The sequence below is a fragment of the Eschrichtius robustus genome, chromosome 10 (genome assembly GCF_028021215.1).
Source record: "Eschrichtius robustus isolate mEscRob2 chromosome 10, mEscRob2.pri, whole genome shotgun sequence".
NCBI lineage: Eukaryota > Metazoa > Chordata > Mammalia > Artiodactyla > Eschrichtiidae > Eschrichtius > Eschrichtius robustus.
Genome location: NC_090833.1, coordinates 101404917 through 101477005, shown reverse-complemented (window position 1 = coordinate 101477005; position 72089 = coordinate 101404917). Strand labels below are relative to the sequence as shown.

The 72089-nt window shown below is 41.3% G+C and overlaps 1 protein-coding gene and 1 long non-coding RNA gene across 2 annotated transcripts; both read right to left on the bottom strand.

Moving 5' to 3' along the window:
- Positions 1–31020: 31020 nt before the first annotated feature.
- LOC137770478 (uncharacterized) lies at positions 31021–37457 on the bottom strand. Its single transcript, XR_011075179.1, has 3 exons — positions 37183–37457; positions 31595–31758; positions 31021–31134 (listed from the first exon to the last, which is right to left on the bottom strand). It is a non-coding gene; the product is annotated as an uncharacterized lncRNA (long non-coding RNA).
- A 7739-nt stretch (positions 37458–45196) lies between these two features.
- Positions 45197–52930, bottom strand: CDK20 (cyclin dependent kinase 20). Its single transcript, XM_068553155.1, is given in 9 exon segments — positions 45197–46048; positions 46051–46192; positions 47677–47832; positions 48278–48401; positions 49137–49199; positions 49390–49511; positions 49757–49945; positions 52056–52169; positions 52521–52930. Coding segments are annotated over 9 exon segments (1218 nt in total). The 5' UTR covers positions 52596–52930; the 3' UTR covers positions 45197–45815.
- Positions 52931–72089: the final 19159 nt, after the last annotated feature.

Below are 72089 nucleotides of genomic sequence, written 5' to 3'. Positions count from 1 at the left end.
ATTCTCAATGGTGAAAAACTGAAAGCATTTCCTCTAAGATCAGGAACAAGACAAGGTTGTCCACTCTCACGACTATTATTCAACATAGTTTTGGAAGATTTAGCCAAAGCAATCAGATACGAAAAAGAAATAAAAAGAATCCAAATCGGAAAAGAAGTAAAGCTGTCACTGTTTGCAGATGACATGATACTATACACAGAGAATCCTAAAGATGCTACCAGAAAACTACTAGAGCTAATCAATGAATTTGGTAAAGTAGCAGGATACAAAATTAATGCACAGAAATCTCTTGCATTCCTATACACTAAGGATGAAAAATCTGAAAGACAAATGAAGGAAACACTCCCATTTACCATTGCAACAAAAAGAATAAAATACCTAGGAATAAACCTACCTAGGGAGACAAAAGACCTGTATGCAGAAAACTATAAGACACTGATTAAAGATGATACAAACAGATGGAGAGATATACCATGTTCTTGAAATGGAAGAATCAACATTGTGAAAATGACTATAATAACCAAAGCAATCTACAGATGCAAAGCAATCCCTATCAAACTACCAATGGCATTTTTCACAGAACTAGAACAAAAAATTTCACAATTTGTATAAAAACACAAAAGACCCCAAATAGCCAAAGCAATCTTGAGAAAGAAAAACGGAGCTGGAGGAATCAGGCTCCTGGACTTCAGACTATACTACAAAGCTACAGTAATCAAGACAGTATGGTACTGGAACAAAAACAGAAACATAGATCAATGGAACAGGATAAAAAGCCCAGAGATAAACCCACACACCTATGGTCACCTTATTTTTGATAAAGGAGGCAAGAATATACAATGGAGAAAAGACAGCCTCTTCAATAAGTGGTGCTGGGAAAAATGGACAGCTACATGTAAAAGAATGAAATTAGAACACTCCCTAACACCATACACAAAAATAAACTCAAAATGGATTAAAGAGCTAAATGTAAGGCCAGACACTATCAAACTCTTAGAGGAAAACATAGGCAGAACACTCTATGACATATATCACAGCAAGATCCTTTTTGACCCACTTCTTAGAGAAATGGAAATAAAAACCAAAATAAACAAATGGGACCTAATGAAACTTAAAAACTTTTGCACAGCAAAGGAGACCATAAACAAGACGAAAAGACAACCCTCAGAATGGGAGAAAATATTTGCAAATGAAGCAACTGACAAAGGATTAATCTCCAAAATACACAAGCAGCTCATGCAGCTCAATAACAAAAAAACAAAAAACCCAATCCAAAAATGGGCAGAAGACCTAAATAGACATTTCTCCAAAGAAGATATACAGATTGCCAACAAACACATGAAATGATGCTCAACATCACTAATCATTAGAGAAATGCAAATCAAAACTACAATGAGGTATCACCTCACACTGGTCAGAATGGCCATCATCAAAATATGTACAAACAATAAATGCTGGAGAGGGTGTGGAGAAAAGGGAACCCTCTTGCACTGTTGGTGGGAATGTAAATTTATACAGCCACTATGGAGAACAATATGGAGGTTCCTTAAAAAACTAACAATAGAACTACCATATGACTCAGCAATCCCACTACTGGGCATATACCCTGAGAAAACTATAATTCAAAAAGAGTCATGTACCACAGTGTTCATTGCAGCTCTATTTACAATAGCCAGGACATGGAAGCAACCTAAGTGTCCATCGACAGATGAATGGATAAAGATGTGGCACATATATACAATGGAATATTACTCAGCCATAAAAAGAAACAAAACTGAGTTATTTGTAGTGAGGTGGATGGACCTAGAGTCTGTCATACAGAGTGAAGTAAGTCAGAAAGAGAAAAACAAATACTGTATGCTAACACGTACATATGGAATCTAAAAAAAAAAAAAAAAAAGGTTCTGAAGAACCCAGAGGCAGGACAGGAATAAAGATGCAGACGTAGAGTATGGACTTCAGGACAAGGGGAGGGGGAAGGGTAAGCTGGGACGAAGTCAGAGAGTGGCATGGACTTATATATACTACCAAATGTAAAATAGATAGCTAGTGGGAAGCAGCCGCATAGCACAGGGAGATCAGCTCAGTGCTTTGTGACCACCTAGAGGGGTGGGAGAGGAAGTGTGGCAGGGAGACGCAAGAGGGAGGAGATATGGGGATATATGTTTATGTATAGCTGATTCACTTTGTTATAAAGCAGAAACTAACACACCATTGTGAAGCAATTATACTCCAATAAAGATGTTTAAAAAAAAAACCCAATGTGATAGCACTTTACACCTATATGGATGGATATATTAAAAAGGCAGACAGTATCGAGTGTTGGCAAAAATGTGGACAAATTGGAATACTCATTCATTGGTAGTGGAAATGTAGAATAGTGCAGCCAACTTGGAAAGCATGAAGTTACAACATGACCCTGCAATTCCACTCTTATGTGTATACCCAAGATTATTTAAAACATCTGTCTACACAAAAACTTGTTGAATGTTCATAGCAGCACTATTCACAATAATCAAAAAGTTAACCCAAATGTCCATCAACACATGAATGGATAAACAAATTGTGGTGTATACATACAGTGGAATATTATTCAGCCCTAACAATAAGGGGGGTGGGGAGTAACTCCTCAGTGAGTATGGGGTTTTCTTTTGGGGCGATGAATATGTGTTGAATGTTTTGATAGAGACAGTGTTTGCACAACATTGTGAAAATACTAAATGCCCCTGAATTGTTTGCTTTAAAATGGTTTGTTTTTTGTGAATTTTATGTAATGTTGTATGAATTTTACCTCAACTTTAAAAGTAAGAAAATGAAATAAAATTGTAATGTGTCACCAAAACAATGAATAAATAGCCCTAAGCTTTAAAGAGAATATTGATGTTTAGGAACTTAAAATGGAATACTTTGTTCATCATAAACCACCACAAAAAAAGTGATCAGCAGTTTACACTGTAAGTATCAAACAGCTCATTGAAAGAATGTATAAACAACTCTTGCAAATTAATGAAAAATAGGCAACATGGCAGAAAAATGGGAGAGTTGGACAAAAGTACAGATGAGTAACTCCTATCATGACATGGAGACTTACAATCTCAGATTCATAGCTCTGAAGGTATAGTAAAACATTCACAAGGGCAGTATTAATTGCTATCATAAGGAAGATAATATTTAACCTGAAGTATTTTTAATACTGAGGTTCAGTATCATGGAAATAACAAATAAAAATATAATCTTACCTCACTAACCTGTGCTTCACCTCTTTATTTTTATTATTTTCTCAAGTTCAGCAAGAAAAGCAGTTGCCATCATCACTCTCCTTCAGTACACTAATCATCCCTCAACATAAAATGGTTATGGTTCAGGTAACTGTGGAAATAAAGAAAGAAAGATGTGTATTAACATTTCTCTTTGAAAAAATCTCATGCAGTTTTACATATCTGTGGTGGGCTGGATAAATTTGTATATGGCAGGAAGAAAAGTGGCAGCCCATTTGCACAGCCCAACCAAAGAAAGAATGTAAATTCCTAAAGAATTTCATGAATAATAATGACAATAAGACATAGAGTACATTTGCAAAATCATGACAAAGGCAGTATACAAATGAAATGGTTTGATTCAGGAAAATTATTAACAACCCTAAATTAAGGAAATTAAATAACAAACCTCATACCACATATCTATCCTATACTGTACTCTATACTTCAGCACTTTCCAAAGTAAAAATAATTATACTTTTTAGGAATTCCAAGCAAGTATCATTAGAAACATAAAAGGCACGATACTCAGAAACAAGAGAATTCTTTCAAATGACCAATACTTAAAGCTTGTATAAACTGTTCACTTACTTTAGGTCAGCAAAATTCAAATTGCTTTACTAGAGCAGCCAACGAAGGGTCACATGGCGAGTTTTTCTATTTGGGAGAATGAAAACTAGTGATCTATATCAGAGTCCTGTGAATTGTTGACATTACTCCACCTGCAATTTCCTGAAACCCTAAGCCTGGGAAATATCCTTTCAGCTTAGTTCCTTAATGTCAGGGCTTCAGAAATGTGGCATCCACCAACTCTTGTGATTATTTCAAGTATGAAAAAAGAATTTAATAAATTATATGCTGGAATTCAAAGCTCTGCATTTGTGGGGAAATCTAATTTCTTAAAGGATGACTTGAAGAAATACTTTGATATTGAGCAATTTTTAAACCTGTTAACGTGAAAAGAATGTTTGTTTGGTAAAACAGCATCATCCTGATCGCAGGTGGCCTTGGCCTGTAGCGGCTTGAAGCAGGATTTCGGTTTCCAGGCAGAGATTGAGGTTGGGCAATGGCAGTGAGAGCGCTGAATCCTAGCCACCACACTGCCAGGGACCAGTGGCCGGTGACAAGTCCCTGGCCCGTCAGCTGTGTGGAAATGAATTTCCACATAGAGACGGAAAGTAGTGAAAAAAAGTGTTTATTAGGAGGAAAAGAGTACAGTACATGTGGATAGACACACAGGTGGGCTCAGAGAGAGAGTCGCTCCCTCGTGGTAGTTTGTATCACTTTTATGGGGCATTTCTTCTGGGCTTCCTTAGACCAATCATCTTGCTTTGCCTGGTTCTGAGTCTGTATTTGGTTTATCTCAGGGTCCTCCCATGTGTGCGTGCGCATCTCTCAGCCAAGATGGATTCTAGTGAAGAGGCCTATAGGTAGTTGACATCACTTACTATGGGGTGGCCCCCCTCCCTTTTTGACCTCCATGGAGCCTTTCTGTGCATGTATAGTCGAGAAGGTCTCCTTGACTTCAAGAATGAGGAACATGTGGTCTTTTATCTCTTATCTGAGCAGGACCCAACCTCCTCCATCATCCTGCTTTTATGGGGTTCCTGCTATTATGGAGTTCCTGTCCACAGGGGAGAAACTGTTCAGCCTGGGACCCATCTACCTCCTGCCTCAATCCCTGAAACAACTTGAAGCCTCAAAACCAACACCATCATTTTATTTTTACTTTAAAATGAAGTAAAATATTAATAATGGCTTAGAGTTGTATAATACAAAATGAGAATAAAAACAAATTTAGGTCACTTCTGAAAGTTGAAAGCCAACCTCTCTGTCTCTATACACACACACACTTTGTATATAAATATAAAATGTGACACAATTTTTCATAATGGAAGAAAAATTGGTGAGAATACATCTGTTAGAGGATTATCAATATTGAGTATTTCCATAAGAATCTAATCAAACCAAGGCTTCTTTGACACAGAATTAATTTTTTGTTCTGGTAGGAAAGAAATCACTAGGATTAGAAAGCAAATATGATGTCCCATAAATTATTAATAGTTCATGAGTAAATAAATATATGTAATAAATTTCATGAAGACACCATTAACAATACCATACAATCAGCCTAGTATGGTGTTCGTCATAAAGTTCCTTGCAAAAACATTGTTAAAGTTTATTAGCCATTATAGTCAAACAACCACAGTGTGTGAACTTTGGCATTTCTGAAAATATCCACAGGGTACCCATATCCTCAGTAATTAACCTCAGTGCAGGTTATGTCCTAATTGGGGGTGGCTTCCAGCATGAACTGAGAGCAGAGGCTCACCCCATGGAGCCAGCTTGGGGCTTGCCAGCTTGGCATCTGTAAACCCAGGACATCTCCATCAGCCCCGAAATGGCTGCCGGCTTCCCTTGTGCTCTCTGGTCAGGGAGAATAAAAACCTTGAGATGCAATGGACTTCAGAGCTCCTCTAGCTCAGCACCTTGTTCAGGAAACTAAAAACAGGCCAAGATATTTTGGCAATTCGAAATTCACCTCTTCCAATTTCCCCTTGAGGATAGCCATCGTAATTTCAAAAAGTGGCGAATATGATCATTTATTTAGGGTATTATATACCTGGAGAGGAACCTGTCCTTTCGTTTCTTCTGCTGTAGTGGACTCTCACTTTTCCAACTCCATCCTGAAATCACATCTGTGAAACCCTTCAGAGAAAAATTTGTAAAATGTTAGCCAACAAAAAAGGTATTACAGTAATTCACTTCTCACTGTAGTAATACTTCCAATCTGAAATCAGTTCTAAGAGGTTTCACAGGAGAACCATTAAACTGCTACCAGTCAGTTGTTCATTGGGCATTTCTATGAAGTCGAATTTCTAGGAATTGGAGATGCGGTGAAATGAACTATGGTACTACAGCTATCATTATCTCATGACCGTTATAAATAAAATCAACTTAAATGTGCCTTTACTAGTGTGAAATGTAGAAAAGTTGGCATTTTAAACGAAAGTATGTAACTTTCTGACAACAGTAATATCTGAGTAAACAAAGTGCTCTATTTCCAGACCATACCAAATGCAAGGTTTACATCTTATTGCTGGAGTAGAAGGAATGAGCATCTTTATTATCATCTCTCATTCTTATGGGAGAAGGCAGGTCTCTAGTCGACCTTTTCTCCTCCCCCCCATCTCAGGATCAAAAATTAAGTTTCCCTGTAGTTGTCACTGGCAATGCTGGAGAGAGTCATTTCAGTAAAATATAACCTTATTTTATTAAATGTTGAAAAAAGTAGCCCTGTGAAGAGAGCCAGAATCCATTCCACAAAATTTCTGCTTCTTCTGGTCTACTCATGAATTTCTTCCCTTGCCCAAGTAAGTAAAGAAATTCTTATGAAATTGCCCTGACACTAACAGAAGGAAAACTGGAAAATTCACAAATATGTGCACACTAACAACACACTCTTAAACAACGAATGGGCCAAAGAAAAGATCGCAAGAGAAGTTAGAAAATACCTTAAGACAAATGAAAACAAAAACATAAACATGCTATACCAAAACTTAATGGGATGCAGTGAGATAAGTTCAGAGGGAAATTTATAGCTTTAAATGCCTACATTAAAAAATATCTCAAATCAGTCACCTAACTTTGCACCTTAAAGCACGAGAAAAAGAAGAGCAAACTAAACACAGAACTAGTAGAAGGAAGGAAATAATAAATATTAGAGTGGAGATAAATAGAGAATAGAAAAACAAGAGGGAAAATAAATGAACCAAATTTATTTTAAAAGAGCAACAGAATTGACAAACCTTTAGCTAGAGTGACCAAAAAAGAGAAAAACTCAAATTACTAAAATCAGAAATGAAAGTGAGGAAATTACTACAGACCTTAGTACTAACGATAGCACTGAACTGTACTCTTAAAAATGGTTAACATGATGAATTTCATTTCATGTAAATTTTACCTTAGTAAAAAAGCCTGTATTTGTGTGGATTCATACCTGGACTCTCTGTTCTGTTCCATTGATCTATGTGTCTATTCTCTCACCATTACCACACTGTCTTAATAACTGTGACTTTACAGTAAGTCTTAAAGTCAAATTTTTTTCTTTTCAAATTTATTTTGGCTACTGTCATTCCTATGACTTTCTATAAAGAGTTTAAAGTTAACTTGTCAATATATACAGTGAGTGATGCTGGGATTTTTATTGGAATTGTGTTAAGTCTATAGATCATTTTTTAAAGAATTGACATTTTAACTATCTTGAGTCTTTCAATCCGTGAGCATGATATACCTCTCCATTTATTTAGATTTTTTAGACATCCTTTGATTTCTTTCATTAGCTTTTTTTAGTTTTAAGTGTACAGCTCCTGCACGTTTGTTAGATTTATATCAAAGTATTTCCTTTTTTTAAAAGAAGCTATTGTAAATGGTATTTAAAAAACAGATTTGGTTTCCTATTTTTCATTAATATTATATAAATTACATTTTAATTTTTGTGCATTGACTTTTTATTATGCAACTTTGCTACAGTCACTTATTCATTCCAGTAGCTTTTAAAATAGATTCTGGAGATTTCTACTTTAACAATCATGTCATCCTTTCCAATCTCTATGCTTTTTTCCCCTTGCTTTATTGCACTGGCTTGTCAACCAACCTATGGTGTTGAATAGGAGTGGTAAAAATATATATCTTTGCTTTGTTCTTGATCCTGGGGTAAAACATTAAATCTTTCACTACTAAGTATGATGTTAGCTATAGAATTTTTTTGTAGATGCTTTCTATTCCTAATTTACTAGAGTTTTAATGTTGAATGGATGTTGAATTTTTCAAGTTCTTTTTCTGTATCAATTGATATAATCATGTGGTTTTAATTATTTTAGTCCAGGGGTCAGCATACTGTGACTCACAGGCCAAATCCTGCCCTTTGACTATTTCTTTAGAGGCCACAAGCCAAAAAATGATTTTTTCATATGTTTAAAGTATTGTAAAAAGAAGAAGAATATGCTATAAAAACTGTATGTCACCCACAAAGCCTAAACTATTTACTATCTGGTTCCCTACTGAAAAACAATTGCCAAATCATCCTTTAGTTGATTAATATAGTGGATTGCATCAATGATCTCTGTCTGTTTAACTAGCTTTGCATCACAAGAAAACCCTCACTTGGTTGTGATGTATTATTCCTTTTATAAATTTCTGGATTTAATTTGCTATAATTTTATTAGAAAATTTTACGTCTATTTTCATAAGGGATATTGATTTGTAACTTTCTTACAAGGCCTTTTAAGGCTAATACCAGCCTCAGAAATGAGTTAGGAGTCTCTCCTTTTCTATTTTTTAATTTGAAAATATTTTCTTAAGAAGCTCTATTTATTTTATATTCATAGAAAAATTGAGGAGACAGTATAAAAGTTACCCCCTGCCCCAACATACACACAGCTTCCCCCACTACCAATGTCTCATACCAGAGAGTACATTTGCAGGTTATTTGATAATCAACCTACACTGACACATCATTATCACCAAAAGTGCATCAAGGTTCACCCTGTGGGTTTTGACAAATGTATAATGACATGTATCACCATTATAGTATCATACAGAACAGCTACGCTGCCCTAGAAATCCTCTGTGCTCCACAAATTTATTTATTCCTCCCTCCTTCTGAACCCCTGGAAACCACTGTTCTTTTTTACTGTCTGCATAATTTTACCTTATCTAGAATTTCATATATTGGAACCATACAGTGCGTAGCTATTTCAGATTGTCTTCTTTCACTTAGTAATAGGCATTTAAGTTTCTTCTATGTCTTTTCATGGCTTGAAAGCTCATTTCTTTTTAGTGCTGAATAATATTCCATTGCCTGGATGTTTCACAGTTTATTTATTTATTCACCTAATGAAGGACAACTTGGTTGCTTTTAAGTTTTTGCAATTATGAATAAAGATGCTATAAACATCATGTGCAGGTTCATAACTTTTCAATTCCTTTGGGTAAATGCCAAGCAGTGCAATTGCTGGATCAAATGGTAGGAGTATGTTTAGTTTTGTAAGAAAGTGCTTAACTGTCTTCCAAAGTGGTGGTACCATTTTGCATTCCCACTAGCAATGAATGAGAGTTCCTCTTGCTCCACATCCTTGTCAGCATTTGGTGTTGTCAGTGTTACAGATTTTGGCCATTCTGATAGGTGTGTAGTAGTATCTTACTGTTGTTTTAATTTGCAATTTCCTAATGACATATAATGTTGAGCATTTTTTTTTTTTTTTTTTATTGCTCTGTTGGGTCTTCGTTTCTGTGCGAGGGCTTTCTCTAGTTGCGGCAAGCGGGGGCCACTCTTCATCGCGGTGCGTGGGCCTCTCACTATTGCGGCCTCTCTTGTTGCGGAGCACAGGCTCCAGACGCGCAGGCTCAGCAATTGTGGCTCACGGGCCTCCGCGGCATGTGGGATCCTCCCAGACCAGGGCTCAAACCCGTGTCCCCTGTATTGGCAGGCAGACTCCCAACCACTGCGCCACCAGGGAAGCCCTTGAGCATTTTTTGCATGCTATTTTGTCATCTGTTTATCTTCCTCAATGATGTATCTGTTCAGGTTTTTTGCCCATGTTTAAATCAGGATGTTCATTTTCTTATTATTTAATTTTAAGAGTTCTTTGTATATTGTGAATTACAGTCCTTCATTGGATAAATTTTATGCAAATATTTTCTTGCAGTCTGTGGCTGTTTTCTTATTCTCTTGACAGTGTCTTTCACAGAGCAGAAGGTTTTTCTTTTTTTTAATTTTTATGAGTCCACCTTATCAATTATTTCTTTCACAGACCATACCTTTGGTGTTGTATCTAAAAAGTTATCACCATACCAAAAGCCATCTAGAATTTTTCTGTGTTAACTCCTAGGAGTTTTATAATTTTGCATTTTATATTAAGGTCTATCATCCATTTTCAGTTAATTTTTTTGAAAGGTCTGTCTCTAGATTCTTATGTTTTTTAATATGTGGCTGTCTAGTTGTTCCAGCACCATTTGTTGAAGAGAGTGTCTTTTCTCCATTTTACCGTTGTATTTCATCAAGATCAGTGATACTTTCACAGAAATATAGTGATATTTATGTGAGTCTCTTTCTGGGCTCTTTATTCTGTTCCAATGGTCTATTTAACTGTTCTATCACCAACACCACACTTGGTTACTATAGCTTTATTGTAAGTCTTGAAGTCAGGCAGTGTCAGTCCTTCTGCTTTGTTCTTCTCCTGCAATACTGGCTATTCTGGGTCTTTTGCCACTCCAGATATACTTTAGAATCACTTAGTTGACATCCACAAAATAACATGCTGGCATTTTAATAGGGATTGCGTTGAATCTATAAATCAAGTTACGAAGAACCAACATCTTGACAAAATTGAGTTTTCCCATCCATGAACATGAAATATCTCTATACTTATTTAGTTCTTTTTTAAATTTGTTTCATCAGAATTTTGTAGTTTTCCTCATATAGATCTTGTATGTATTTTGTTAGATTTACACCTAAGTATTTGTGTTAATGTAAATGGCAATATGTTTTTAATTTAAAATTCTACTTGTTTATTGCTGGGATAAGGAAAGTGTTAACCTTTCGTACATTAACCTTACATCTTTCAAATTTGCTGTAATAATTTATTAGTTCCAGAAATTTTTTTGTTAATTCTTTTGAGTTTTCTATATAGACAATCATGTCATCCATGAACAAAGATAGTTTTATTTCTTCTTTTACACTCTGTATAACTTTTATTTCCCTTTTTTGGTATTATTGAGTTATCTAGAACATCTGGTATGATGTTGAAAAGGAGTGGTGAGAGAGGACATCTGCCTTGTTCCTGCTTTTAGTGGAAAAGCTTAGTTTCTCATCATTAAGTATAATGTTAGCTATCGATTTTGTATAGATGGTCTTTATCAATTTGAGAGTGTTCCCCTCTATTCCTAGTTTGCTAAGAGTTTTTATCAAGAATGAGTATTGGATTTTGTCAAATACTTTTTCTGTATCTATTGATATGATCATGTGATTTTTCTTCTTTAGACTGTTGATGTGATAGATTACATTAATGGATTTCCAAATGATAAACCAGCCTTGCACACCTGGGATAAATCTCACATGGTCATGGTGTATAATTCTTTTCATACATTTTTGGTTTTGATTTGCTAATGTTTTGTTGAGGATTTTTGCATTTGTGTTCATGAGAGATATTGGTCTGTAGTTTTCTTTTGAAGACTATCTGGTTTTGGTTTTAGGGTAATGCTGGCCTCATATAATGAGTTAGGAGGTTTCCCCTCTGTGTCTATCTTCTGGAAGAGATTGTATAAAATTAGCATAATTTCTTCCTTAAATGTTTGAATTCACCAGTGAACCTATCTGAGCCTGCTGCTTTCTGTTTTGGAAGGTTATTAATTGTTGATTCAATTTATTTAATAGATACAGGCCTATTCAGCATCTCTTTCTTCTTGTGTGAGTTTTGGCAGATGTGTCTTTCAAGGAATTACTCCATTTAATCTTGGTTATCAAATTTGTGGCCATAGTGTTGTTCATAGTATTCCTTGATTATCCTTCTACTATCCATGGGATCTGTAGTAATGTCCCTTCTTTATTTTGGATGTTACTAATTTGTATTTTCTCTCTTTTTTTCTTAGTTAGCCTGGCTAGAGGCTCATCAGCTCTATTGATCTTTTCAAAGAACTAGTTTTTGTTTTTAATTGAAGTATAATTGACCTACAACACTATGTTAGTTCCAGGTGTACAACATAGTGATTCAATATTTCTATACATTAGAAAATGTTACTATGATAAATCTAGTTACAATACATTACTATACAAAGATATTACAATATTACTGATTATATTCCACATGCTGTACATTTCATCCTCACAACTCATTTATATTGTAACTGGAAGTTTACACCTCTTAATCTCCTTCACCTATTTCACTCAACCCCCCACCCCCTACCTTATGGCAACCACTATTTCTTCTCTGTATCTAAGAGACTGTTTCTATTTTGTTCATTTGTTCATTTGCTTTTTTTTTTACATTCCACATATAAGTTAAGATTATACATCATTTTTCTTTCTCTGCCTGACTTATTTCACTTAGCATAATAACCTCTAGGTCAATCCATGTTGTCACATCGAAATCACAAAAGATCTCATTCTTTTTTATGGCTGAGTAATATTCCACTGTGTATAATATACCACATCTTTATCCATTTATCTATCGATGGACACTTAGGTTGTTTCCATATCTTGCCTCTTGTAAGTAGTGTTGCAATAAACATAGGGATGCATATATTTTTTCTAATTAATGTTTTTGTTTTCTTTGGAAAAATACCCGAAGTGGAATTGCTGGATCATATAGTAGTTCTATTTTTAACTTTTTAAGGAACCTCCATATTGTTTTCCATAGTGGCTACACCAATTTGTACCACCAACAGTGCACAAGGGTTCCCTTTTCTCTACATCCTTACCAACACTTGTTATTTCTTGTCTTTTTGTAATAGCCATTCTGACAGGTGTGAGGTGATATCTCATTGTGGTTTTGATTTGCATTCCCCTGATATTTAGTAATGCTGAACATCTTTTCATGTGTCTGTTGACCATATGTATGTCTTTGGAAAAATGTCTATTTAGGTCCTCTGCAAATTTTTCAATTGGTATTGGGTTATATGAGTTCTTTTGGGTTATATGAGTTCTTTTGGGTTATATGAGTTCTTTGTATATTTTGGATATTAACCCCTTATTGGATATCATTTGCAAATACCTTCTCCTATTCAGCATGCTGTTTTTTCATTTTGTTAAAAGTTTCCTTTGCTATACAAAAGCTTTTTGGTTTGATGTAGTCCCATTTGTTTATTTTTGCTTTTGTTTCCCTTGCCTGAAGACACATATCCAAAAAAATATTGCTAAGACCAATGTCAAAGAGTGTACTGACTATGTTTTTCTAGATGTTTTATGTTTTCAGGTCTTACGTTTAAGGCTTTAATCCATTTTGAGCTTTTTGGTTTGTTTTTTTTTATGGTGTGAGAAAGTACTCCAGTTTGATTCTTTTTCATGGAGCTGTCCAGTTTACCCAACACCAATAAGTGAAGACACTATCTTTTCCCCATTGTATATTCTCGCCTACTTTGGCATAGAGGAATTGCCCATATAAGTGTGGGTTTAATTCTGGGCTCTCTATTCTGTTCTAACGATTTATGTGTCTATTTTTGTGCCAGTACCATACTGTTTTGATGACTGTAGCTTTGTAGTATAGTTTAAGATCAGGGAGCATGATACCTCCAGCTTTGTTCTTCTTTGTCAAGATTGTTTTGATTATTCTGTGTCTTCTGTGTTTTCATACACATTTTAGAATAATTTATTGCAGTTCTGTGAAAAATGCTGTTGGTATTTTGAAAGGGATTGCACTGAATCTGCAGATTGCCTTGGGTAGTATGGTCATTTTTACCAATATTAATTCTTCCAATTCATGAACACAGTGTATCTTTCCACACAAAAGACCCAAATAGTCAAAACAACCTTGATAAAGAAAACAAAGTTGGAGGTATCATGGTCCCTGATTTCAAACTATACTAAAAAGCTATCATCATCAAAATAGCATGGTAAAGATGGATCTTTTCAATAAGTGGTGCTGGGTCAATTGAATATCCATATGAAAAAATAAATGTGACCTGACACTTACCTCATACCATACATAAAAATCAATTCCATATGGATTGCATACCTAAATGTGAAGAAAAAACAATTAGGCTTCTAGAAGAAAATATATGAGAACCACTTCATGACACACATACAAAAGCTGAAATCTAAAACATGGAATAAGAAAGTGTTGGTATGAATGTGGAACAACAGCAAATCTCATACACTCTTACTGGGAGCATAAATTGGTCCAACCACTTTGGAATACTGTTTGGCAGAGTCTACCAAAGCCAAACACATGCATATCCTATGACCCAGCAATTCTGCTCCTAGGTATATATCTATCAGAAATATGCACATTTATTTACCAAAAGACATGTACTAGAATATTCATAGCACTAATCATAATAGTCCCAAGCTGGAAACTAAATACCTGTTAAAACTGGTGTGGATAAATAAGTTGAGACACAATAAAGTACTATGCAGCAATGAGAATCAATTACCTATAACTACATGTAGTATGGATGAATCTGACAAACACAATACAAAGGAAAATAAAACTACAGTTGACCCTTGAACAACATGGGAGTTAACCCATGTATAACTTATAGTCAACTCTCCATATCCCTGGTTCCTCTGCATCTGCAGATTCAACCAACCACCGACTGTGTAGTACTATACTATTTACTATTGAAAAATAGCCACATATAAGTGAACCCACAGTTCAAAGCAGTGTTGTTCAAGCGTCAACTATATAATATACCACATAACATACTATATGATTTCACGCATGCAGAGTACCAAAAAAAGCAACATTAATCTATGTTCTCAGATGTCAGGATAGTGGTTACTCAGAGAAGTTTGAGACTACAAGGAAGCTGAGAGGGCTTTGGGGGTCCTGGCATTGTTCTCTTTCTTTTTTTTTTTTTTTTTTGTTCTCTTTCTTGATTAGAATGCTGATATCATGAGTATGACCAGATAGTGATATTTCTTTGGGCTTTATGCATGCAATATTGCACTTTTCTGTATGTACACTATTTGTCAATAGAAAGTTTAAAAAATGTTTTCACATCATGGATGTGTCATAATGTATTCAAACATTTCTGTACTTATTGGTCATTCAATTTGTTTCAGCTCTTTTCTTCTACAAATAATGTAAAATAAACATCTCCATACATATTTTATACATATTGGTCCCTTTTTTTTTTTAAACATCTTTATTGGAGTATAATTACTTTACAGTGGTGTGTTAGTTTCTGCTTTATAACAAAGTGAATCAGTTATACATATATATATCCCCATATCTCTTCCCTCTTGCATCTCCCTCCCTCCTACCCTCCCTATCCCACCCCTCTAGGTGGTCACAAAGCACCGAGCTGATCTCCCTGTGCTATGCGGCTGCTTCCCACTAGCTATCTATTTTACGTTTGGTAGTGTATATATGTCCAAGCCACTCTCTCACTTTGTCCCAGCTTACCCTTCCCCCTCCCCGTATCCTCAAGTCCATTCTCTAGTAGGTCTGTGTCTTTATTCCCTTTTAAAGAAATAAATTCTTCGTATATTAAGTGGTTTAAGTCTCCACACTAATATACAACATATGTGACATTTCTTCCAGAAAAGCTGTAAAAACTCAGATTTTCATTTTCACTAGCAATGTTTATATTTTTCCTCTTATATGCTCATTAGAATTTTTTCATGTCTTTTTTCAGTGTGTATATTGAGTTCTTATCCTCATTTATAATAGATTAAGTCATTTTGATTTCCTATATGTTGCAAATACTTTTCCTAATATAGGTACTCTACATTGAATTTGTTTATAGTAGACTTCTGATAAAATTTATGGTGATTTAAAATATGTCCACAAATACTCTGATACCATTCCCTTGAAGAGATGGAGTTTAATTCCTCTATCTTCATCATGGACTGGACTTTAGTGACTTCCTTTTAATGAATAGAATGTGGCAAAGTGACAGTGTTTGACTTCTGATAGTAGGTTATGAAAGGCATTGCCCTCTTCTCTTTCTCTCTTGAATCATTCACTCTGGAGGAAGTCAGCTGTCATGTGGTAAGGAAACTCAAGCAGCCCTGTGAAGTGGCCCACATGGTAAGGAGCTGAGGCCCCCAACCAACAGATATGTGTGTGAACTTTCATGGAAGTGGATCCTCCGGCCCCAGTCAAGCCATATGACTACAGCCCTGGCCTATGGCTTGACCCCAAGGCCACCCGGCTAAGATACTCACAAAGGCCTGGCCTTCAGAAAATATGTGAGATAATAAGTATTTGCCTACTTAAACTGTTGAATTTTGTGGTAAATCTTTTTACAACATATAAGTAAGATATAATTTAAAATTTTTTATTGTTAAACACAATGTATGTGCAAAAGCAAACAAAACATAGATGTACAATTTAACAAAGTATTATAAAGCAAACACTAATGTAATTACTACCCAGCTTAAGAAATTAAAAATTGCAGGTCCCCAAAAAGAATATGAGTGTTCTTTCATGATCAAAACCCTCTTGCTCCAGTTTATGTGCAATCACAATCTTGATTGTCATAGTGATCATTTCTCTGCTTTGCTTTATGGTTTTATCTCCTATGTTTACATCTCTAAACAATACAAGTTAGTTTTTCTTATTTCTGCGTTGCATATAAATGGAATCTATGGAATCATAGATTTACTTTTTTATGCCTTCTTCTGTTCAACCTTTTGTAAGATTCATCAATGTTGTTGTATGGAGCTCTAGTTCGTTTACTTGAATTTCTGTAGAATATTTCCATTGTATGACTCTACTGCAGCATATTTATCCATTTTACTATTTATGAATACTTGGGTTGTTTCTAATTTGGGACTACTATGCTTGCTTTTATGAACAATCTTGTTCATACTGTCATGGTTCATGTGCGCATGAGCTTCTCAAAGTTATATATTCCTAGGGGTGGTGATAGGAATATCACCACTTTACCATTTAATAACAACTTGTTTTCCAAAGGAACGGATTAATATGCACTGCCTCCAATGCTGAATGAGTTCTTGTTGTGACATATCCTCAACAACACTCATAACTCTAAAGGTTTTTAATGTTTGCCAGTCTGAGGGGATAGAGTGGTATCTCACCATAGTTTAATATGTACTTCCTTGAATAATAATGATTTTAAGTAAATTTTCATATCTTTTTGGCCATTTTTATTTTCTCTATTATGAAGCACCACCTATTTTCTATACGTTGCCTGTCTTCTTGTTGAATCAAAGAGATTTAAAATTATATGTTTAAATGTAAAAATATATATATCTATATACATTTTAATCCTTTATTGTTTATATCTTTAGAAAATATTCTCTGACACTCATTACTTTATCTTTCAATTTTTAAATAGTGTTTTAATGTACAGAACTTTTACATTTTAATGTAGTTAAATTATAAATCTATTCCTTATGGGTAGTTATTTTCTGACTGATTTAACCAATTTTATACCACAAAGTGTATATATTTTTATATATATAAAAAATATATATAATATAATATATATTTATAAATATATAATTATAATATAAATGTATTTATTTTATATTTATTATATAAATAACATAATTATAATATTATATATATATAAATATATCTAACTCTAATATATTATATATATAATACATATATATATATATAATTATATTACTCTAGATATATCATGTTCTTGGACTGGAAGAATCAACATTGTGAAAACGACTCTACTACCGAAAGCGATCTACAGAGTCAGTGCAATCCCTATCAAACTACCATTGGCATTTTTCACAGAACTAGAACAAAAAAAAATCTCACAATTCATATGGAAACACAAAAGACCCTGAATAGCCAAAGCAATCTTGAGAACGAAAAACGGAGCTGGAGGAATCAGGCTCCCTGACTTCAGACTATACTACAAAGCGACAGTAATCAAGACAATATGGTACTGGCACAAAAACAGAAATATAGATCAATGGAAAAGGATAGAAAGCCCAGTGATAAACCCACGCACATATGGTCACCTTATCTTTGATAAAGGAGGCAAGAATATACAGTGGAGGAAAGACAGCCTCTTCAATAAGTGGTGCTGGGAAAACTGGACAGCTACATGTAAAAGAATGAAATTAGAATGCTCCCTAACACCATACACGAAAGTAAACTAAAAATGGATTAAAGACCTAAATGTAAGGCCAGATATTATGAAACTCTTAGAGGAAAACATAGGCAGAACACTCCATGACATATATCACAGCAAGATCCTTTTTGACCCACCTCCCAGAGAAATGGAAATAAAAACAAAAATAAACAAATGGGACCAAATGAAACTTAAAAGCTTTTGCACAGCAAAGGAAGCCATAAACAAGATGAAAAGACAACCCTTAGAATGTGAGAAAATATTTTCAAATGAAGCAACTGACAAAGGATTGATTAATCTCCAAAATTTACAAGCAGCTCATGCAGCTCAATATCAAAAAAACAAACAACCCAATCCAAGAATGGTCAGAAGACCTAAATAGACATTTCTCCAAAGAAGATACACAGATTGCCAACAAACACATGAAAGAATGCTCAACATCATTAATTATTAGAGAAATGCAAATCAGAACTACAATGAGATATCATCTCACACCGGTCACAATGGCCATCATCAAAAAATCTACAAACAATAAATGCTGGAGAGGGCGTGGAGAAAACGGAACACTCTTGCACTGTTGGTGGGAATGTAAATTGCTACAGCCACTATGGAGAACAGCATGGAGGTTCCTTAAAAAACTAACAATAGAACTACCATACGACCCAGCAATCCCACTACTGGGCATATACCCTGAGAAAACCATAATTCAAAAAGAGTCATGTACCACAATGTTCATTGCAGCTTTATTTACAATAGCCAGGACATGGAAGCAACCTAAGTGTCCATCAACAGATGAATGGATAAAGAAGATGTGGCACATATATACAATGGAATATTACTCAGCCATAAAAAGAAACAAAACTGAGTTATTTGTAGTGAGGTGGATGGACCTAGAGTCTGTCATACAGAGTGAAGTCAGAAAGAGAAAAACAAATACCATATGGTAATACGTATATATGGAATCTGAAAAAAAAAAAAAAAGGTTCTGAAGAACCTAGGGGCAGGACAGGAATAAAGACGCAGATGTAGAGAATGGACTTGAGGACATGGGGAGGGGGAAGGGTAAGCTGGGACGAAGTGAGAGAGTGGCATGGACATATATACACTACCTAATGTAAAACAGATAGCTAGTGGGAAGCAGCTGGATCACACGGGGAGATCAGCTCGGTGCTTTGTGACCACCTCGAGCGGTGGGATGGGGAGGGTGGGAGGGAGATGCAAGACGGAGGGGAAATGGGGATATATGTATACATATAGCTGATTCACTTTGTTATACAGCAGAAACTAACACCTTGTAATTATGCTCCAATAAAGATGTTTATAAAAAAAAAGAAATTAGATTTACTCTAAGTGCTCAAAACACACACACACACACACACACGCACACACACACACAAAGAATTAATATGTAAATTTAGCAAGGCAGTTGAATATGGGTCAATATACAAAAATCGAATGCATTTCTATTTATATTTATACACAAATGATTTCTATGTATGCTACATATAGTATGCACAGAAATTTTTTTGTAAATACAAAACTATACATTCCCCTGTGTATTACTGTTGCGTTGCACCCTACAGGCCTGCAAGCCCTGCACTTGCCCAGCCTCGAGACCGAAGAAAGAGCCTGGAGTCAGCGACATAGACATCAATGGATTAACGGATGGAGGAGCTTACATGTCCTGGAGCAACACTCCACGTTGTGCGGCAGACAGCGGGCAGGACATGGTAGTAGTCTTTGCTCCCAGGGCTCGGGGAGGTTACCAGTTATAGGGGGAATTGACATCAGGTTGGCTCATCGGTTACCAGGGAAACAAGCAGAGGGGCACGTCCCTCACCGTCCCTTTGATAAGCTATCACGGTGGAGATGCTCTGATCTAAAGATTAGAACAATCACTAGCTGGGGCCGGGGGCAAGTATGTATTAGGAGGGAAGGTTGGTAATGTGAGTAGTGTGTAGATGAAGGAGGACTGGTCAGGCAGGGGTTGTACAGCGAGCAAGAGAAGAGCCATCTTGGGTGGCTTGATCATACAATTATTTATGTATTTCTATATATGCTGTATACTAGCAATGAAAATATTGGAAAATCAAATTTTAAAATAACATTTAAATAGTATAAAAATACTTACGAATAATTTTAACAAAATATGTGCAAGCCCTGTTCACTTAAATCTACAAAACTTTGTTGAGAGAAATAAATGAAGGCCTATATAAATGGGGTCATATATGCCATGTTCATGGCTTAGAAGACTAAACATTAAGATGTCAGTTATCCCCAAATCAATCTATAGATTCAAAGTAATCAAAATCCCAGTAAGCAGTTTTGTAGAAATTTCCAAGCTGACTTGACAAATTTTATGGAAATGGATATATTTTCCAAAAAAGAAAATGCTGGAGGTCACGACTTAACGGTAATCTGCGGGAAACAAGACCCTGTGTTACTGTCATGAGGACAGACAAACAGATCAGTGGAGACTGACCCACATGTTCAACATATAACACATATAACACATACAGTCATTTGATATTTTGACAAACGAAGGTGATGATATAATTTGATGAAGAAAGGATGGTCTTTCCTACAAATTCTGGATACCCATTTGTAAATAAAAATGAACCCTGACGCTGACCATGCACACAAATATAATTTAACTTGAAATGAGCCACAGACCTATATGTAGATCATCTTCCCAATAACCCGTGAGACGAAGTCACACAAAGCTAAGCCAAGGCGTCAAGGTGCTGGGTTCTCATTGGGGCCCCATTCAGGTTGTTGGCAGTCCAGGACATTGTGGCTACAGAACTAAGGTTTCCCTGCCTGCTGGCTGGTGGCAGAGACTATTCTTGTTCTCAGGCCCACCGACAGCCTGGCAGCCAGCACGTGAGGCCCCCGCACCCGTGAGTCTCTGACTTCCTCTTCTGTGACCAGTCAGAGAAAACTCTCTGCCTTTGAAGCACTCATGGAATTAAAGTGGGCCCGCCCAGATCATCCCTCTTTAGCCAGGTAACAGAAATTTCTCGTGATGCTTGTAACTTTAACCATTTCTCCTTGAAATTCCACACATTTTTGTTCCATATATATTTTAGGCCATACTTTAAAGTGCATTCAAAATTAGCCTCGCTGTATCTTTCTGGGAGGCTGATCAAATTATTATTTTGAAACGACCCCTAAGATCTAGTAGAAACTTTGATCTTCCGGTCTTCTCGTCTAACATTACCAGCTGTGTGAGCTTGCTTCTGGTTGGCATCTCCAACGCCTGTCATTTTCCCATCCTTTTAATTCCATCCTCCTTAAGTGTTCTGTTTTAGGTGAGTCTTGTATTAATTTCCTAGGGCTGAAGTAACAAAACGGGGTGGCTTAAAAAAACAAAAATTTACTCCCTCACAGTTCTGGAGGCTAGAGGCCCAAAGTCAAGGTACCAGCAGGGCTCTGCTTCCTCTGAAGGTTCTAGGGCTTTCCTTGGCGTGTAACAGCACACTCCAATGCCTGCGCCATCTGCACATGGCTTCTCTGTGTGTGTCTCTGTGCCCTCTCCTCTTCTTAGCAAGATACCGTTAGATTAAGGGCCCAGACTAAATCCAGGATGATTTCGTCTTGAGATCCTTAACTAAACACGTCGCAGAATAGGGAGGGTGGCAGGGAGATGCAAGAGGGAGGAGATATGGGGGTATATGTGTATGTATAGCTGATTCACTTTGTTATAAAGCAGAAACTAACACACCATTGTAAAGCAATTATACTCCAATAGAGATGTTAAATAAATAAATAAATACCTACATACATACATACATCGCAGCAGCACCATTTCCAAAGAAGGTCACGTTCTGAGGCTCTGGGTAGACCTGAATTCTGGGGAGATACCCTTTTCCGTAGCCCACTGGTGCATGTGTAACGTCAGCAGTCTCCAAATCTGAGCCAAATTTTGTGTAGGGGGTTGATCCTGCCCCATCCTCCGACAGGGCAACCTCAAGAAAACCAGTGCTTCTGATACAAAACCTACCGACCTCAGCCCCGCACAACGCACCATCAAAGTGAAAGCTGCAGGCTACATCTGGGCCCTAGCGGTGACAGAGGTGATCACAGGTTCAGGTTCAGATCACAGGTGACTCTCTGTTCCCAGGTACGTATTATGCCTTGGGACGTGGAGGTAGCATCCTGCAGGCTCCGCACAGCCACTGGAGCCTCCTTGCTAAGACAGAAATGACATCTTCAGGATGAAGGCAGGCCTGGCCATCTGGTGCAGGAGGAAGTAGCTTCCTGTTGTCCTCAGACCCTTGCCACAGGCAATGACACTGGAGCAGGCCACCCTCTGAGTAGACAAGAAAGGGAATTCTCTCGTGGTGTAGACAGCACTGCCACTGTCCCATGCCACACGGCCCGCCAGAGCACTGCTGCTGCCCGTACCTTACCGGGTGTCCCTGATAAAGGACAGACACAACAGTCCACACAAATGGTTGACCTTCAGGCTGTCATCTCAGTCACCTTAGCCCTTGATGCCCCAGCAAACAACCAGCATGTTTACACTCTTCGGCCATTGCCAGTGGCATGGCCATGTGGCCAGCCAACGCAGAAACTAAATTCTCATCCAAGCTTTCCCGTTTGGGAGGAAGACCTCAGGACCTCTTGCCCCCCAAACACCCCAAATATAAATGATAGTCACACATGTCTGCACATAGCAGGCACTCCTACCCCCTTTGGAGACCCAGACATTACCAACAGTGACCAAGACTCTCATTTCACTTTAAAAAACACCCAACACCAAGCTCTTGAGCAAGTCATTCAAGAGAACTTCCCTTCATCTGCCAATTTAGAACGCAGGCCTCACAGAGGACCATATGGCCTACTTATACAAGTTCAGGTTCAGGGAAATGAAACATGCACCTGTCAGTCATCAAACATCCGAAATGCATCATAATAACTTACTCCATTTTTGATGTTTGACAGCTGATAGCCTTTAAGGACCACCCCCCTCTCTTACCCCAGGGCAAGCTGATAAGAAAGGGGCACCTGCAGAGAATTCACACCAGTAAACCCTGGCCCAGGGTAAGAACCCCACCTCCCAAACCACAGGGAAAGCCAGAGTCAGTAACTCCTCCCTGCTTCCTCAAGCCGTTTCCAGAGCTGCCTCCTGGGAGCCCACCCTGCTCTCCCAACAAAGTCTCATTATGTGAAAAATGGACCTTTTCACTCCTACTCGCTGCATGTGTGACATCATCAGTCTTGATAAATGAGAACTAAAATGTTGCCTGCCATATCAGTAAACAAAGGATGTTGCAGCCATCAAGCCATCATATTACAGCCACCGGAGGGTGAGCCCTAAGGGAACCCAGGATGTAGACAAACGGGCTGCTCACTGCCAAACCCTCAGCCACTGCCACACCCCCCGGTTCTGTGAGTGCACCCTGAGGAAACTCAGGATGAGAAAACACAGGATACTGGCCCCAGATATTTAAGGTGCATATCAAAGGAATGATTTCAGTGAGCCCAGGCTCTTGCATCTTCCCAAACATAGAAAAGTGCTAAATTCCAAAACTTGAGAAATCTGGTTTTCTTTTATTAACAGTAATCTTTTGATGTTCTGACTACCTGGTCTTTTGTTGAGAATCTCCTATATATCCTGGCTCCCCACCCTTGCCTCTTCGGAACAGTTTCTGCAATGTCATCTGAGATGCCATGTCCCGGGCCTGAAGTCCTCAGAAAGTCCACCCAATAAAACATAACTCTGAACTTTTAGGTTGTGCATTTTTTTTTCAGTCAACAATAACCAAGCCACATTTTGGGTCAGGTTGATCCTGCCCCCTATGGTGCAACCACAAAACACATTCATCTTCCTCTTATGATTTAGAAGCTATATGCTATATACTATTCTTCTAGGAGTTAGACGAGAGATTACTATTTGCAGCCTGCCTTATAAAGTATACTGCTAATTGGTACATTTAATCTTCTCCGACAATTCAAGGAGCTTAGACCTTTTAGTTCCTCATAAACCTCCCCTAACCTAAATGCTAAAGTCATGCATTTTATTTCTACATATAGTTTAAAGTCCACAAGGCATTGTTGTTGCTGTTTTATACAGTCAATATTTAGATCTCCTCATCAAAGGTGAGGTGGATTTCCTCACTGTTGCTGCTCATCGATCTTTCCTGCTTCTCTGACATTTCATCTGTGATCATTTTCCCTCTGCCTGAAGAAGTCTCATTAGTATTACACCGAAGGTCGTTTTACTTCCTCTCGCTGCTATTACATACATTTTTCTTAGTCTTCAGTTATCTCAGTTCACTCTGATGGGTCTATATGCAGATTTATTTTTATTTACCCTGCTTGGGGTTTGTGGGGCCTTCTTGATTCCATGGATTACTGTCCTTAGTCTATTTTGGAAAATATCTACCATCATCTCTTCAAATGTTTCCTATGTGCCCCTGCCTCACCTACTCCTAGGATATAAAATAAACAAATACTAAAATTTTTTCATGGATCCTTTATGGCCTCGCCATTCAAAGTGTGGTCTATGACCTGATAGCATCAACATTCTCAAGAAGCTTCTAAAAACTCAGCATCTCAGGCATCCCCAGGGATCCACTGAATCAGAATCTTCATTTAAACAAGATCCACAGGTGAGTCACATCCCATTCAAGTCTGAGAAGCACTGGTCTCCATCTCTCAGCCTCTCTTCCACATTTACCACTCCTCGTCTCCCCATTCCATTGTAGATAATTACTTTTATCTTCCAGTTCACTAATTCTTTCATACTCTTAACTTCTTAATTGATGTATATAATACACATAGAACATTGCACAAGACATAAACATAAGAGCTCAGTACATTTTTACAAAGTAAATATTCATGTCACCACCGAAGTTAAGAACACTGCCAGTGGCCCACAAACTCCCCCTACCCACCCCAGACTTTTGTGTGATTCAACTGTCCACTCTGCTATTAAATTCATCCGCTGAGTCCTAACGTTTGCTATTCAGTTTTGCTACTCCAGAATTTCTTTCTACTTGGTTCTTTTCCAAATCTGTATGTCATTTTTCACGGCTTTAAGTTCTCTGTTGAAATTTATCTCCTTGAGCAGGGCAACCACAGGTGTGCTAGTGTTTGTGTCTATTAACTACAATATCCAAATCCCCTGGGGCTCAACTGACATTGTCAGCTGTTTATCCTGCAGGTTCTAGTTCATGTTATCTTTTTTTCTTTTTTAGGGAGTATAGTTGATTTACAACATTGTGTTAGTTTCAGCTGTACAGCAAAGTGATTCAGTTATACATATACATATATTCATTCTTTTTTACATTCTTTTCTCATACAGGTTATCACAGAATATTGGGTAGAGTTCCCTGTGCTATACAGTAGGTCCTTGTTATCTATCTTATATATAGTAGTGCGTGTATTCGTCCCAAGCTCCTGATTTATCCCTCCCCACCACGTTTCCCCTTAGGTAACCATAAGTTTGTTTTTGATATCTATTAAGTCTGCTTCTGTTTTGTAAATGGGTTCATTTGTATCTTTTGTTTGTAAATTAGATTCCACATATGAGTGATATCATATGATATTTGTCTTTGTCCGACTTACTTGACTTAGTATGATAATCTTTAGGTTTTAGCATCCATTTTGCTGCAAATGGCATTACTTCATTCTTTTTTTATGGCTGAGTAATATTCCATTGTATATATGTACCACATCTTCTTTATCCATTCCTCTGTTGATGGACATTTAGGTTGCTTCCATGTCCTGGCCATTGTAAATAGTGCTGCGATGAACACTGGGGCGTATGTATCCTTTCGGATTATGGTTTTCTCCAGCTATATGCCCAGGAGTGGGATTGGTGGATCATATGGTAGCTCTATTTTAAGTTTTTTAAGGAACCTCCATATTGTTCTCCATAGTGGTTGTACCAATTTACATTCCCACCAACAGTGTAGGAGGGTTCCCTTTTCTCCACACCCTCTCTAGCACTTACTGTTTGTAGACTTTTTGATGATGGTCATTCTGACAGGTGCAAGGTGTTACCTCATTGTAGTTTTGATTTGCATTTCTCTGATAATTAGTGATGCTGAGCATCTTTTCATATGCTTTTTGGCTATCTGTATATCTTCTTTGGAGAACTGTCTGTTTAGATCTTCTGCCCATTTTTTGATTGGGTTGTTTGCTTTTTTGACATAGAGCTCCATGAGCTGTTTGTATATTTTGGAGATTAACCCCTTGTCAGTTGCATTATTTGCAAATATTTTCTCCCATTCTATGGGTATCTTTTTGTTTTGTTGATGGTTTCCTTTGCTGTGCAGAAGCTTTTAAGTTTAATTAGGTCACATTTGTTTATTTTTGTTTTTATTTTCATTACTCTAGGAGGTGGATCAAAAACGATATTGCTTCAATCTATGTCAAAGAATGTTCTGCCTATGTTTTTCTCTAAGAGTTTTATAGTGTCTGGCCTTACATTTAGGTCTTTGATCCATTTCCAGTTTATTTTTGTGTATGGTGTTAGAGAATGTTCTAATTTCATTCTTTTACATGTAGCTGTCCAGTTTTCCCAGCACCACACATCAAAGAGACTGTTTTTTCTCCATTGTGTATTCTTTCCTCCCTTGTCATAGATTAATTGATCATAGGAGCGTGAGTTTATTTCTGGGCTTTCTATCCTATTCCATTGATATATATTTCTGTTTTTGTGCCAGTACCATACTGTTTTGATTACTGTAGCTTTGTAGTATAGTCTGCAGTCAGGGAATCTGATTCCTCCAGCTCCATTTTTCTTTCTCAAGATTGCTTTGGCTATTCGGGGTCTTTTGTGTTTCCATGTAACTTTTAAAAAATTTTGCTCTAATTCTGTGAAAAATGCCAATGGTAGTTTGATAGGGATTGCACTGAATCTGTAGATTGCCTTGGGTAGTTCATATCATCTTACCTCATGTGCCTACTTATCTCTAAGTGAGTGCTGAACACTGTATTTGAAAAGAGAGGCCTTGGGAGCTGTTAACCTTCTCCAGAAAGGATTTTCATTTACTCCCAGCCAGTAACTGGGCAGCTGCAGCCAGTTCAGGGACTGTTTACTTTCAGACCACCCTCACTCTTAGGTTGAAACTTGATAACCCACCCAACTTAAGAGGATTCACAGGGCTCCATTCCTTGGTGGCCCTGCAGTCCAACTTTTGTCTACTTGGCTATTAAGCTCTGCTCAGCCCCTTAGCTTTGTAGTAAACATCTCCAGGGCAAAAGCAGCCCCATTGTTAGGCTCAGCACTTTGATTTCTGCCATCTTCTGAATCTTGGCCTAGAAACCGTTTGCTCTTTTTAGCTCTCTGACTTGATATATATTCTAATTTTTCTAATTGTCCTTCACTGACAAGTATGTGTGAATCATGTGCTCTACCATTCCCAGGAGAGAAACTTAGTGGCATCCTCTTCATCTATACAATATATTCTCAAATTGCTCTGGAGATGTTAATTACACTTATTCCAAAGTCTTCTTTAAACAACTAGAGTTGTTTATGTGAAATCTGTTTCATCAGGTTTTACTTTTTTTGTTTACAAGCTTAGTTCTTTTACAGAGTTAGTTCTGTTTACATATGAAACTGTTCCTGGATGTCTGCTCATCTTGATATTTGGGATGCCAGTTTGCCCACACTTTCAAAGACCTCCTTCCCTCCAGGAGGAGGATACTGCCCCCAGGTGAGAGCTACTTCCTCAATCTGCCAGCTAACACCCACTTTTGCCATTTCTCTCTGGCCAAATGCTCCCTCCCAATGCCCAAGAATCACCTCTAAAACAAATGTCCTGGCAACAGAAGGCCTTCATCATCTGAGGCAAGTGCTTGCACTCTGTCGAACATGCCTCAGTTTTCCTTTGAGTTGGGCCCTCGTGGAGACTTGAAAAGGGGGAAAGAAGGGTGAGAATGCAGTAGTGAGAAGGAACTGCAAGGGGAAGAAAGACTATGAGTAGGACCAGGAGACAGGAAAGCAGGGGCCCGTGGACAAGAAAACACAGGCAGCCCACAGGGCTGGACCTCACTCTGAAAGGGTGAGAGGCTGCAGAGATGGGGCCAGGGAACAGGCTGTGGCACACTAGAGCCGAAGGGGGATGAGGAGTCTGCCCTCCACGTGGCAGGCAAGGAGGAGCCTGGGGGACCGAGCAGAATTATGTGGTCACTTGGTCTGCCATGTGGAGGGCCTGGCTTGAAGTGCCACCTGGCACAGTGGTCTGGTGCCAGGTCCACAGACCCTGGGAAACAGCAGAGGTTCCTGAGAGCTGGGTCACTCACCAGCAGGAGGGGGCCTTCTGGAAAGTCACAGTATGTAGGCAGGCAGGAGGCTTGCTCACACCCGTTCTCTGCTTTCCATACTTTGATCAGTCCCCGCTCGTCCACGGTGACAACCAGTTGCGGCCGAGGGTAAGTCACCAAATTCACCAGAGCTGCAGGCTGTAGAGGGCTCGACAGATCTCCGTGCCCTAGGCAACAACAAAATTAATGTAACAACTCACATAGGGCCCATTTATTTCCTAAACACTTATTATTTTCATTCATTCGACCATTACCCAGTGCACACTGGGGACATGTAGGTGTAAAGGATATGATCCCCATCCTCACAGGCTGCACAGCATGGTAGGGACCACAACACAGAAGCAATGTTCCACCATAGAGGAGACAGGTGTGTCCTGGAGGAGAGCAGTGGCTGAGCGTGGGTGTTGAGACTGCCTGGGGTTGGTGCCATTGCAGGGGGATTGAGGGTGTGGTCCTTCATGTGCACTGGGCACAGGATGTCTGAAGCACTCCCAGTGGTTACTTATGGCTCAACTGAAGAAGGCTGGGCAGGGAGGCAGGACCCAACACTACCCACCCTGCCCGGGATCTGGGCTGTGCTTGGGACCTAGGCTGTGCTGGGGACCTGGGCTGTACTCAGGACCTGGGCTTTGCAGGGCTGCATAAAGTGAACTTCCACGTGGAACGTCTCACTTGGTCCCCAAGGAACCCAGGTTTACAGATAAGCTAATTCAGCCTTGTGGTTGTAAACAGTTTCTGTTGCATATCTGCAACTGCCCTGCTCAGAACATGCCCTTCCCAGTGGTGTACCCAGCAGTGCCACTGCGGGCCAGGCCTGGCAAAGGCCCATGCCCTGTCACGACCATTAGCACAGAGGAAAATGACTGGTCCGAGATGGGCTGATTCCCAGATACATGGTCTCTCCCAGGATTCTGAAAGCTAGAACAGCGAGGTAAAGAGCCTGGGTCCAGCAGGCCCATGGCACATTAGGACAGGGCGTCAGAGAACCAATCCTCTAATTGCTGTTTCTGAGTTTCTCAGAGTTGCCACATGGGGTTTCTTTCCAGTTTGGAGTTATTACGGTTCTTTTTCTATCAGGTGTTATCATGTTAGCATGATCTTTTTCCAATCATGATATCCCAGTATTCTTCCATTCTTTTCTTTCTTCCCCCTCACATCAACAAATCAACAGTTGATTTCTGTTGCTTAAACAGCTAACAAGACTATTACTAGTAGGAACCCGGCACCGGTGACTGTGTCATGTCAACTAGGTCTCGGAGAATACACATTATTCACCAGTGGCTAGTAGTATGGAAGTGGGCAAAGAAGCAGTGAAACTCCCCTTCCCATTTCAGAATAGAAAGTAGCAACCAGGGGAACAGAGCACAGAAACAGGCTACATACTGCATGACTCCAACAAAATGATTGAGCTTTTTAAAAATAAAATAAGATTGGAGATGTGTTCACAAAGAGGATTAAGGTTGGGAAGCCAGGCAGAATGGGTGCAGAGGGGTCTAGCCCTGTCTAACAGTCCCACACTGTGAACAACGGACCACACTAGAGTTCATCAAACCACAGCCTGCAGCCAAACCCAGCCCACTAACCATTTTTGTATTTTCGTTAAAAAAAAAAAAATCAAAGAATATTTCATGACACATGAAAAAAACAAGAAACTCACATGTGAGTGTCCATAAGTACAGTTTTATTGGAACACAGCCACTCCCTTTTTGTTTACTTGTTGTCTACAGCTGCTTCTGCATTTCAGCCACATAGTTAAGTAGTTGCAACAGGACCATGTGGTCTGCAAAGCCTCAAATATTTGCTCTCTGGCCCTTTACAGAAAAGGTCTGCCACCCCAGCACCAAAGCTCTTTATGTTCAAGTCAAGACCTTTTTGTTTTGGCAACTATGGAACCTCCCAGCCTTCAGGTCTTCTTCCTGCCCAAGAGCCCCTCATCTAAGCCTGTGTGGTCTCATGTCCACAGCCTAAGGTGGGTTTCTTTCAGGGCAACACAACTGCAATGAAACAGAAACCAGACACCTGCACCCATCAGTCACCAGAGACCTTCACTTGAAATTATAATGTCAAACATCACTGTATATGAGGAAAATAAAGCACGTGGAAGAGAAAAAAAACATGATAAACAAATGAAAAACTGACCATGGAGGAAAGACATATGATGCAAATAACTGTATCCTTTAAACAACAAAAAAGAGCAATCCGAGAATATGAAAATGGATAGGAAAGCTTCTTAACAATTAGTACCAACCAAGTCCAAAATATTAATCAAGTTATCGAGGTTTTAACACTTAAGTTTGCAAGTGGGGTGAGTAAAAGCTGCATTATCTGGGCAAAACCACCCAGAGGCTGGCATTGGCTCCAATGTGGACATCACAGAACTGGGCATGGCAGCTGTCATCCCCTTGCATAAACAGCCTCCATCAGGCACTGCAAAAATGCCCATCTCCCTGAGGCAGGACAGCAGAGAGTCAAGGGCATTTGCGATCAATCAGACTCAAGTCTGAAGTGTGACCTGGCACAGCGACTGAGCCTCCTGCAGCTCAGATTTCTCATCTGTACAATGGGGCTCCCACTCCTCACCTCACAAGTTGGCTGTGATGGTTAAAGAGAATAAAGGCAAAGGGCCTCGCTAAGACTGAGGACATAGCAGCATCTGGTCACTTCTCATCCTGGCCCCCTCCTGGACAGCTCACCTCTTGCAGATCCCAGGCACACACGGTGCCATCTGACGACACGGTGCACACCACGGACTTCTCCTGCCCATCAAACCAGTACTCTTTGGTTGAGATGTAGGCCAGGTCATCTATCTCTCCTGAAAGAGAACACAGACTTGCCTTAAGCACACACATGGATGCCTGGGATGTGAACATTCAACTTGGTGAAGGGGAGGCAGGCAAGTCATTCCTCTTCTCTCTCAGGAGCATGACAGGTGCTGATTCTGGGGACAGTGGTGGACAGAAAGAGCTGGGACTTCAGACTTACAATTTGGGTATCATACCCAGGACTGCCTACCACCCACCAGCCATGTTACTGTGAACAACAGTTACAACATCCTTATCTCTTAGTTTCTGTTTCTTTCTACTCTGAAATAGATGTAATGATCTCTGTGAGGATCAAATGATAACATAGGTATAGAACAGGTATAGAACATAGCAGGGTATGTCCTCATTATGTGGCATTTTCCAACTAATTGGCTGAAAAACCAAATCCCTAGAGATCTGACCAGGGAAAGAGTGGGAATGCACAGAGTTACCACCTTCCCCACCCCGTACCTTTGTGCCCAGCAATGGCTTTGCAGATAAAGTCCTTCTCTGGCCACCCAGATTCCATTCGGAACTCCAGCTCGGATCAGCAGAGATAGTACTGTGTCCATGTCTGTGTGCCCAGGGTCGTCTGGGAGGCTTTACAGGAGGACCAGCGTCTCAGACACAGCTGCCTGAAACAAAGACCCACAGTCCCAGGCAGAACAGGAGTGTTTTGGCATCAATAGGCCTAGCTTTGATTCCCAGCTTCACCATCTACTAGCTTGGACAACTCACTTTGCCTATGTAGGCCTCAGTTTCCTCCACTGTTAAATGGGGATAATGATATGACACTGAACGAGTGCTCACCACATGTCAGGAATAGGTGCTTTTCGTGTTTCCAGTCAATCTATATAACAACCCCATAAGGTCGGTCCTCATCTCCATTTTAGACATGAGAGAGAGGTTAAACAACTAACCCAGGGTCATGCAGCCTTGGTCATGCAACTGGAACTCAAGAGTCTGCATTTTTTTGAAGCCGCCAACTATTGTTGAACTGTCTATTTCTCCCTTCAATTTTGTCAGCCCTTCATGCATTTTGTTGCTTTGTTATTAGGTCCATATACATTTATAATTTTTAGATCTTCTTGATGGATTGATCTGTTTATTATTATAAAATACCCTTCTTTGTCCCTAGTAACACTTTTTGTCTTAAAGTCTGTTTTGTCTGATATTAGCATAGTCATTCTAGCTCTCTCTTGGTTGCTGTTTGCATGGTATATGTTTCCATTCTATTATTTTCAACCTGTATCTTTGAATCTAAAGTGTGTCTATTGTAGGCAGCATATACTTGGATATTTTTAATCCCTTCTGCCAATCTCTGCCTTTTCATTGGAGTGTTTAATCCATATATATTTAATACAACTACTGATAAGATAGGATTTACATATGTCATTTTGCTTATTTCTATGCATTTTTCCTTCTATTCCTCTATTACTGCCTTCTTTTGTATTAAGTATTTTCTTGTGTCCTATTGCTTTGTCATTTCTTCAACTGTATATTCTTTTAGTTCTTAGTGGTTGCCTTGGGGATTACTGGATAAAAATCTTAATTTATGACAATCTAGTTTTGATTAATATCAACTTAATAGTATCAAAAAACTTAGCTCCTGTGTAGCTCCATTTTATACCCCTCTCATTCATGCGGTTATTGTCATACAGATTACATCTTCATACATTATGTACCCAATGGAGAGTCACAATTATTGTTTTATGCAGTTGTCCTTTAAATCACATAGGAAAAAAGGAGTTACAAACAAAAGAATTCATTTATGTTGCCTTTTATATACACCCATATGGTTACTTTACTGATGCTACTTCTTCACATGGATTCAAGTTCCTGTCTAATGTCCTTTCATATCAATCTGAAAGACTCTCTTTAGTATTTTTTGTAGGGCAAGTCTACTAGCAACAAATTCTCAGAGCTTTTGTTAATCTGGGAATGTCTTAATTTTCTCCTTCATTTTGCTAGATATAGAATTATTTATTTATTTATTTATTTATAATCAGTCATCAATTTTATACACATCAGTGTATACATGTCAATCCCAATCACCCAACTCAGCACACCACCATCCCCACCCCACAGCGGTTTTCCCCCCTTGGTGTCCATACGTTTGTTCTCTACATCTGTGTCTCAACTTCTGCCCTGCAAACCGGTTCATCTGTACCATTTTTCTAGGTTCCACATACATGCGTTAATATACGATATTTGTTTTTCTCTTTCTGACTTACTTCACTCTGTATGACAGTCTCTAGATCCATCCACGTCTCAACAAATGACTCAATTTCGCTCCTTTTTATGGCTGAGTAATATTCCATTGTATACATGTACCACATCTTCTTTATCCATTTGTCTGTCGATGGGCATTTAGGTTGGTTCCATGACCTGGCTATTGTAAATAGTGCTGCAATGCACATTGGGGTGCATGTGTCTTTTTGAATTATGGTTTTCTCTGGGTATATGCCCAGTAGTGGGATTGCTGGATCATATGGTAATTCTATCTTTAGTTTTTTAAGGAACCTCCATATTGTTCTCCATAGTGGCTGCATCAATTTACCTTCCCACCAACAGTGCAAGAGGGTTCCCTTTTCTCCACACCCTCTCCAGCATTTGTTGTTTGTAGATTTTCTGATGATGCCCATTCTAACTGGTGTGAGTTGATACCTCATTGTAGTTTTGATTTGCATTTCTCTAATAATTAGTGATGTTGAGCAGCTTTTCATGTGCTTCTTGTCCATCTGTATGTCTTCTTTGGAGAAATGTCTATTTAGGTCTTCTGCCCATTTTTCGATTGGGTTGTTTGTTTCTTTAATATTGAGCTGAATGAGCTGTTTATATATTTTGGAGATTAACCCTTTGTCCGTTGATTCGTTTGCAAATATTTTCTCCCATTCTGAGGGTTGCCTTTTCGTCTTGTTTATGGTTTCCTTTGCTGTGCAAAAAAAAAAAAAAGAAACAGAGCTGGAGGAATCAGACTCCCTGACTTCAGACTATACTACAAAGCTACAGTAATCAAGACAATATGGTACTGGCACAAAAACAGAAACATAGATCAATGGAACAAGATAGAAAGCCCAGAGATAAACCCACGCACCTATGGACAACTAATTTATGACAAAGGAGGCAAAGATATACAATGGAGAAAAGACAGTCTCTTCAATAAGTGGTGCTAGGAAAACTGGACAGCTACATGTAAAAGAAGGAAATTAGAATACTCCCTAACACCATACACAAAAATAAACTCAAAATGGATTCGAGACCTAAATGTAAGACCGGACACTATAAAACTCTTAGAGGAAAACATAGGAAGAACACTCTTTGACATAAATCACAGCAAGATCTTTTTTGATCCACCTCCTAGAGTAATGGAAATAAAAACAAAAATAAACAAATGGGACCTAATGAAACGTCAAAGCTTTTGCACAGCAAAGGATATAGAATTCTTGATGACAATCTTTTTCTTCCCACACCTTCAACATATCAGCCCACTCCTTTTTGGGCTCCATGGTTTTTTATGAGAAATCAACCATTAATCTCATTGGGGTTGTCCCATACATGATGAGTTGCTTCTCTCTTGATGCTTTCAAGATTCTGTCTTTGGCTTTCAAGTTGGATTATAATGTGTCTCGACATGGAACTCTTTTGACTTTATCCTACTTGCAGCTCACTGAGCTTCTGGATGTGTAAATTAACATTTTTCATCAAATTTGGGAAGTTTTCAGCCGTATCTTTAAATACTTTCTACTTTCTTTCTCCTCTCATCTGGAACTCCCTATTATGTGTTGCTTGCATGCTTGATGGTGTCCCACAGGTCTCTTAGGCACTATTCATTTTTCTTCATCTTTAGCTTCATTGCGTTCCTCAGACTGGATAATCTCAACTGACCTATATTCCAGTTTACTGATTCTTTCTTCTGCCTGCTCAAATCTGCTCTTGAATTTTTAATTTGATATTGTACTTTCCTACTCCATAATTTCTGTTTAGTTATTTTTTTATACTTTCTCTTTATTAATATTCTCTATTAAATGAGACACTGTTCTCATACTTCCCCTTAGTTCTTTTCACGTGGTTTCCTCTAGTTCTTTGCACATACTAAAATAGTTGATTTAAAGTCTTTGTCTAGTAGGTCTGATGCCTGGGCTTCCTTGGGGACAGTCTTTATTGTTTGCTTTGTTTCCTGCATATTAGCGACACTTTATTTCTTTGCATGACTTATAACTTCTGTTGAAAACTGAACATTTTAAATAACATAATGTAGAACTCTGGAAATCTGATTCCACCCCACCCCCGGGTTGTTATTATTGTTGTTGTTATTTTTTGTTTGTTTAGTGAAGTAACTCTGAAAAGTTTCTGAAGTAACTCTGAAAGTCTGTATTCTTTGTTATGTAGGGCCACTTATGTCTCTGCTCAGTTAAATTAATGTGCAGTAATGAGAGGACAGAGATTTCCTAAATTTCTGGAACCACTAAGTTTCCTAGTCATTGCCAAAGGCTCTATGTGCAGGTTGGGGCATGTGTTCAACACTCAGCCAGGCAGTTAACTTCTCTGCCTTAGTCTTCACTTCCTGCTTCCACAGAACCTCAAGGTTAACCAGAGGTAAAAGTTTAGAGCCCTTTTATATCTTCCCTGAGTTAGCACACAGCCCTGCACAAGCACTTGGCCTTCTAGATTCCTAGGAATGTATTGGAGCTTTCCAAAACCCCTAAGGACATCACATTCCCAGCTTTTCCTTTTAAACTCTTTGGTTAGCCTATTGTTTCCTTAACTATCATTCATCAACTCTGATTAAAGACTAATTAAAAAGTTAATCAATTCTCTTTAGTTGTTTTGACAAATGCCCCAAGGTAAAGGTTTTTCACATTGGGTGAACTCCAAGCAAGGTAAAATAAAGACAGCTTACACGTGAGCTCTTCCAGGAAACACCAGACAGGTCGAACAATGACAATTCTTTGGGAATAAGGCTTTGAAGAATCTCTCATCCCATTCTTACCCTTCCAGTGACTGCGGCTCCTGCTTTCACTGTGATTGTGAACTGTTGGTATTCAAGGCTAACACAAAGCTGGAAGGTTGTTATGGGAACAGGGCAAGTGAACACTTGCTGCTCTTACTGAGAATAAGCCATTTTTTTCTTGAATAAACATTTCCCAGACTACTGTAAGTCTCTGGTTAATTTCCAGAGTTCTGTAAAAGTTGATTTTGACAATTTATGCCAGTTTTCTCATTGCTTTTACGGAAGAGAAATTTTTCAGAAGTCATTAATCCACCATTTTCCAAGAGTCTGCATCCTTAACTTGTATGTATCAATAACTACTGTCAATTCTATGATAGCAACTCGCTTATAAGGTTGTTGAAGATAAAACATTAGCTCATCCACACTATGGAGAATACTGAATCCCCACCTAGTCTGTGGACCTCAAAGTGAGTAAGACATGGTCCTTGCCCTATGAGTACTCGCAGCTGGTGGTTAGGAGGAAAAGTAAAACTAAAATTCTGGAGAGAAATGCTAAGTTTCAGAAGGGGCAGCCTATGGTGCCATGGGAGTAAAACACAAGGAGAGTGAACATCTGGGAGAGGATTAGGGAGGCCCCATGGACAAAGGCTTTCAAAATTTACAGTCACCAGAGTTGATACAGCATCAGAGGACTCCAGTCATATCTCACAGAGGAGAAAAATGAGGCTGGGCGGGAAACAAGTAGCTCACAGCCCATGGTCCCAATAAGTACAACGCAAAGAGTTTCTCTCCATTCAAAGCCTGTACACTCACCGAGCACCTATGTGTCAGGCTCTGTACTAGGCCCTAGTGACCTTCTAACACACTGTGAAGGATCCAGTGCTTATGTTGGATATGGGTTTTCCTGTACCCACTGAAACCCTGTTCCTTCTACCAGAAGTAGCATACTCACAGCCTGCAGGCAGAATGGGCATCCAGATTACCTTGTCTGGCCTGCATAGGATTGGCCTATGTGAACTAGCTGCCAATACTTAAAAATCGAGAGATTTCACATACTAATTAGGTAAAAGAAGAAGATCTAACTATACTGAAATCAAATTCTCACCTGGAAAAATTTATCTGGGGCCACACAGAATGGTACTCTTCAGACAAGAATGAGCTTTCAGGGAATTCCCTGGTGGTCCAGTGGTTAGGACTCTGCGCTTTCACTGCTGAGGGCCTGGGTTCTATCCCTGGTCGGGGAGGTAGGATCCTGCAAGCCGCATGGCACAGCCAAAAAAAAAAAAAAAAAGAATGAGCTTTCAGCTCCACCACGGCCTTCACCATCCCTTTTATCTCTTGGACTAAGAGGCTGAGTATCAGCTGCCTCATATCATCATTCTTATGTTGTTGACTTTCTTTTAGTTGAAATAATCAGAAAGGGAAATTTCTTGTACCCATATCTCAACCTAAACAGTGTGAAAATAAAAGCTAGACTAAGAAGATAATGTGGTTTAAGAAAAAGGGGGGGATAACATTTCTTTGTGGAAGTGAAGTCTATTTCTACATATTTAAGGCCATTATACATCAAACCATAAGTAGGAACCATGACCAATATTCAGAAGAAATAAAACCAAGTGATTTGACCAAAAAAAGGGCAGACTGTCAACATGGCTAAAGTGTGCACATGAGTAAAGTATGAGATAAGCCTCTGAAATACAAGGATGTATCAAGTGAAAAAACACCATGGCACCAAAACCTTTCAGATAGCAATTAACAGCAAAACAATCTACTGTACACAAACCAAAAAAAAAATTTGTACCTTAAACAAAAGCAAATATTTGCAATTTTCCTTTTAACCAAAAATCTAACACATAGTGTGTGAAAGAGATGGCAGAATTTAAAAGGTCATGAAGCATTTTAAAGAAGTAACTTGCAGTGTTTTAAATTAGAATTATAGAGTACATATTAAAAACATATGACCGGTTAACCATGTTCATTTACTGTGTCCGTAAGAGTTCCTATGGGCCTGGAGAGTTTTGGGGCCTAGTACCCATGACAGGTACAACATTAGAAATGACACGTGCATGTCACGATGCTCCTGGAATGCTGTTGCAGTTGTCCCAGTTCCAGAAACATAAACCCAGTGTTTTTTATATGAACATAGGTCAAGGATACCATCCCAAAGAATGACTGTATGCTAAAAAGAGTTTAGCACCAAAAACTATAAAATAGTAATGAACCGAAAACCCATTCGTGACTTGGCTTGCAGACAGCTGAAGAATCTGCTTGAGGAACCTGGAGGTACACACAATATGGTAACACATGCATACATGTGGGGGTTAGGTGATAAGCTGCTCAAGAGATTTTTTGAACTGCTGAAAGAAATATATTACTTATGTTACTCAAAGGGAAATTCCTACCCCAGCTTATCAGTAAAGATGAGAACAAAGACTAGGGTTTAGGGTTGGCATCCTACCCATTCCAACTGTGAGAACTGCCCTCCAAGGGCTTCCACAAATAGTTACACCAATCTATGAGTCAACTCATTTATTTCTAGTGACACAGTGTCTTTGAGAATCACATTTGGCAAGACATTCTCTTGTCCACTTATCTACAGAGAAATCAGTTTCCAGAATTGAATGTTCTATCTAGAGTACATTCCCCAAATTGTAGAGATAAAGACTGAAATCCAATAAAAGTTCCCTTACTTCAAAATTGACTAGAGATTAACATCATTTTTCTAATTAATATTATTAGCAATAAAAAAAATGAATAAAAAGCAACAAACAGAACAGTGCTGTATGATACTGAAAAATAAATATGGCAAGATTGGCATTCCACAATTCTCAAATATATCAATTCACAGTTATTCTAAAAATAAAAACCGTCAAGCAAAGATTCCCTCCATGTTTGGAGGAAACTTCATGTGAACAGTTGTTTTCCATCAGGAAAGACTAAAACTAAATATAGCTCCTAGTTGATAAGTCAAGGCTATATAGTCTGTCCTATATTCTGCAAGAGGCAGAAGATCTGACACTTACCTCTTGGGACAAAAGAAAAGATGTCAGGTTCCAAAGGAGGAATGAACAGAAAAGAAAAATTTAATAATTTAATGATTAAAATATTTTTTATTTTCTACTTTTAATTTTTTGAATTTTATTTAAGTTCTCATATCAAACATGCTTATATAACTATGTTGTTACACCAAAGTTGAAATCAAATAAAAGTGGTTTATTTGTCTATTGATTTGTCTATCAGCCAGCTGCATTCAATTTGCTGTACATTTCTGCCCCTGAGTTTGGTACCCCCACCTACATCAACCTCCACTTGATTAACAAAATCGCTTATATTTCAATATACTATAAAAAAAGTCTCACACCCCCAACTAGGGAGGAGTTTCCTGCTGGTAAGGGCTGTGGATTGTCCCTTCTTGTCTACTTAACAGAAACGCAGTGAGTGCTGAAAAGTACACCCCTCTCTCCTTTGAGGGATACTCTCCTGAGCAGGCCTGGCTCTTCCTCCACTCACCTCCACAGTTCCTTGGTCCTTGAAGCCTCATTCCAGACCTAGAAGAGTATCTGGTCAGTCAACATGCAATTAGTGCCTAGCCTGCCAGGCCCTGTGGAGGGCACAGAGAGCTAAATGAGACCCAGTGCTTGCACTCAAGAACACTCACCCTGGGGAGTTAGAGACAAATTCAGACCATCAAATAAAACACACCAAATAATGAATGACAAAGGAGAGAATGACCAACTCAGTTGGAGCCAAGGGGTTCAGAAGTAACTACTGATCAACTCCTGAAGGATGAGTAGTTATCCTCTAAGAAAACGGCTGAAGCATTTCAGGGAGAGAAAGATCCGCTTGGGCAAAGATTCAGAAGTATGAAAAAGATGATGAGTAAGTTGCCTTAATCAGAACATAGAGAAAGGAGCTGGAGACAGGCTTAGACCAACTCTTGGAAGTCAGAAGGGCAAAAACAGTGAGAAGTCACTTGAGAACTGTGAATGGAAGAGTGGCAAGTCAAACTGTGTTTTAGGCTGCTATGAGAAGGAAGGACTTGGAGACTTCCCTGGTGGTCCAATGGTTAAGAATCCGCCTTCCAATGCAGGGGGCATGGGTTGGATACCTGGTCGAGGAACTAAGATCCCACATGCTGGGGCAACTAAGCCCATGCACGCTCTAGAGCCCATGCGCCACAACTAGAGAGCCCGTGCACCGCAATGAGAGATCCCACGTGCCACAACAAAGATCCCGTGTGCCGCAACTAAGACCCGATGCAGCAAAATAAATAAATAAATATTAAAAAAAAAAAAAGACTCTGAGCTTCCACTGTAGGGGGCACGGGTTGGATCCTTGGTTGGGGAACTAAGATCCTGTAAGCCACGTGGTAGGGCCAATTAAAAAAAAAAGAGAGAGAGAAGGAAGGACTGGAAATGAGGGCAGAGCAGCAGGACCCATAAGAAGGCTGCTGCAATGGAGTAAATTAAGGCTCTGGCTAAAGGGATGTCCCAGAGATGCCAAGGTGGAGGAACAGAACTGCTACCTGGGGAGGACACACAGGCCGTATTCCCACAAACTGCTCTCTGCAGAAGTATCTGGAAGAGGCTCAGGTGGCCCTGGGAAGGGACCACAGTACCCTGCCTCCCCCTCCCTCAGGCCCACACCTGCATCCTGGAACTTCTTGGCCTCTCCAGCTGGGCCACCCTGGGTCCTGGAGCCTATACAGCTTCAGTAGAAACCACTCTGGAGCTTTCTGTGGCCCAGACCTACTGAGGGTCCCAGCCAGATACATGGCTTTCCAGGCCCGGGCAGAAATAACAACCACCCTGTCTGAGCCCAGGTTCCTACTTCCACAGCCCTCACTCACCCGAGATCAAAGTTTCTCAGTCCTTAAGAAATCTTTTTGGCTAGTAGGAATGTAAAGTTGATATTTTGCAGTAATCAAACCAGGTAAGAAGATTTCCGCATTCTTTTTTTCTATAGTTCCCAGTTCAAAACCCAACTGAGATGTTCTTACTTCCCTAACATAAAATTATAATATGTAATATAACCTGCAAAATGGGTGTTACCCACCTTGGAGAATGCCTCTGTTAGATGCTGATCTTCATGATGACACTGTGAGGCAGGGTTTATTGACCTCATTTTACCTAACAGGGAAACCAGAACCTGGAGAAGTTGCTGCTATCAAAGGGTAAAAGGCACCTCCCTTTCAAAATCTGCTGGGAGACTACCTGGGAGACCTCAGCCAATGCAATCACGGCACGATACTCACTTTCCCTATTGGTAAAAATGGGGATAACAACCCAGTATTTTACTTGATACATTTAAGTTATAATTACACAATTCAGGTAAGGGTCTGTTTATTAATCTTTTTGTAAAATGATATAATAATGTAATTTAAAAGTAAAGAAATTCATTTACTCAACAAACATTTACTTAAGAGTACACTAAATATCAAGCCATACGCTGAGTGTATACACACAGTGATCATACAGTGGTTATACACACAGTGATGCAAGAGACAAAAGAATGAGCGGGGGTGGGGGGAAGCAAACATTTAACAAGCACAGTATGTGATCATTTAGTCACAGTTGTGCTGAGTAAGAGCACAGAGGAGGAAGAGCTCGGAACACAACAGGGGCAGAAGCGCAGATCAGACTAACGCACTAAACAGGCACTTAGGGAGCACAGCCAGTACAGGAGTTCGACTGGCTGGGAAGGGACAGGCGGAGCCCGCAGGAGGAGGTGCCACTCACAGGGAGGGCACGGCTTTCCAGGCAGGCCCCAGAAGGGAAATTCCAGAATATTCCAGAAGAGGTGGGATCCCTAGGCCAATCTTAGGGGTGAACCCTGTTCACAGGTGCCCAGTGCAAGCCAACCGTGCAGGGGCTCTGGACACACCGACAGACGGAGGAACAGAGGGATAAGAGGTTTTCAGAGCAACCCCTTCATAGGTCGCCGAGGTCGCCACCCCGGGGGCCAAGAGCGTCCTCTGCAGATCGCGGATTCAGGGCCGTCCGACGCCCCCTCCCAGATTTGGGAAACGGAGGCTCCGAGGGGACGGGCCGACCATGGACACGCCAGTGACCAGGAGCCCAGCCCTGCCTCCCGCCTGGGACAGGACGCGCTACCTTATCCACCTGGGCGACGCAGAGCATGTCTCGGGCATCCAAGAAGGAGAAGACGTGCAGCAGCTCGGGCAAACCCATCTGCGGCTCCACGGCGCCAGCCCCCGTGGTTGCCTGGGTCGGGCTACGCCTTCGCTGCGCTTCCGCCCCCGCAGGCCGAGCCCCGCCCGCTCGCTTCATCCTCGCCCTGCCTCCGCGCTTCCGTTGGGAACACCCACTTCTACTAATCCGCTCACCGGCCCTGCTTCTACTTGGCCTTAGACTGGCTTCTAACCCTTGTCCTGACATTCGCTGAGACCCTCGCCCACCCCCTTATACTGACATTCATCCTTGTTCTGACCTTCGCCCTGACCCTCACGCGGGACCTTGTGGTGCCCCTGAACCCAGCACCTCCCGAGCCCTTGCCCTGGTGCTGGCCCTTATCCAGACCTTGACCCTCTTCCTTAACCTCGCCCTAATCATCACCCTTGATTTCATTAGCATCTGACATCTACCATACTCCTGTCCCTACCCTCACCTGACCCTGACTCACCCTAATGCACACCTTCATCCTGAGCTTTGCCCTAGCCCCGACCCTGGCCTTCACAATCACCTTCAGAATGACCCTCAGCCTCCGTCTTACACTGGCACTGGCCCTTGCCCAAGCCCTGGCTCTAACCTGGTACTTCCCTCATCATGGCCCCTGCCTGGGCTCTCACCCTACCTAGCCTTAGCCCCAACCCTGGACCTCACCCTGGTTTTGGTCGTGGCCCTGGCCAAGATCAGATCAGAGTTAGTGTAAGGGTGAAGGTCATGATCAAGCTCAATGTCAGAGCAGCCAGGGTCACAGTCAGGATGAGGGTAAGATCAGAGACAGAGTGATGAAGATCAGAATCAGAGTGAGGGTGAGTGTCCAGTTCAAGGTAAAATTCTATGTCAGGTTAAGGATCAAGATAAGAGAATGGTCAGGGTCATGGTGTCAGAATCAGGTTCAAGGACAAGATCACTATGAGGGAAATTTTAGATCCAGGGTTAGGTTCAAGATCAAGTTCAAGATCAGTGTGAGAGCCAAGGTTAGGATCAGGTTGAGGCTCCATTAGAGAGGATCAGTGAGAGGATGAATGTCAGGATTAGGATGATGGTTACTGTCAGGGTGAAAGTAAGATTGAAAGTTGGATTCAAGTTGACAGTGGATGTCCAGTTCCGTGTAGGATTCAGGGTCAAGGTGAGGGTGAGGTTGATGTTCAGGATTAGAGTCAGTGTCAGGTTCAGGGTCAAGATCAATGTGAGGTAATGTCAGGGTCAGGGTGAGCATGATGTTCATTGTGAAGGTCAAGGTCAATTAAAAGTCAAGGTGGGTCCCTTTTCCATTGCTGCTGGAAGGAATTAAGTCCTCCTCCTCCAACTCACCCTCCTCCCAACCCCCATTACATTGGCCCAATCTGCATAATCCAGGATACTCTTTCCATCTCAAAGTCTGTACCCTTTAATCACATTTGCCAAGTCCCTTTTGTGTGTAAGCCAATGTATTCATAGGTTAGGACATGGGCATCTTTGGTGGGCGTGGGGGGGACATTATTCTGCTTACCACAGAGGGTCAGAGTTTGGTTTATAGTCAAAATCAAGTTCAAGGTTAAGTTTCAAAGTGAGGATGGGTCAAGATGAAGGTGACGATCAGGCTGAGGACGAGTCATCATAATAATGAAAGTCAGTGTCAGTGTGAAGTTCAATTTCAGGGTCAGGGTCTAGATCAGGTACAAGGTCATGATGGGATTAGGGTGTCAATGGTGACAGCCAAGTGTGAGTCCATGTTCTGTGTGAGGCTCAGCATTAGGATGAGGACCCAGGTCAGGATGAAATTGAGGTCTAGGTCAAGATGAGGGTCAGGATCAGGATCATGGTCAGGCTTGGGGTGCAGACTAGTTTCAGCTTGAGTGTACAGTGTAGTTCAGCATCAAGGCACAAGTTCAAGGGCAGGGTGTGTCAGTATGATGGTCCTTGTCAAGGTGAGGATTCAGTCTAGGGGCAGAGTGAAGTTGAGGGTCAGAATCAGATTGAAGGTGGTGAGTATCTCATTTATCACAGTATTCACAATCAGTGTGAGAGAAGCTGTCATTGTCAAAGATAAGTCAAGTTCAGGGCAAGTGTAAGGGACATGTTAACGGTCAGGATCAGGATCATAATGAGCATCAAGGTAAGAGGAATGTCAATTAGAGACTCAGGGTTAAGGTTAAGATGAGAGCCAAGTTCATGGACAAGGTTTAGTTCTAGGTCAAACGGGGTCAGAGTTTGGGTGAGGGTCAGAGTCAATGCCAAGATCAAAGCCAGGCATGGGTGGGGAAGGGGCTGGCAAAGAATTGGGTGAGGGTGAGAGTCAGTGTATATGTCAGGGTCAGGGTGATAGGGTCAGGTTAAGTGTAAGGTTTAAGGTAAAGGTGAGGGTCAATGTCAGGGTGGAGTAAGCTTTAGAGTCTTTGTGAGCGGAACTGGCTGAGGGTCAGTGGTCAGGGTTTGGGTACAGACTTGCATTCATACAAAGGTGAGGGACACCAGAAACTGAGCTAGACTGAAGCTTAGAGTCTACAAATGGTGGCTGGACAAACAGGCAGAGGCCAGATCCTTAAAACATCTTTAAAGACATATGGGACACTCAGACTCTTCCCTGAAAGCAACAACTGGAGTTTACTGTGCTTTGCCCTCTAAGAGATTGGAGGGCAGTGACTGTGGCACTGTTAGTCACCTCTGTGACTGCAGTGCTTACAGAATTTTAGCCACATGAGCACAAAATGAATATTTTAAGAATACAAGATTGCTAAGAATAAGTTTCTCTGATTTATCTGTTTTTATCTGTGAACCAATACCACATTGCTTATTTATTACAGCCCTATGATAGTCTTGGTATCTGATAGGGTAAGTCCTTTCATCATTTTTTGCCTTTTCTTCTGCTTCTGCCTCCTCTTAACCCTTTCATTTCCGCATATATTTTAGAATTGGCTTACCAAATTATTTAATAAGAAAAACAAGAGCCAGTTCAGATTGTATTGGGATTTACTGAATTAACAAATGAGTTCCAGGAATGTCTGTCTTCTTATTTGCCCAGTATCTCTGAGTAAAGAGGAGGCCCATGTGGTCCAGGCTCACCCGTATCCTGAGGGTGATGTTGGTAAACCAGCTCAAGGTGTGGAGGGTCACTTATTGGGTCCCCAACTTGAGCCATTCCTGGGTCCTGATTGCTGCCAACTCACCTCCAAAAGGGAGCTCTGTCACATGAAGCAGCTAGCAATCCCCCAAGACTAAAGTCGCCATGAATGGGGCCGCTTTCCCAGTGACCACAGAGAAGCAAGGGCCAGGGGATGATGCTACCTCAGCCACTTCCCTCAACTGGAAAGGAAGAGGGGCAAACGTCACGCAGAACTACCGGGCGTTTTCATAATAAATCTCAAAAGTGAACTAGTGTCTAATGTCTCTGAGAACAAAATCAAACCACACTTTCCTTCCCGCTTGGATTTCCGACATGAGGACATCTTACACTCAGCGCTCCCCCAAATGGCTCTACCAGGACTGTCCCTGACCAGGAAGGCAGCAACTAGAGAACCAGCCCCATGGCAGGCATGGCAGCGGAACTCACTGCCTCCTTCCGATGGATCTGTTACCAGCAACAGATGGGAGGCCGACAGCACAGGCCGAGGGTCCCCTCTGCTGAGGCTGGATGGCCTGGCCAGGAGCAGGACCACTGTGGTCGAATCAGGCCGGAGCAGAAGAACAAGAGGCCTGGCTTGTCCTGGGGAGGGAAGTGGGGGACACGCCGGTGGGGCCTGGCCCAACGTCTCAGCCCTCCAGGATGAAGGGCCGAATCAGCTCCGGGTTCAACAGCGACTCCTCGAGAGGCCGGTCCACGTGGAAGTCATGGACGTGGGGGGGTCCTGGGGGAGCCTTGAGGGCAGGTCCCCCTGGGCGCTGAGGAATCGGCAGCTCCGAGGGGTGGGCAGGCAGGGGAGCTGTGAAGAAGTACTGGTGCAGGAGGGCCTGAGGGTAGCAAGCGAGGGGCAGCAAAAGGAAACTGGTCACCTCCCCGTCCCAGCTTCAGCCACTTCCCTCCGAGGAGGAGATGTGAACATTGCCCTGGAGAGGATTTTTCCTTCATCTGCTCATCGTTCAGGTGACTCCAACACCTCGGAGTGCTCACTGTTTGCGCACTGCTCCAGAGACAGGAGATGCAGCGGTAAACAGAACAAAGAGCTCTGCCTTCAAGTTTTCCACATAGTGAGGGGTGGGGGTAATAAACACGATAAAGAAGTAAGACAAACAGTGCATCAAATGATTAGTGCTGTGGGAAAGAGAAAGTATGAGGGGGGGATGAGGAATACTGGAGGGGCTGCAGGCCTGAAGAATGGTGAAGGGAGGCCCCTGGGAGGTGGCGCTCAAGCAGAGACCTGAAAGGTGAATGAGTGAGGCCTAGGGACAGAAATGCACAGACCCCCAGGACATGGAGAAGCCCTGGGGCCCGAGGGGAGTGAGCAAGGGGAATGGGAGCTGGCAGAGTCACAGAGGTGATGGCCCCAAATGTGTGATGGCTGTGGGCCACTAGAACCTGGCTTCTCCTCTGAGGGAGCCCCAGGAGGGCCCTGCAGGCAAGGATGCGACAGCCTACCTGGACAAGGTCCCTCTCTCTGCCACGTGGAGGAAAGACTAAATGGGCAGGAGAAGCAGATTCTGGGAGGCAATGGGGGGGGGGGGCGCTTAGAATGGGGGCAGCAGCAGGCGGCTGAGAGGTGGTCAGTTGGCCTCAGTATACTCTGAAGGTGCTGCTGACATGGGAACTCGCCAGGGGCATGTGTAAACACACACTGCTAGTGCTGAGGGCAGGGAGGGGAGGCTGCCATGAGGCCAGATGGACAGATACACCCGACAGAGGCCCTCACACCATCAGCCATCAGCCCATGGTCCTCCCCTCCTCCCCTGCCTTCCACCACAACCCACCCCTCCTGGGTCCTCCTCTCCAGGCCTCTGCTCATCATTTCTCTTGGGAAAACAGCTCCCCATGCTTAAACCTGCCCTTCTCCAGGAAGCCTTGCATGACCCCAAAGTCAGTCCCAACATCCCTCCCCTCGGCTCCCACAAACTGACGGCCCTGCCTCACCACAGGGTGGAGACCCCACAGGCACAAGCCACGTCTGTTCACTCTGGATCAGGGTCCAGGACAATGCTCAGCACGTGCCAGATGCTAGTAAATTCTTGTTGAAGGAATGAAGGGACGAAGAAGTGAGTCACCAATAACCCAAGACTCGCTCTTCTGCGACGTGTGCATGCCCTTCTAATGGGCCACCCCTGGCCACCTGCCCTCTAGGGTCCGCTCTAGGGTCCACTCAGGAGAGGCACACCTGCCCTGCACCCTCCTACCCCTGGCTCCAGGGGTTCTGGTCCCAGCCCATCACAGGTTCTGAGAATCTCAACCTGCCTGGTCAAAAGGACACGGACGAGGAGGGTCAGGGCAACGGGTGTCACCCTACCTGAGAGGCTGCAATGCGCTGGCGTGGAGGGTAGAGGAGGAAATGCCCCAGCAGGTCCAAGGCCTGGGGAGAGGCATCGGGCAGCACCTCCTCCAGGGGCACGGGAGCCTGCTTCTTGAAGGAGATCTTGTTGTAGTCAGGCAGGTCCTTGATCTCCTGGAGGAGAAGGGGGTCCATCAGAGCCGGCACCCACCCCGCCAGCCCCCTTAGGTGTCAGTTCTCGCTCCCTGTCACCTACCTGCTCCCATTCACTCATCACTCCCCCATCCATGCACCCCTGCTCACACGTCACTCGTGACATCACGTGCTCACTCAGTCCTTCAGTGCTTCCTCCACATCTCAGGCGCCTGCTCCATGCCCAGCTCGGTTTGGATGCGTGTGTGCTGGGGACGGGTGGGAAGGGATAGGGCTTGGGCCCTGGCCCTCGCACCTCCAGCAGGGCAGGGGTGGAGGAGACCCCACGCTGGGCCAGGACTGAGGTCCGGCAAGTCAAGGAGGCATGGGGCCACGAGAGAGAAGGTGTGGGGCAGGGGAGTCACTAGCTATTGGGGTAATAGAAGCCACCCGCCCCCACCCCTCCCCACTGTAGGCCCCTGCAAACCGGCCAGACTTGAGGACTGGGGGTGCCCAAGATTCGAAGCACACAGCAAAGCTGTTCAATGTCATTCTCCCCTGGGAAAAGGGGGGACCCGTTCAACAGCTCCCCCAGGATGCAGCCCACAGCCCTGCAGATACAGAACCCAAACAACTCAGAGATCTCACACCATGGAAACAGATCTCCCCACACCAGCACCCACACCTCACACTGTGGTCAAGATACCCACAAAGTAGCCTTCAGGCTTCATAGCTAAGGATACAGATCCCCAAACAGTCAAAGACTTCAAGCCTAGAACACAGAGCATATCCCCCTCTCTAAACAGCTCTCAGGCCTCAACTCTGGAACACACATCAACCCCTCAACAGTTCTGAGACTTCTCAGAGCCTCACATTCTGGGACACACTGCCACCTCCTCCCATTCTGGGGCAGACTCCAAAACGGCCCCCAAATCTCAAACTCTTACGCACATACAAATCATCCTACCCCAAATAAAGGTTCAGGGCCTTCATATCCAGGGACCCAGGCCTCTAGATAGCTCAGGAACATTGCATCCTGGGATATCACCCCCTGCATAGCAGCTTAGACGCCCCATGCCTCGGACCACCTCCCCGACCTCAGCCCAGAAGCTTCCTACTGGGACAACCACTCTGATCCCACTTGACCCCTCCCAGCTCAAAACTGTCATGGGGAGGAGCACTGATCCCAAACTCCTCAGAGACACTCTAACCAGGGGAGACACCCCCATGGCAACCTAAAGCTCACAGCAGGAAAACCCCCAAATGGCTTAGAGACCTCAATGCCCAGGAGGAAAAGGTGACCCAACGACCCACACTCCCCCTTGCCCAGCCCATAGGAGTCTCACCACAGGTCGACACCCTGATCATACTGGCGGGCACCATACAGGAGCTCAGGGGCTCGGTACCACCTGTGAGAGGAGGGCAGGTGGTCACAGCCAGGTCACCAGTCTGTCAGGAAGCTGCCTCGGAAGGTCATCCTGGCCCCCACACCAGCCCCAAGAGCACTGTTTGGACAGAAGGTCCAGAAGCATCTCTTCCCAGCAGGAGGGTTGGGGCCTGTCTATTGCCAGGTCCTGCTTGGGAACTGGTCCTCCCTACCTGGTGGCCACCTGGTGCGTGTAGAGACGGCTGCCATCTGGGGAAAAGACCCGGGCCAGGCCAAAGTCCGCTATCTTGAGCTGGCCCGAGGCACTGATAAGCAGGTTGGCTGGTTTCAGGTCCTGAGAGCACCCAAAGAGGCATCAGTTCCTCCAGAGCCCCCAGAGGACCTCGGGACAGGAGGGCTTGGCAGGCTGGGCACCCAGGTCAGCGCAAGACCCGACCTCCTCCAGGGCCCCAGCCCTGGCCTCCTACCCATAGGCCCTGCCCCCTCTGTCCCTTTTCTAACCATGCCCTTCATCAAGGGCTGGCCTACCCACAGCCCAGCCACCACCCCCGTCCCACCCCAGCCCATGCTGGAACTGACCCGATGTACAATGTTGTTGGCATGGCAGAAAGCGACCCCCTTGAGCAGCATCTGCAGGTAGCTCTTGACCTGCGCCTGGGTCAGCGGCCTCTGGGCGTGGCGCACCACCTCAGCCAGATCTGACAGCATGAACTCGAAGGCCAGCACGAAGCCTGCGCCATGCGGGAACACGGCCTTCAGCTGTACCACCTGCAAGCGGGACATCCCGTCAGCCTCCAGACTCACATGGCTCAGACTCTCTCTGGGACCCTCAGCCCTTGCACCAACAGAGGACCAGGCAGGCAGAGATGGTGGCATGAGATCTGAGCTCAGAATCAGGGAGCTTGGTGATCTCTTGCTTCCCTCTCCCAGGAGAAGGCAAGTCCCTACTCTAATGCTCCAGTAAACACTCAGGGAAAAGGAGGTCTAAGAAAGGCGACTTAGGGCAGTGTCTGGTCCCCCACCCAGCCCACGAACTGGAAAATCACCTGGAAACACACACACACACAGGTGATCACAACTCCCAGCACTGGGAGAGCAGGAGACATGTCACATATACTTCCTGAGGGCCCACGAGGTCACAAGGGCAGGCTGCACAGTAGTGAACAGGAGCAAGGGCTGGTGGGTCCCGAAGGACTTGAAGGAGCTCAGGGGACAAATGACCAAACAACAAACGTATAGGGTATTTTGATGAAGATTCTGATGAAGAAAGAAGAGGAGGCATCTGGGAAGGAGCTCTGGGCCAGGGGACAGCAAACACAAGGCCCGGAGGCAAGAACAGGAAGGAGGCTGCTCTGTTCTGCACTCCTGGAGCCTAGACAGTGCTTATCACGGGAGAGACACTTAAGAAGTTGTGAATGAAAAAAGAGGCTGGAGCGGGGTGGAAGCAGATGGTGACAGTTCTTTCAGAGTGAAGAGAAGCCTCTGGAGCTTTTCAAGCCAGGGAGTGGATGATTTCATGTACATTTTTTGACTGTGGAGTGGAGGCAGTGGCGGGGGGGCGGGGGGGCAGGGGAGCCTGCTGTAGTTGTTCTGATGAGAGGTGAGGATGGCCTGGGCCAGGGTAAGATCTGGAGTGTTTTGAACGTAGACTCTTCAGGCCTGCTGATGCACAGGACATGGGACCGTATCACCAGCTTCCTATGGGCCCTCCACCTCTCCCACACACAAGCTGTCAGCAAAGCCCTTTTACTTTCCTCAAAAAACAAGAATGGCCATATTGCTGTTTTTCTGATGTTGAGGGTAGTAGACACTCATTTTACAGATTGGGACAAACAAATACATTCAGATAATACCCAAAATTATAATGAAAAAAACAGCAAAAGAAAAATCCTATAACCTACAGTCAACCTTAGGAGTCTATTCCACCAGACTTTACAAGAGACATGGCACACACAGGCATGTATTCGTATGTATATACAAAATATTTTCATACAAAACCAAGATGACACACGCAGTTTTATAACATGCCTGTGTCACGCAATATATCAAGGACATCTCCAGAGAATAAGAAACAAGTCAGAGTATCACCCACCCTTAGGTGGGTGGACCTACCCTTGTCACTCCCTGGGAAGTTAAGCACATCCTCTACTCAGGACATGGACAAGAGAGAATACCACAAAGAGAATGAAACTGGGTGTGTGAGGTGTCTCTCCTAGTGTGCCCACAGCCCCTCCCAGGCCTGTCACAGCACAAACCACGCCAGATGGGCGCTGTAGCCTTTGGCCATCTCCCCTACCACACTTCAGTTCTCAAGAGCAGGGTAGGGGCTGGTTTCTGTGTTGCCAGTAGCCAGTAGAGGGTAGAGTCTATGGGAGGTCCCAGTGTTAAACCGTCCTGATTCTGCGATCAGACCTGGGCCAAAGCCTCCACAGACAAGCGGAACAAGCTGCGCACCCGTAAGCTGGTGGCTGCGCCTCCTCTCCTGGCCTGAGATAGGGAGAGCCTGAACGTGCCTTGCGGAGCAGAGGACGAAACTCAGAAGGACAATATACATAAAGCAGTTAACCTGGCATGCAGAACATAACAGGAGCTCAATAGGTGGCAATTATCATTATCATCAGAAATCACCAAGTGTTTTGAGAAAAAAGGGATAAGTTAGTGAATGAGCGAACGAGTACGCGAAGAAATAAGCGAGTGAACGAGGGGGAATGAATGAGTGAAGTAATTGGGTGAATGAGGGTGAACAACAAGTGGAGAAGAAAGGGAGTGAGTGAGGGGTGACGAAGCAAATGAGTGAACAGAGTGACTGCAGGACCTCAGAGTGGGAGTGAGTGGAGGAGGGCGGGAACCAGCACCTCAGAACACCAGCCCCACTCACATACTGACTGTCCTCGATCTCCTGCAAGGCCTTGATCTCCCGCAGGGCCTGGTTGGGGATGCCATCCTCCAGCCGCCGCAGGGCCACCTTCTTGAGGGCAACGATCTCTCCAGTCTGTTTGGGACAGGACGCAGACACTGCAGGCCCATCCCCGGCTGGAAAAGGGGATGCGACGCCGAGGCCTGAGGCCCTCGTGGGGGTGGGACGCGCCCCCCACCCCGGGCTGGAGGGAAATCAGGGCCAGCAGGCGCAGCGCTGAGCAAACAGCTCAGAGACATCCACGCCACGCTCCTAGGGGGCACTCGCCCGAAGAAAGCACCGCTGGTTGCTGGACGCCCTCCACTCAAGAGAGCAAAGGAGGCGGGAGCACGCCACGAAAAGCTGCGGGGAGGCAGGAGCCCAAGCGTGGGTCGGGACAACGGGTAGATCTCAATGGAACCGAAGGAGGAAGGGCTGGGTGCTCACCTCCACGTGCTTGGCCTTGAAGACGATGCCGTGCGCGCCCTCCCCAATGCGGCCCAGGATGCAGTACTGCTCCATAGCCCTCTGCCAGACACCCGGACCCTCTGCAATCACAGCCCCTCCCCGGCACCCGTACCTTTCCGCATTAGCCCGCCCTGCCTCCCGCGCCCAGATGCGGCTGCCTAGCAACGGCGCAGGAAAGAGCGCAGAGGCCGGGAGGCCGAAGGCAGCTACAGGCGGCGTCCAGGCCTGTCTGCGCCTTCCCCTAGGCCCTCGCCATCACGCCTCAGTGCGCTTCATTCGGCGGAAATCACCCGTGCGCAGACCGTGCCAGCGGGAGCGAGAGCCTCCGCCGATCCCTCGCGGCACTGCCGGGCGTCACGTGACGAGTGACGCCAGGTTACGCAGAGGGGCGGGGGCATGCAGCCAGCGAGCAAGGCGGAACAGCCTTGGGAGCGGGCTACATAGGCGGGAGCGTGGAGCTGCTCTCCGGGGTGGAGGCGGGGCACTCAGCGAGGCGGGCGGGGCACTCAGCGGGGCGAGCGGGGCACGCGGCGGAGCCGCACAGCCGGGGGCGGGACCGCGGCGCCGAGGGCGTGGCCGAAAGGTGACGGGGCGGGGCCGGCTACTCCGGCAGGCCAGGGTACCCTCGCCCCCATACCTAGAGGTGCAAGCTTCCACCTGTGAGAACCTACAGGTGCCATTTCCACCTATGAGCCCCAAAGCCAATGATGATTGAAGCGAGACGGGTTCGGGTCTGCATTGTGGAGGGAGCGTCAGTTGGCAACATGTAAAGACAACGTTTAAAGAGTAAAAACTCTGCCCCGGAAAGTCCATGTCTAAGGGCTTCTCATGAGGAAACATTTGGAGGAATTTGCAGCCTGAGTGATTTTTAAGAAGTTCATGCCATGAAAGGATGTTGACAAAAAACACAATTAGCTTTTTAAACTTCTGAAAAGGTGCTCAATCGCATACACAATGAGATAAATGTAAAATAATCTACAATTTTCCATCTTTGGGATAGCTAAAGATCTCAGATCTAACAGTCTATTTAATCTTGGAGAGGCAGCAGTGAGTGGTGGCGTAAAGCAAGATCTTAATTCCGTGCCCAGGAATTGAACCTGGGTAGCCTGGATGAAAACCAGGAATCCTAGCCACCACCCCTTGGCTCTTGCCCCCTGTGAAAAATGCATTTCTCCTGGAGGCAAAACTGTAAAAACAGGTACAAAGTTTATTATTAGAGACACAGCACAACAACAACAAGTGGGAGAGCACACAGAGAAACAGTTTGTTTAGTTAAGATAGAAGCAAGGCAGAGATGCACACCTGGAGACAAAGGGTGTGGGTGTCCTCCCTAATGAGGAGGAGCGCGGTAAAGAGGAGGTGAAGTCATTTATATAGGGCAGTTCTTCTGGGTCTTTGTGTACCTTTGGCCAATTATCTGGTTTCCTTTTCCACACCTGACCTGCCCTAGGACCCTCCCCAACGTGCATGCGCAACTTTTTTTCCAAGATGGATTACAGCCCAGAGGCCTATGGGATGACCTTAGCATCACATATTATGGGGTGGTGCCCCCTCCCTTTTGACTCCCAACGAGCCTTTCTGCACATGTGCCCCAAGGGTGGGAAATGTATGACCCCTTGATCTTATAACAGGGTTTAGTCCCACTCTGTCCCTGCCATAAAAATGTCCAGTGTCCAGTTATTTACCCTATTTCTGTTGCTGGTTTTTATACTGAGGTGCAGATCTCAAAATATAGACAGGAGTCCAGTCATAAGTATGTAGTCCTGGAGCCCATTTATCTCTTGCTTCAGGAAATGTAAACAGGGGGCTGGTTATGAATGTCTGGCCTGGAGCACAACTTCTTCTCACCCCAGGAAGGGCAAACAGGAGGCCAGCTGTAAATGTCTAGCCTGGAGCCCATCTATCTCCTGCCTCACATTGGCCATGCTGTGGGAAAACAGGAGCTTTCATATATTGCTGAAGCATTGGCAATGCTAATCAAATTACAACTGCATATCCCCTTGGACCCAGCAAGGTCTCTTCTAGAAGTACCTCCAACAGATATATTGCACACAGCGAAATGACATATTCAAAGTTATTCATTGAAGCATAGTTTGAATAGCAAAAGATTAGAAACACCATAGATGCCAATCAATAGGAGACTGTCTAAATTCTGATACACCCATCAAATGAAAAATTATGCTCACTACCTTAAAAATGAACAAGGATGCTTTTTTATTACAGTAATAGGAAGATTTCTAAGATGTATTGTTAAGTTAGAAAGGCAAGATGAAGAACAGAGCATATACAGTACCGCTAGCCGTGTAAAAAGAAAAGAAGAATATAAAGAATGAAGTTTTGTGCATTACAGGATATCTGGAAAATACTCAAGATTTCATGACTGTGCTTACCTGGTGAAGGGACTGGGAAGGTTGTGGACAGGGTAGGAGGCAGATGTTTCACTGGGGCTCTTCATATTCTTTGAGATGTGAACTGTATAATTTATTAATTCTTAAAAAAAGTAAGAATTTTCAGGCTCAGAAATTCTACTCTGTTCTAACAACTTCAGAAGAAGGCCTTGATGTCCATACAAAGATGTTCACCCTGTTTGATGATGGCAGAGGCCAAACAATAACCCAAATATCCCATGGAAGAGTGGCTGAATAAGTTATGAGAGTAACTTAGAATGACATGCTTTACAGCTATTATAAATGGTGAGGGTAGACACAGTGGTGGAATTGGAAAGGATGGTCTTCAAAAAATAGTACGGGTCATTTGAAAAGTCATATGAGGAAGAAATGTCTATTGACCCAAATCTGAAATCATAAACGAAAACTGATTCCAGATGGACTGCATACCTAAATATAAAAGGTAAACAATGAAGCTCTTAGAAGAAAACATGATATCTTAATGACTTTGGGTTAGGTAAGCCTTTTCTAAATAAGATTACAGAAAATACTAAAAGGGAAATAAAAATTAGAAGTCGGACTTCGTCATAAGTAAGAACATCTGTTCATCAAAAGAAACCATTTAGAGAGTGAAAAGCAAAGCCACAAAAAGGGACATGGTATCGTAACACATGTGGTTATATTAATGTCAGACAAAATGGACTTCAGAACAAAGAAAATTACCAGCGTCAAAGAGAGAGATGATAATGATGAAAGGGTCGATTCACTAAGAAAATATAATCCAAAATGTGTATGCACCAAAAAACAGAACTGATAGGACTGAAAAGAGAAGCAGACACATAGTCAATTATAGGCAGGGATTTTGACACGCATCTCACAGTCATCGATAGAACCACCAGATAAAAGCAGCACGGGTATGGAAGAACGACACTATCAACAAAATACCTACAGTATTTTGTGTAGATGTCGATAGACTGATTATCAGATTTTGTGGGAAGGCAAAGAAACTGGAACAGTTATTTTTAAAAGTTTTGAAAATGAAGAATAAAGTTTGAAGAATCACCCTACCCAAATTTACGGAGTTGTGTATATCTATAGCAATCAAGACAGTGTGATACTGGCAGACAAATAGACCCATAAATCAATGGAATAGAATAGAGTCCAAGAATAGACCAACACAAGTATGGTCAAATGTTTTGTTTTAAATTGAGATATAATTCACATACCATAAAATTTCCCCTTTTAATGTGTACCTTAAGTCGTTTTTCATGTATTCACCAGATTTTTAATATGTCCACAAGACTGCAACCGTCACTACTATCTAATCCAGAATATTTTCATCACCCTCCATAAGATCCCATACCAATTAGCAGTCACTTCCCATTCCCCTCTCGCCCCAGCCCCTGACACCCACTAATATACTTTCTATTACTGTGAATTTTCCTAGTCTGGACATTTCATATAAATGAAATCATACATATGTGACATTTTGTGTCTGGCTTCTTTCACTTAGCATAATGTTTTCAAGGTTCATCCATGTTGTAGCATGCATCAGTACTCATTCCATTTTATGGCTGAATAATATTCCGCTATACGGATATACCTCATTTTGTTTATCCATTCATCAGGTGATAGACATTTGTTTCCACTTTTTGACTCTGACGGATGCTGCTATGAACACTCATGTACAAGATTTTGTGTGAAATTATGTTTTCAATTTTCTTTGGTGTATTTGTAGGAGTGGAATTGCTGGATCATATGTTAACTATGTTTAACTTTTTGAGGAGTTGACACATTGTTGTCCAAAGTAGCTGCAACTGCAACAGTTTACATTCCCACCAGAAATGTATGAGATTCCAATTTCTCCACATCCTTACCAACATGTGTTATTGACCATCTTTTTTATTCCAGCCATCCTAGTGGTATCTCACTCTGGTTTTTATTTGTATTTTCCTAATAACCAATGATGTTGAACACTTTTTCACGTGCTTTTTGGCCATTTGTATATCTTCTCTGGAGAAATTTGTGTTTTGGAGAAATCTGTGTTTGGGATATTTGTGTTTTTATTGTAGACTTGTAAGAGTATTTTATGTATTCTGGATGCTAGACTCTTATCAAATATATGATTTGCAAATGTTTTCTTCCATTCAGGGGTTGTTGTTTTTTTGTGTTTTTTTTTTCACTTTCTTGATAGCGTCCTTTGAAGCACAGTTTTTTTTTTATTAAGTTCAGGTTATCTATTTTTTTCTTTGGTTGCTTGTGCTTTAGGTAGCATATCTAAGGAATCATTGACTAATCCAAGATCACAAAGATTTATGCTTATATTTTCTTCTAAGAGTTCCATATGTTTAGCTCTTACACTTAGGTCTTACATCCATCTTTTGTAGGTAGTGTGACATAGAGGTCCAACTTCATTATTTTGCACGTGAGGATATATAGTTGTCCCACCAGTGTTTGTGAAAAGACTATTCTTCTCTTTTTGCATTGTTTTAGAACCCTTGTCAATAATCAGCTCCCCGTAATGATTGGATTTATTTCTGGAGTCTCAATTCTACTCTGCTGATTTATATGTCTGTCTTTATGCCAGTATCACCTAGTCTGGATTACAGTAGCTTTGTAGGAAGTCTTGAAGTTGGGAAATGTGAATCCTTAAACTATATTCCTATTTTTCAAGATTGTTTTGGCTATTCTGGGTCCCTTGCATTTCCATCTGAATTTTAGGATCCGCTTGCTAATTTGTGGGGAAAAAAGTCAATTTTGTAGGGATTGTAGTGAATCTGTACATAATTTGGAGAGTATTGCCATCTTAAGAATACTAAGTCTTCTAATCCATGAAGACAGGATATCATTCTATTTAGTTAGATCTTCTTTAATTTCTTTTTTTTTTTTTTTGGTAGTTTTCAGTGCATAAGTCTTGTGCTACTTTTGTTAAATTTATTCCTAAGAAGCTTATTCAATTTATGCTATTGTAAATAGAATTGTTTTCTTAATTTTATTTTCAGATTGTTCATTGCTACTTTATAGAAGTACAACTGATTTTTGTATATTGATCTTGTGTCCTACAACATTGCTGAACTTTATTAGCTTAATAGTTTTCTTGTGGATTCCTTAGTATTTTTTATCTACAAATAGAGATAGTTTTACTTCTTCCTTTCTAATCTGGGTACCTTTTATTTCTTCTTCTTATCTGATTGCCCTGGCTAGAACCTCCAGTAAAATGTTGCATGTAAGTGAAGAGAGCAGACATTATTGTCCTGATCCTGACATTAGGGAGGAAATTTTCAGTCTTTCACCATTAAGTATGATGTTAATTGTGGGGTTTCCATAGACGCCTTTATTAGATTGAGGATGTTCCCTCCTATTTTTATTTTGTTGAATATTTTTATCCTGTAAGGGTTTGGATTTGTCAAGTGCTTTTTTCTGTGTCTATTGAAATTAGCATGTGAGATTTGTCCCTTATCAATATGATATATTACATTTATTGATTTTCTTATGTTGAACACTTTGCATTCCTGAGACAAATCCTACTTGGTTGCTGTGTATAGTCTTTTAAACACACACACACATACACAGACACACAGATACTTTATTTTTTGAGAAGATTTAGGTTCACAGCAAAACTGAGCAGAAAGTACAGAGAGTTCCCTTATACTCCTTGTTGCTCTGCACACACAGTTTCCCCCACCATCAACATCCTGCACCAGAGCAGTACATTTACTACAATTAATGAACCAACATTGACACTTCATTATCATTTAAAGTCTATAGTTCACATTAAGGTTCACTCTTGGTGTTGTATATTTTACGGATTTTGGCAAATGTATAATGGCATGCACCCACCACTATAGTATCATATATAATTATTTCACTGCCTAAAAGTCCCCTGTGCTCATTCTATTCATTCCCTTCACCCCAGCCCTTGGCAACCACTGAAATTTTTACTGTCTCCATAGTCTTGGTTTTTCCAGAATATCATGTAGTTGGAATCACACAGTAATTGGCTACTTTCACTTAGTAATATTCAATTAAAGTTCCTGTATGCCTTTTCGTGGCTTGGTAGCTCATTTCTTTCTAGCACTGAAGAATATTCCATTGTCTGGATATACCACAGTTTATTTATCCAATCACCTACTTAAGGGCACCTTGGTTGCTCCCAGGGTTTGGTAATTATGGTACAAAGCTGCTATAAACATCCATGTGCAGGTGTTTTTGTGGAATTAAGTTTTCCACTTTTTTGGGTAAATACCAAGGAGCACAACTGCTGAACCGAGTGGTAAGAGTATGTTTAGTTTTGTAAGAAAATACCAAATTGTCTTCCAAAGTGGCAGTATCATTTTGCATTATCACCAACAATGAATGAACATTCCTCTTACTCTCCATCCTCACAAGAATTTGGTGTTGTCAGTGTTATGGATTTTCACCATTCTAATATGTGTGTAGTGGTATCCTCATTGTGGTTTTAATTTGCAGTTCCTAATGGCATTTGATGTAGAGCATCTTTTCATATGTCATTTGTATATCTTCTTTGGTGAATTGTCTGCTCAGATCTTCTGCCCATTTTAAAATCAGGTTGGATAACAGTGCTTTATCAGCTGTCTTTTGCAAATATTTTCTTCTAGTCTGTGGTTTGCCTTCTCATTATTTTGATATAATCTTTTTTATACGTTCTTGATTTCTGTGCCAGTATTTTGTTGAAGATTTTTAAAGTCCATTTTCATTATCCATATCCACTTTATCCATAAAGGATACTAGTTTATAGTTTTCTTCTGATATCTTTGTCTGATTTTGGTATCATGGTAATACTGGACTCATAACATATGTTAGAAAGTGTTCCCTTCTCTTCTACGTTTCGAAATATGTGAAGGAGTGGTGTTAATTCTTTAGACATTTCAGAGAATGCACCAGTGAAACTATTCCTGGGCTTTTCTTTGTGGGAAGTTTTATGATTATTAATTACTTGCTATGTATATACTCAAAATTTCTTTTCTTCTTGAACAATTTCAGGAGTCCATGTCTTTCTGTAAATTAGTCTATTTCATCTGGATTATCTAGTTTCTTTTGCCATGCAATTGTTCATAGCATTCCAATATAATCCTTTTTTTTTTACATCTGTTAGGTCAGTAGTGATGTTTTTCATTCATTTTTTTTTTTTTTTTTACAGCTCAGATTTTTTATTTGTTTATAGATTTTGTTCTTTGTGGAATAATACTGCATGAATCTGGTTTTATTTCTGGGTGCCAAACTGATATATTCCCATACTTAGTGAAAACCTAAGTAAGGGTCATAGAAAATGGGGAAATGGAAATCTCTCCTCTCCCTTTTTTTATTTATTTACTTATTTATTTTACTGATTTTTTTTTTTTTTTTTTTGCGTGCGTTGGATTTTTGTTGCAGCGTGCGGGCTTTCTCTAGTTGCGGTGAGCAGGGGCTACTCTTCCTTGTGGTGTGCGGGCTTCTCATTGCGGTGGCTTCTCTTGTTGTGGAACACAGGCTCTTGATGCATAGGCTTCAGTAGTTGTGGCTTGCAGGTTCTAGAGCGCAGGCTCAGTAGTTGTGGCCCACTGGCTTAGTTGCTCTGTGGCATGTGGGAATCTTCCCAGACCAGGGCTCAAGCCCATGTCCCCTGCACTGGCAGGTGGATTCTTAACCACTGCACCACCAGGAAAGTCCCCTCCTCTCCCTTTTTTTAATTCTCTGGAACCTGATAGGAAATTCCTAACAAGCACAAGGTAACATCTGAAGTCACAGTTTGTAAATAAATCAGCTGTGTCAGAAAAAATTTCAGGAGGAATGAGTCAATAATTAATTAATTCCAACCAATGAGTAGGTTATAAACTCTTGGTATAATTTACTTGCTCATAATGGGGAAGTCAGTATAGCCCTTAGGTCCGTGCTGACTTACAGGGTCTTTTCTATCCATGAGGTGGGCCATCTTCTGCACAGCTTATGCTTCTGTACTGCTTAAACTCTACCCCTAGTAAGTGTAGAATTGGAAGTGTCTTAGTATACAGGAGGGGTCTAGACCCATCACGCTGTCCAAGGGCCACTTTTTAGGAGTTTTAATTTATGTGGATTTATAATACTCTTCTCATTAAAAGAAACTTATACTTATTTGTACTTGCAATTTCTTAAGGAAAGTCCAGGCTGCTTTTCTTTTTTTTTGTTACTTACATACAGTAAATTCACTCCTTTTGGTGTACAGTTCTAAGAGTTTTAACAACTACCACCACGTTCATTCTTGATTAGAGTATCTTGAATTTTCTCTCTTTTTCCTGGTCAGGCTAGCTGTACTAAATGTTTGTCAGTTTTACTGATTATTTCAATAACCAACTTTCGGTTTTGTTGATTTCCTCTATTGGTTTTTTATTCTCTGTTGTATTTATTTTCTCTCTAACCCTTATTATTTTCTTTATTCAGCTTGGTTTGGGTTTATTTTGCTACTCTTTTTTCAGTGTTTTAAGATGGAAGTATAAGTTATTGATTTTAGATCTTTCCTTTATAAAAAATATAGGCATTTACAATTATAAATTTCATTCTAAGTACTGCTTTTGCTGCGTCCCATAAGTTTTGGTATGTTGTATATCTTTTTTCAACAATATCAGAGCATTTTCTCATTTTCCTTGTGTTTCTTCTTGAAATATTTGTTATTTAGGAGTGTGTTTCATTTCCACATATTTATAAATTTGAAAAATTATATTCTGTTGATTTCTAATTTCATTCCATTATGGGTTCAGAACATATTTTGTGTAATTTCCATCCTTTTACATTTATTGAGACTATTTTATAACCTAGCATATGGTTTATCCTGGAGAGAGAATATTCCATGTACACTTGAGAAGAAAGTTGCATTCAGCTGTTGGTTGGTGGACTCTTCTCCAGTTGTCTGTTAGTTCGAATTGGGTTTTAGTGCTGTTCTAGTCTTTTACTTCCTGGCTTATCTTCTGCCTAGTTGTTCTGTCTGTTATTGAAAGTGGGGCATGATGTCTTTAACTTTTATTGTTGAAATATGTATTTCTTCATTCAATTATGTCTGGTTTTGTTTCATGTATTTTAAGACTCTATTATTAGGTGGATATGTGTATATAATTGTTATTCTTCTTATTCGATTGACCCATTTATTTCCTTAAATACCTCTATAAAATGTCCTTTGTCTCCAATAACAATTTTTGTCTTAAAGTCTATTTTGACTCATACTAGTATAACCACTTGGCTCTCTCTCTCTTTTTCAAAAAATATTTATTTATTTATTTGGTTGCACAGGGTCTTAGTTGTGGCAGATGGGCTCCTTAGTTGTGGCTCACTGGCTCCTTATTTGCAGCATGCATTTGGGATCCAGTTCCCTGACCAAGGATCGAACCCAGGGCCCCTGCATTGGGAGCACTGAGTCTTAACACTGTGCAACCAGGGAAGTCCCCACTTGGCTCTCTTTTGGTTACTATTTGCATGCTGTATCTTTTCCCATCTTTTAACTTTCTAAAGTGAATCTCTTGTAGACAGCTTATAGTTGGATCATGTTTTTGAAAAAAAATCCATTCTGCCAATCTCTCCCTTTTGATTGGAATGTTTAATTCATTTGCATTTGTTGTAATGATTCATAAAGTAGGATTTAAATCTACCAATTGCTGTTTATTTTCCATGTCTTTTTAATTTCTCTATTCCTCCATTATTGGCTTCTTTTGTATTAAATAGAGTGCACATCAGGCGAGTGACTGGCTGCGTCGGATCTGGACTTGACGGCAGCTGCTCCGGTACTCCCAAGTCTTCTAAATCTTTAAATCCCAGATTTCTTTGTAGTTCTTTGTGCTACAAAACAGCTCCATCCAGTGCTGTCTTTTCCCTTAAGCAGCCCTAGCACAGCTATGTGCCCTGTAGTTATTTTTAATGAGTTAAGGGAGGACGACCTGGATCCTTTGCTTAGTCAAGAATTGAAATGGCTAGAACCCCCTGAAGGGCCACAGGATATCATCCATTATCCCTTGTCTGCTCAGGCTGATCTTTCTTCCTTGTGGTCTCTGGATCAGGGAAGTTTCAAGCATAAAGTGAGGGCATTAATTCATTGGTCCTCAGACTTTTGAAGAAAATAAAATAGCTAATGTTTAATAAGTACTTAACACGTGCCAGAGCCTACTGAAGGCACTTTACATGATAACCCAATGAGGCAGCAAGTATAGTTATTTCTGTTGTTCACATAAGAAAAATGAAGTTTAGAGAATTTTTCTAAATATTTCAATTTCAGGGAGCTAGGAAGGGAGAAGCCAGAATCACAACAAAATCTATCTGATACTAATGCCACACTCCACCTCCTGGAAGGAAAGGGAGAGAATGAGGCAGAGGGAGAAGGGAAGAGAGAGAAAAATATGATGGAGTTCATTTTAGCCAAGTGCGGGAAGCATGGTCCTGAGGGTCTTACACGGGCCTTGGTGAAGACATGCATGAAAAGAATCTTTTTGAATCCCTCTCAGTCAATCTTCATCTCTCTCTCACACACAATCTTTTTTTTTTTCTTCTCTCTCCTCTATCTTCATCTACTGCTCTGTCATGCTTTTTTAAAAATTTTGCCATGATTCTTAAAATACTAACTTCAAACAATCAACTAATATTCACAACTATGTTACAAATACTGCCATTTCTTGTGGGAAAAACTTATTAACTTATGAGTGTCTAATACACTTCAACCGAATAATAAATAAACAAAATCTGGGATAGACCAATTTGTCAAATATCTTTGGAGCTAAAGATGAAACTTCCTTACTTTCTTTGCTTTTTTCCCTATTATTCTCTAAAGGAATCTGGAGCCTTGGCCTTCTCCCATGAGGATTATGGACTCTTCCTGAAGCCATAAAGGAATAGCATTTGTCTTGTTCATATAATTATCTTCAGGATCTGGCCCATTATCTGCACCTCATAGGTGCAGAGGTACTGCATAGCAATTAAGGGCACAGACTCTTAAGAAATATAATGTGAGCCACATATGTAATATTATTTTTTTATTTTTATTTTTTTTAACATCTTTATTGGAATATAATTGCTTTACAATGGTGTGTTAGGTTCTGCTCTATAAAAAAATGAATCAGCTATACATATATATATATCAACAAATCTCCTCCCTCTTGCATCTCCCTCCCACCCCTCTAGGTGGTCACAAATCACCGAGGTGATCTCCCTGTGCAATGCAGCTGCTTCGCACTAGCTATTTCACATTTGGTAGTGTATATAAATCCATGCAACGCTCTCACTTCGTCCCAGCTTACCCTTCCCCCTCCCCGTGTCCTCAAGTCTGTTCTCTACGTCTGTGTTCTTCATAACCTTTTTTTTTTTTTTTTTAGATACCACATATATGTGTTAGCATACGGTATTTCTTTTTCTCTTTCTGACTTACTTCACTCTGTATGACAGACTGTAGATCCATCCACGTCACTACAAATAACTCAATTCCATTTCTTTTTATGGCTGGGTAATATTCCATTGTATATATGTGCCACATCTTCTTTATCCATTCATCTGTTGATGGACACTTAGGTTGCTTCCATGTCCTGGCTATTGTAAATAGAGCTGCAATGAACATTGTGGTACATGACTCTTTTTTAATTATGGTTTTCTCATGGTATATGCCCAGTAGTGGGATTGCTGGATCGTATGGTAGTTCTATTTTTAGTTTTTTAAGGAACCTCCATACTGTTCTCCGTAGTGGCTGTATCAAGTTACATTCCCACCAACAGCGCAAGAGGGTTCCGTTTGCTCCACACCCTCTCCAGCATTTGTTGTTTGTAGATTTTTTGATGATGGCCATTCTGACGGGTGTGAGGTGAAACCTTATTGTAGTTTTGATTTGCATTTCTCTAATGATTAGTGATGTTGAGCATCTTTTCATGTGTTTGTTGGCAATCTGTATATCTTCTTTGGAGAAATGTCTATTTAGGTCTTCTGTCCATTTTTGGATTGGGTTGTTTGCTTTTTGATATTGAGCTGCATGAGCTGCTTATAAATTTTGGAGATTAATCCTTTGTCACTTGCTTCATTTGAAAATATTTTCTCCCATTTTGAGGGTTGTCTTTTCATCTTGCTTATGGTTTCCTTTGCTGTGCAAAAGCTTTTAAGTTTCATTAGGTCCCATTTGTTTATTTTTGTTTTTATTTCCATTTCTCTAGGAGGTGGGTCAAAAAGGATCTTGCTGTGATTTACATTGTAGACTGTTCTGTCTATGTTTTCCTCTAAGACTTTTTACAGTGTCAGGCCTTACATTTAGGTCTTTAATCCATTTTGAGTTTATTTTTGTGTATGGTATTAGGAAGTGTTCCAATTTCATTCTTTTACATGTAGCTGGCCAGTTTTCCCAGCACCACTTATTGAAGAGGCTCTCTTTTCTCCATTGTATATTCTTGCCTCCTTTAACAAAGATAAGGTGATCATATGTGTGTGGGTTTATCTCTGGGCTTTCCATCCTGTTCCACTGACCTATATTTCTGGTTTTGTGCCAGTATCATACAGTCTTGATTATTGTAGCTCTGTAGTATAGTCTGAAGTCAGGGAGCCTGATTCCTCCAGCTCCATTTTTCTTTCTCAAGATTGCTTTGGCTATTCGGGTTTTTTTGTGTTTCCATACAAATTGTGAAATTTTTTGTTCTAGTTCTGTGAAAAATACCATTGGTAGCTTGATAGGGGTTGCATTGAATCTGTAGATTGCTTTGGGTAGTATAGTCATTTTCACAATATTGATTCTTCCAATACAAGAACATGGTATATCTCTCCATCTATTTCTATCATCTTTAATTTCTTTCATCAGTGTCTTATAGTTTTCTACATACAGGTCTTTTGTCTCTTTAGGTAGGTTTATCCCTAGGTATTTTATTCTTTTTGTTGTAATGGTAAATGGGAGTGTTTCCCTAATTTCTCTTTCAGATTTTTCATCATTAGTGTGTAGGAATGTAAGAGATTTCTGTGCATTAATTTTGTACCCTGCTACTTTGCCAAATTCATTGATTAGCTCTAGTCATTTTCAGGTAGCATCTTTAGGATTCTCTATGTATATTAACATGTCATCTGCAAACAGTGACAGATTTATTTCTTCTTTTCTGATTTGGATTCCTTTTATTTCTTTTTCTTCTCTGATTGCTGTGGCTAAAACTTCCAAAACTATGTTGAAAAATAGAGGTGAGAGTGGGCAACCTTGTCTTTTTCCTGATCTTAGTGGAAGTGCTTTCAGTTTTTCACCACTGAGAATGATGTTGGCTGTGCATTTGTCATATATGGCCTTTATTATGTTCGGTAAGTTCCCTTATGCCTACTTCCTGGAGTGTTTTATCATGAATGGGTGTTGAATTTTGTCAAAAGCTATTTTGCATCTACTGAGATGATTATATGGTTTTTCTCCTACAGTTTGTTAATATGGTGTATCACATAGATTGATTTGCATATATTGAAGAATCCTTGGATTCCTGGGGTAAACCCCACTTGATCATGGTGGATGATCCTTTTAATGTGCTGTTGGATTGTGTTTGCTAGTATTTTGTTGAGGATTTTTGCATTTATGTTCATCAGTGATATTGGCCTGTAGTTTTCCTTCTTTGTGACATCTTTGTCTGGTTTTGGTATCAGGGTGATTGCGGCCCCATAGAATGAGTTTGGGAGTGTTCCTACCTCTGCTATATTTTGGAAGAGTTTAGAAGGATAGGTGTTAGCTCTTCTCTAAATTTTTGATAGAATTCGCTTGTGAATGCATCTGGTCCTGGGGTTTTGTTTTTTGGAAGATTTTTAATCACAGTCTCAATTTTAGTGCTTGTGATTGGTCTGTTTATATTTTCTATTTCTTCCTGGTTCAGTCTCAGAAGGTTGTGCTTTTCTAAGAATTTGTCCATTTCTTCCCAGTTGTCCATTTTATTGGCATATAGTTGCTTGTAGTAATCTCTCATGATCCTTTGTATTTCTGCAGTGTCAGTTGTTACTTCTCCTTTTTCATTTCTAATTCTAATGATTTGAGTCTTCTCCCTTTTTTTCTTGATGAGTCTGGCTAATGATTTATAAATTTTGTGTATCTTCTCAGAGAACCAGATTTTAGTTTTATTGATCTTTGTTATTGTTTCCTTCATTTCTTTTTCATTTATTTCTGACCTGATTTTTATGATTTCTTTCCTTCTGCTAACTTTGGGGTTTTTTTGTTCTTCTTTCTCTATTTGATTTAGGTGTAAGGTTAGGTTGTTTATTTGAGATGTTTCTTGTTTCTTGAGGTAGGATTTTATTGCTATACACTTCCCTCTTAGAACTGCTTTTGCTGTATCCCATAGGTTTTGGATCATTGTGTTTTCATTGTCATTTGTTTCTAGGTATTTTTTGATTTCTTCTTTGATTTCTTCAGTGATCTCCTGGTTATTTAATAGTGTATTGTTAGCCTCCATGTGTTTGTATATTGTACAGATTTTTCCCTGTAATTGATATCTAGTCTCATAGCGCTGTGGTCAGAAAAGATGCTTGAAACGATTTCAATTTTCTTAAATTTACCAAGCCTTGATTTGTGACCCAAGATATAATCTATCCTGGAGAATGTTCCATGAGCACTTGAGAAGAAATTGTATTCTGTTGTTTTTGGATGGAATGTCCTATAAATATCAATAAAGTCCATGCTGTTTAATGTATCATTTAAAGCTTGTGTTTCCTTATTTATTTTCATCTTGGATGATCTGTCCATTGGTGAAAGTGGGGTGTTAAAGTCCCCTACTATGATTGTGTTACTGTCTATTTCCCCTTTTATGGCTGTTAGCATTTGCCTTACGTATTGAGGTGCTCCTTTGTTGGGTGCATAAATATTTATAATTGTTATATTGTCTTCTTGGATTGATCTCTTGATCCTTATGTAGTGTCCTTCTTTGTTTCTTGTAATAGTCTTTATTTTAAAGCTATTTTTTCTCATACGAAAATTGTTACTCCAGCTTTCTTTTGATTTCTATTTGCATGGAATACCTTTTTCCATCCCCTTACTTTCAGTCTGTATGTGTCCTTAGGTCTGAAGTGGGTCTCTTGTAGACAGCATATATATGGGTCTTGTTTTTGTATCCATTCAGCCAGTCTATGTCTTTTGGTTGGAGCATTTAATCCATTTACATTTAAGGTAGTTATCAATATGTATGTTCCTATTACCATTTTCTTAATTGTTTTGTGTTTGTTATTATAGGTCTTTTCCTTCTCTTGTGTTTCCTGCCTAGAGAAGTTCCTTTAGCATTTGTTGTAAAGCTAGTTTGGTGGTGCTGAATTCTCTTAGCTTTTGCTTGTCTGTAAAGGTTTTAACTTCTCCGTCAAATCTGAACGAGATCCTTGCTGGGTAGAGTAATGTTGGTTGTAGGTTTTCTCTTTCATCACTTTAAATATGTCCTGCCACTCCCTTCTGGCTTGCAGAGTTTCTGTTGAAAGATCAGATGTTAACCTTATGGGGATTCCCTTGTATGTTATTTGTTGGTTTTCACTTGCTGCTTTTAATCTTTTTTCTATGTATTTAATTGTTGATAGTTTGATTAATATGTGTCTTGGCATGTTTATCCTTGGATTTATCCTCTATGGGACTCTCTGTACTTCCTGGACTTGATTGACTATTTCCTTTCCCATATGAGGGAAGTTTTCAACTATAATCTCTTCAGATATTTTCTCAGTCCGTTTCTTTTTCTCTTCTTCTTCTGGGACCCCTATAATTCGAATGTTGGTGCATTTAATTTTGTCCCAGAGGTCTCTGAAACTCTCCTCAATTCTTTTCATTCTTTTTTGTTTATTCTGCCCTGTGGTAGTTATTTCCACTATTTTATCTTCCAGGTCACTTATCTCTTCTTCTGCCTCAGTTATTCTGCTCTTGATTCCTTCTAGAGAATTTTTTATTTCATTTATTGTGTTGTTCATCATTGTTTATTTGCTCTTTATTTCTTCTAGGTCCTTGTTAAATGTTTCTTGTATTTTCTCCATTCTATTTCCAAGATTTTGGATCATATTTACTATCATTATTCTGAATTCTTTTTCAGGTAGACTGCCTATTTCCTCTTCATTTGTTTGGTCTGGTGGGTTGTTACCTTGCTCCTTCATCTGCTGTGTGTTTCTCTGTCTTCTCATTTTGCTTAACTTACTGTGTTTGGGGTTTCCTTTTTGCAAGTTGCACGTTCGTAGTTCCTGTTATTTTTGGTGTCTGCCCCCAGTGGCTAAGGTTGGTTCAGTGGGTTGTGTAGGCTTCCTAGTGGAGCGGACTGCTGCCTGTGTTCTGGTGGATGAGGCTGGATCTTGTCTTTCTGGTGGGCAGGACCACACCCAGTGGTGTATTTTGGGGTGTCTGTGGCCTTATTATGATTTTAGGCAGCCTCTCTGCTAATGGGTGGGGTTGTGTTCCTGTCTTGCTAGTTGTTTGGCATAGGGTATCCAGCCCTGTAGCTTGCTGGTCGTTGAGTGGAGCTGGGTCTTATCATTGAGATGGAGATCTCTGGGAGAGCTTTCGCCATTTGATATTATGTGGGGCCGGGAGGTCTCTCATAGACCAATGTCCTGACCTTGGCTCTCCCACCTCAGAGGCACCAGCCTGACACCGGCCAGAGTACCAAGACCCTGTCAGCCACACGGCTCAGAATAAAAGGGAGAAAAAAAGAAAGAAAGGAAGAAAGAGAAAAATAAAATAAAATAAAGACATTAATATAAAAAATAAAAAAAATTAAAAAGCATAAAAAAAGAAAAAAAGGAAAGAAAGAAGAGAGCAACCAAAGCAAGAAACAAATCCACCAATGATAACAAGCGCTAAAAACTATACCAGGAAAAAAAAAAAAAAACAAAAACGGACAGACAGAACCTTCGGACAAATGGTAAAAGCAAAGCTGTACAGAAAAATCACACAAAGAAGCATACACATACACACTCAGAAAAAGAGAAAAAGAAAAAAATATATATATATTTGCTCCCAAAGTCCACCGCCTCAATTTTGGGTTGATCCGTTGTCTATTCAGGTATTCCAGAGATGCAGGTACATCAAGTTGATTGTGGATATTTAATCTGCTGCTCCTGAGGCTGCTGGGAGAGGTTTCCCTTTCTCTTCTTTGTTCACACAGCTCCTGGGGTTCAGCTTCGGATTTGGCTCCAACTCTGCATGTATGTCGCCTGAGGGCATCTGTTCTTCGCTCAGACAGGATGGGGTTAAAGGAGCAGCTGATTAGGGGGCTCTGGCTCACTCAGACCGGGGGTGGGAGGGGTACAGAATGTGGGCTGAGCCTGCGGCCGCAGAGGCCAGCATGATGTTGCAACAGCCTGAGGTGCGCAGTTTGTTCCCCCCGGGGAAGTTGTCCCTGGATCATGGGACCCCAGCAGTGGTGGGCTACACAGGCTCCCGGGAGAGGAGGTGTGGATAGTGACCTGTGCTTGCACACAGGCATCTTGGTGGCTGCAGCAGCAGCCTTGGTGTCTCACGCCGGTCTCTGGGGTCCGAGCTAACAGCCGTGGCTCGTGCCCATCTCTGGAGCTCGTTTAGGCAGTGCTCTGAATCCCCTCTCCTCACGCACCCCAAAACAATGGTATCTTGCCTCTTAGGCAGGTCCAGACTTTTCCCGGACTCCCTTCCAGCTAGCTGTGGCGCACTAGCCCCCTTCAGGCTGTGTTCACTCACAAACCCCAGTCCTCTCCCTGGGACCTGACCTCCGAAGCCCGAGCCTCAGCTCCCAGCCTCCACCCACCCCAGCGGGTGAGCAGACAAGCCTCTCGGGCTGGTGAGTGCTGCTCGGCACGGATCCTCTGTGTGGGAATCTCTCCGCTTTGCTCTCCGCACCCCTGTTGCTGCGCTCTCCTCCGTGGCTCTGAAGCTTCCCGCCCCCCCGCCTTCCCCCGTCTCTGCCAGTGAAGGGGATCCTTAGTGTGTGGAAACTTTTCCTCCTTCACAGCTCCCTCCCAGTGGTGCAATTCCAGTCCCTATTCTTTTGTGTCTGTTTTTTCTTTTTTCTTTTGCCCTACCCAGGTACGTGGGGAGTTTCTTGCCTTTTGGGAAGTCTGAGGTCTTCTGCCAGCGTTCAGTAGGTGTTCTGTAGGAGTTGTTCCACATGTAGAAGTATTTCTGATGTATTTGTGGGGAGGAAGGTGATCTCCACGTCTTACTCTTCCACCATCTTGAAGGTCTCTCCCCACATATGTATTTTTAAATTTTATAGTAATCATCTTAAAAAGGTAAGAAGAAGCATGTGACATTGATTTTAATAATACATTTTATTTTGCCCAATATGTCAGAAATGTTGTTTCAACTCTGTAATGGATAGAAAAATCATTGAGCTGATGAAACAAAATTATTTTAAGGCAGGGCAAGAAAAACTGAACATAAAATTTTCTCTGCTGTTTGGGCCACTATTCCATCCCCTTTGTATGCATTGTGCATCTGAACTCTACATAAGCTAGATCCCCTTAGAAGACATAGGAATGCCTGCTCACCAACAAAAAAAAACAAACTAAGTAAAAAACTCATCAAATGGGCTTCCCTGGTGGCACAGTGTTTAAGCATCTGCCTGCTAATGCAGGGGACACGTGTTCGAGCCCTGCTCGGGAAGATATCACGTGTCGCAGAGCCACTAAGCCCGTGCACCACAGCTACTGAGCCTGCACTCTAGAGCCCATGAGCCACAACTACTGAGCCCACATGTCACAACTACTGAAGCCCACACGCCTAGAGCACGTGCTCCACAACGAGAGAAACCACTGCAATGAGAAGCCCGCACACCACAACAAAGAGTAGCCCCCACTCACTGCAACTAGAGGAAGCCCGCACACAGCAACAAAGACCCAATGCGGCCAAAATTAAATAAATTAAATAATTTTTTTTTAAAAAAAGCACCCACTGATTTTCTCCCAGTGCCAGCAGGGTAACTTCTTAGGGAATAACATTCCCTTTTCAATTCTGTTAAGAGGTCATGATGACTCACTACTTGCCTTGTTGGATTATGTAAACTGTCAATATGTTTCTCTGATGTCTAACCCTTGGTCTTGAAAACTTATATAACTGCTTTTACCTCTAATGGGTGGAACAGTCCTCAGAGCTTTCTGAGAGACTGTCTCTTGGGTTATAATCCTCAGGTTGGGTTGAATAAAATTTTCCATTTCTTTCTTAGATTGGCTATTGAGTATTTTTTTCATGGACAGAGCTATTTCACATCCTGTGTTTTGTGCTAAGTGC